We start from the raw sequence: 72,089 nt of genomic DNA, 5'->3' as shown, positions 1-72,089 counted from the left end.
TTATTTCTCTTTGCTAATTTAATTTCCTTCTGTTTGGCTTCCTTACGCCATAGGCGGAAAGAGTCAAACATCGCCGGCCGGGCTTTCTTCTTAAAAAGTTTAACCTCCAGATTATTCAGAATCTCTGTGTCAAAACTACCATATTGGGGCCATTTTAAAACACCATCTTTCCTGGTGTATCGGATCCATACTTCATTATATGTGAGGGGGCCTATGCCATGTTTCACATATAGTTCATAGGTTGGAGTTCCAATCGGAGGAACCGGACACGAGTCCTCCAATCGGGAATCCCTATTATAACCAAGACAAAACAAATTTCCATATCTGCTAAGACCAGGCATCTTCGCTCTCTAGTCTAGCTTCAAACTTCAAAGGATTATCGAATACGATAGTCTCGTGAATACACGAATCCCTCGGCTTTGGTGCTTACAAGTTCCAAATCAAAGATCCCAAGGGGATACCAAACTAAGAACCAAACTAAGGACTGGGAAATGCTCCACTTATACTTAACTGAGGTATAGATGACATCACCAGAAGACTCGTTTATCGTTTCGCTCTACCAAATCATCAAGGGTCCAAAACAGGGCGATAGTCAGGGCAGCAGTCCTTCGTAGCCGTCGGAAAGCGGGGAACCTCACAGCAAAGACTTTCGGACCACGTCGACATACAGGGGTCCAGAATTTTCACACGAATCTCCTCACGAACCTCTGGCTTGGACTGGTACCGCTGAAATCGCCCCACGTTGGGCGCCAACTGAAGTACTGGGTTTTTCAGAACCCAGCGGTGCCAGGGAACACACCCTAAGACTTCGAGTCCTTCCTGTTTCAGACTACAGAAACACAGAGTCTTCTTGGTGAAGTCAAAGATCTTGTTTATTGGCTGCAGCCAGTAACAGGTATCCTAGAAGTACAACACGGTGTATATTCTCAGGAGACTACTCTCCTTGCAAAGCTAACCTTCTCTTTTATACAAAATATTATGCTTTAGGCAAACATTCCTTATTTTACAGTTGACCATTCACATATTTTCACTACAAAGAAATAGCAGGGTTATGATGACAAGCCCATATTCCAGTTTGTCCAGCCCTCAATCAATTACCCGGCAAGGCTTAGTACTTTCATCAGATATCGACGGACCCCCAATATAAACGGGCACCTCCTCCTTGTAAAGCAAGTCATAAAGAAAGAAACAGGGACAGGTGTGTGTAAGATTAGGCATGGTTTGTGTGTGATGAAAGGTTTATGATGTGTTGTGCCTTGATACTAATCTCATTCGGCCACTGGGAAAGAAACTGGCCGAACAGGTTTGGCTTCAGGCAGTGGAGTCAGCTTGCCCAGGTCACAGAGGAGTCAGCAAAGATGTACGTGTCCTTCAGACTCGTTTTCAGCATTAGACATTGGCCTATATGAGGGCAATCATAAAATGGCTGTCGTTTAAATGGAACACGAGGGTTCAGGACGGAAACTCTGATATTCGGGTGATTTTGTTACCCGAATATGAATACAATGCTTGTGCATACTATTCTAATCATTCCCGGTCTGCTGATACCAAAATCGTTGTGATACGACGACGTTTATAACACGGGTCCAGAATTTTCTGTACCACAGAGGGAGTGGGGAATAACCAGGTATTTTTCTCCTTTATATAGGAGGCACACCTATAGTAGGCCCTAAACAGTCCAAAGGGCATGGCACAGTGCATTTAAAAAGTTGGACATATACTTTCAACTTTTACATGACCTGGAAGTAAAAAACTCTTTACAATTGTTTTTCAGTACTGAGGGCCTGCCTCTCCCACTGGATAACATTGGGTTATGTCATTACAGTGCTAACTATCAGTTAGGAGCAGACAGGAATGTGGAGTTTGGTCTCAGAAGAATTGCAATGTAATCATCTTTAATGGTAATGTAATATTTCAAGTCACAATTCTGAAACTGTCACTTTTTTAAAATTGGCAGTTTCTTGTCTCAAAAATGTAGTGCATGCAATCTGTATCCTGGGTCACATGACTAGATGTACCTGGTAGTTGTTCTTTCTATATTGCTCCCAAACAGTGAGGCAAAGGTGGAATAGGTGTGCCCAGGATGGGTGATCTCTGACATGACTGGAGGTGGAGCTGTCACTTATCACATTTGCACAGGATGGCAGAAAGATTCAACGACTCAGCGCATTCTCAAAGGGTTTCAACCAGTCTTTTTTGCCCAAAGACAGGCCGGGGCCAGGACAGGCAAAAAGGAAATTCTCAATGCCTTTGGAGCCGGAAGCCTCTAGAAACGTCTTAAAAGCCGGCAACAAGGATAAATAGTGGACCCTCAGACCCAACTCTTCAGTACACATTTGTGTCTGTGGAAGTCTTAGACGGAGCACTTCTGTGCTGCTCTGCATCAGGAAGGACTGTTACTCTACTGCCCTGGTACTCTGTTGCTCTGCTGCCCTGCTACTCTGATACTTGAGTGAGGAGGACTGGACCTGAATCTTGAACCAAGCACCACCAGAGTGACTCCAAGGGCTAGCTGGCTGACCTACTTATCAGCACCTCAAGGACATAAAAGGTTCCAACCACCTTGAACCCTGCATCTGGATTCTGACTACTGTGAAACCTGGCCCACAAGGGGTGCCACCCTAGACCAGGACACTTGGGAGTGGGCCTGAAGATGCTCTGCCAGCCCAGCTGTGGTCTTTTGGTCACAATTGACTCAGAGCGATGCATTGCCTTGCAGCCTTTCACTGGAACATCCATTGCATGAAGCATCCCTGATGCAAGACCCCATAGCTCCTCGAAACTGCCCCTGTATGACACAACCTCCACGCTGAACTTCCCATCACAGCCTTGCAACTCCTTGGAACCATTGTTGCATGACGGACCATTGTCGCAGAGCCACTCAATGCTCTGCAACCAGGTTTTAAGATACTTTGTTCAACTGGCCTAACTTGGTCCATGTATACAGCCTGTACTTCATTGCGTTCAGCCTGAGTTTGTGACTTTTCCCAGTCCGGTGATACTGGATAACTACAGTTTTCGCTTTGTGCTTTTCAGCACTATTTTTACCTAAACCTTTACAATTGCATATCTTCAGTTCCACTACTTGGCTATACGTCATTTTTTTGTCAAATAATTTATTACAACATCCTCTATTTTTCATTGGTGTGGAATTTTTCTTGTGTTGTGTTTTCACTTTATTACTGTTTGAAGTGCTTGATAAATACTTTACACATTGCCTCTAAGTTAAGCTTGACTGCTTTGAGTAAAGCTACCAGAGGGTTGAGCACACTTAATTTGGCGTTTGCTAGTGCTTCACCCTGAGAGGAATTGTGGCTGCTGCTTGAATAGGGTTTCACACCCTTCAACCAGCAGTCCAATGTCGTACAAATAGCAACATAGGGACCTATTTACAAATATTTTTAGAGGTAAATGTGACTTTGGCCCTCATTATGAACATGGCGGCAATCACCGCCGACCGCCATGGCGAAGGTGAACAGAAGACCGCCAGTGGTGGAGAACAGCACACCGCTGTATTATGATGCCAAAAAGTCAACCTCCAAAAATCCTGCAACCTCCAGCTACCCCCAGGGCCTATGATGACGGAAAGGCTGTATACCTTACCCTGCCACCGTCATGCAGACAAATCCTCCGCCCACCAAATGATGATGCATAAATCACTGTGGCAGATATTGGATGTCGAACTACCATTGGCGGTATTGACAGCCACGGCCAGCAATGGGACCCAACAACATTGGCATGTTTAAAACACACACAACTGACACACATCCACAACACTATAAAACACTCACATACATACCCCAACAATCCTTAGCAACGCCAGTTGCACGAATGAGACTGACAACACTGCACGCATACACTAAACACATTACAAAAGTCACACACAGAAATACACCACCAAAACTCACACACTCCCCAAACACCATCACAAGCCACACACACAAACACACAACAGCACCCTCACCAATACACCCATAACACCACACCCACAACACACACCCCGGCACCCCCTTAGCACCCCGCTTCACAGATAGGGAGCTAAGGACCATGGTGGATGAAAAACTCAAGGTCGAGCCACAATTATTCGGGACACAGGTGCAGCAGACAATCATCGCCAGGAAGATGGAGGTATGGCAGACGATTGTCAACAAGGTCGACATAGTGGGAAAGCATCCACACACAAGGGACGACATCCACAAGAGAAGGAACGACCTGCGCGGGAAGGTGAGGTCATTGGCATCCAGGCACAACATTGTGGTAGAGAAGACTGGTGGAGGACCCCCACCTACACCCTCCGACTACACCGACTGAGAGGAGAAGGTACTGGCCATCCTGCACCCGGAGGACCTCACTGGACTCACTGGAGGACTGGACTTGGGTAAGTCAACTACAATTACTTATTATCCACCATACCTGTAATGCATGTACCATCCCACCCCTCCCACTACCACCAGGACCACATCCCCACCCAGGCTACAACAACCACATCCAGTCACCCTGCATGCCCACAAACCTACTAACAGGCCCCCATCCTTTCCCCTGTGCACAGTCACCTACCCCTGCAAGGATTCACAATGGCACAACAGCACCCACAATGCACATCCACCCCCCACGCAAAATGAAAGCATAATTCCACAAAAGGACCATGCATGGCATGACAGGGGAATAAAAGCACAAAACAGGGCAGAGCTGTGCATCCATTTCTGAATTAGTACATGTAACATACATGCCCATTCCACCCCACAGGCACCACCACCCATGCCACCCAGATGGAAAGGCCAAGGAGTGCCAGCGCCCCACACAGAGACAGAGACCCCACTCAGGATACTGGACAGGGATGTATGGAAAGTGAGGAATACCCTGGCCCGTCTCACACTCCTGGACTGTCTTTCTCTAGCAGCTCCACCCAGGATACCACTGACAGCCCTACCACCCAGCCACCACCATCATCTCTGGCCAAACAACGCCACACCAGTGTCTCCCGGTCACAGACTGATGGACCACATGTACAGAGGCCAGAGTCTCCACCCACCAACAGGCAGGATGATGATGGCCCCAGTGCAAGTGGGACTGCCAGATCTCTGCAGGGGACAAGGGCCAATGGGAGGGCATCAGTGGTCCAGTGGGGAACTCAAAGGATGGATACTGCAGCCCAGGAGGTGATCTCAGAGGTCCTGGGAGCATACCACCATACCCAAGACAGGATGGGCCAGATCCTGGCCACCCTGGAGCAGAATCAAAGGCTGCAGATAGCACACCACAAAGAGGCCATGGAGCAATGGAAACAAATCAATGTCACCATGGCCACCATTGCAGGTGTGCTGCAGCACCACTACCCTTGCCAGCCTGAGACCTCCACCCACCTGCAAGCCCCTATCACTAGCCAGGACACTGCCCTGCCATCTACATCTGCAGCAGCTATTAGACTAGTGGCACTGCCAGAGAACACCCAGGAGACCAGCACCCCTAGCCCTGCAGCCCAGATCCAGTCACTAAAACGTGCCCTCAGACCCAGATATAGGACTGGAACACCTGCCACGACCAAGGCCCCCACTAAGAAGTGACTCTGCCCTAAACTGTCTCCCATGTGTGCTACTGTGCTACCTTGTTGACCTGCCATTACCAACACACCATCTACCAAGGGAAAAATGGATCAATACCCACTGCCAACAACAGCTGAGCCCATTCACCAGAGTATGGATATGCACTAGAGCCCACTCCTTAATATTGTACAGCGATTTAACACATTTGTTACACTTATTAAAAACACATCAGCACTAAATTGTATGTCCTCTGTCACTATGAGTTTACAATTGTGATTATGTATGCATTAGCCACTCAATTTCATAATCATACCTTTATTGCAGGAAGGGATCCCATGCACTGTAGTGTCTGAAGTAAGTCACAATGTACCCAATATTGGATTTCCTGGCACATGCCACTTCAGTCTTCAGTTAACAGTGTCAATGACTACAGACACCACATCAACAGTCACATGAGTCAGACTGACACTATGCAGTGAAGACAACAGCATCAGTGAACAGTACCTCATAGTCACTGGAAGTATAGGTGGATCAGCTGGTTCCTGGAGTTTATATCTTCCCCCTCTTCTTCCTCACCAACACACTCATCCCCTCTCTGAGGTTTTAGGTCTGGTTGGACAGCACCCTCCTCTTCTAAAAGGGGGATAACTATCCTCACAGCCAAGTAGTGCAGCATGCAGCAGGCCACCATTATTCTACACACCTTCTCAGGACCATAGCACAGAGATCCCCCAGAGAGATGGAGGCAACGAAATCTAGCCTTCAGGGGACCTATAGTACGCTCAATCACCCTCCTAGTACATCCATAGGCCTCATTATAATTCATCTCTGCATCTGTCCTCTGATTCCTCACAGGTGTCAGGAGCCATTGCAAGTTGGGGTAGCCAGAATCACCTGCAAAAGTGGGTGAAAGAGCACTTTAACAAACGGCCATTACTTGCATACAGGCTGGTTTACAGCTATGTACTGATCCAGTGGCATACACACTCACCCATGAACCACCCTCTCTCCCCTTGTAGTTGTCCCACCAAGTGTGCCACACTGCTGTTTTTCAGGTCAAACGAATCATGGACTGATCTTGGGAACCTGATATTGACATGTGATATGTACTGGTCAGCAATACAGACCAATTGTATGTTCATGGAGTGGAAGTTCTTTCGATTCCTGCACATCTGTTCATTCACTCTTGGGGGTATAAGAGCAATGTGGGTCCCATCAATGGCACCTATCACATGGGGGATGATAGCAAAGGCATAAAATACTGACTTGATGGCAGGAAGTTCAGCCCTTTGGGGGAAATGAACATGTGTCTGCAGGTGTTGGACGAATGCATCCAGAAATTTGGAAAGGATGAGGCTAAACATTGGCTGTGAGAACCCTGCACCCATGCCCACTGTCACCTGAAATGAGCCAGTAGCCAAAAAATGGAGTACAGATTGCACTTGCACTTCAGTAGGGATAGCATGCTGAATCCGATTAGCCGGTCTCAGTAAAGGATCCAGTAAAGCATGTGGGTCATGGATTGTTGAACGATTGAGTCTGTAGGTGACAATGATGTGGTGTTACTCCATGGTATCCAAATCAACAAGAGGTCTGCACACAGATGGTGCCCTCCCTCGCCACATGGGTCTGTACCTATGGGGGAGGAAAGAACACATATGAAGGGCACACATACACATGCAATATATGTTGTTACTGTATTAATGGATGTGCAAAATGTAGTTTACACACACAGACGCTATGTATTATGTACAATGTCAGGCACATGTGTGCGGAGTCAACTCTGTTGTAATGGCATCCCTGTGTGGACACATTTCCTAAGATGGGTGCATGTGATGATCAGACACTCATATAAGCAAGAGACTAAGGTTGGAGACTTGAAGGCCCTGAATGGGGCCCCTGGCCAGGATATGTTTACGTGGTGGTAGCTAGATGACAGCCTCTTCCATCCAGGTTTGAGGGAGTGGAAGTGACATCATTCCGCTGGCGGTAGTCGTCATGGCGGAAAGTGGTGTTCACCACCGTGCACCCAATCATTGGATTACATGGTTGTCAATGAGAATCCTGGGCCTAACATGATCGCTGCCAGTGGTGACAGTGCACACCGCCACGGAAATTACACCATGTCATCATACCCCTGACACTTGACTCCTGATTCCCGTGCAGGGCAGTACTCCACTGAGAGTGCTGCTGTGTCCTGACTCTGGTCCCTGAAGTGGCGAGAGTCACAGGGGAAAGGGCCCTGACCTTCACCACGGAGGAGCTTGAAAAGCTGGTGGACGGGGTTCTGTATGCCAAGTTGTATGGGCGACCAGAGGAGCAGGTGAGTTGGCAGCTGTCTTCCTTGAATGTGTGTGATGGTGGCAGATGCCTGTATGCATGTGTGTTCAATTTGTAACTGCACAGCCGTATAGTGTGTGGCATGTACTGTTTGTGAGTTGGTTACATGACTTTTTTAAATGTCCGTTCCATAGGGGACAACATGTCATCTGTATTAGGAGCACACATAAATACGTCTGTTTTTCTGCAATGTGTGTCCCATGCAGGTCAGCGCCCATAAGAAGAGAGGACTGTGGCAAGCCATCGCCAAGGAAGTGCACACCCTGGGGGTCTACAACCGGTGGAACACCCACTGCTGGAAGCAGTGGGAGGACCTGAGGCCCTGGGCCAGGAAGACTGGCAAGGTCCAGCTGGGGAAGGCCTCCCAACGAGGAAGGGGTGCCTGTCAGACCCTGACCCCCTAATGGCCCTCATTCTGGCAATGGCCTATCTGGATTTGGATGGGCACTTGACGGCAGCACAGCAGCCACAAGGGGGTGAGTATCAACACTGTTGTAATACTACTTTGATGGATGTGTTTGAGGGATGTGGTATGTATGCTGTCTAGTGCCAGGCACTCTGACAGGTGTGTTCCTGCAGTCCTGCCCCCTCATAGACTCGAGGATGGTGTGGGGCAGGTGTGGGCAGTCTCAATAGGCCCATGGGAGTTCACATTTCTGTTATCTTGGATGCTTTGTGAGCTCATTGACTAGTGGGTGCATTGGCTGGGCACGGTCTCCCATGTGTGCACTCCACACAGTTTCTCAGGTCCACGTTTCCTGTGGGTAATGGTGTGTATTCCGGGGTAGTGGCCACTAGTCAGGGGCACAGGCATGACTATTTTTGTAGGTGCTGCGTACAGGTGTGTGACCTGGATGGGAGTGTGTGTGAGCCAGGGATGTACATTCATTCAGATATTTACAGATTTCTCTCATGTTTTGTCTTTCCACCCCTGTGCTCTTGTGTCCTTTGTGTGCATCAGCATCATCTGGTGAGGGAGCAGTGGCACCGGAGAGTGGGGATGCAGCGGCCCGTGGTTCCAAGGGTGCAGAGTCGGCAGAGGCCAAGGGTGACCAGTGGGTTGGAGGGCGAGGAGAGTACCATGGGGGAGGCAACTACCACTGGCGGTATTGACTCTTATACATCCTCCGATGGGAGCTCCCTAGTGGTGGTGGACCTGACTGGATCCACCCATTCTATGTCATCTTCCGCCACCCCCATGCCATCTCTGCCCTCCCAGTTGCTCCCCACCCATTTGCCAGTGCCTGCTCACCAACGAGGGTGGGTGTCTCCTTCACCCCAGGCAACTGGTCCCCTGCCCCAGTCAGCCCTGCTCCTCACAGAGGAGGCTATTGACTTCCTGAGGACCATCTCTGTAGGGCAGACAACCATTGTGAATGCCATCCAGGGGCTAGCATTCTAGCTGCAGCAATGAAATGCCTACCTGGAAGGCATTCACGGTGCCATGTGTTGGCCTACAGAGATATTTTCAGGCTCTGGCCTCCTCTTTGACAGCAGCCAGTGTCTGTGGTTTTTCCATCTCCCCTCCAACCACCTCTATCCCTTCCAGCACCCCACTCCGTTCACCCATCCCAAGCACACGTTCAGACAGCAATGCACACACCTCAACACACAAGAAGCACACAGAGAAACACAAGCACCACACATCCCACCACAGGCATACACACAGCCAACATACAAAGGCACACGCAACAACATTCACTTCCCCCAGTGTGTCCACCTTTCCTGCCTCCCTCTCTGTTACCTCAACATGCACACCCACAAGCACTGCACCCTCAGTCACTGCTGCCAGCCCCATTCGTGCAGTCACCACAATATCTGAAATCCAGTCATCCACCCCAGACACCACACCTGCATCACCACAACTACATTGACTGACACATGCAGCACACTCACCAGACCTGCAAACATCCAGACAACATCCATTTACACTGGCAGCCTGTCTTGTCCTACTGTGTCCACCCCCCCTCCTCCCAAGACACTCAAACATTCCCAGGCACCCACTCAACACACATCCACCACACATCTGCATACTGTACAGGCACCTGCATCCACGCCCAGCACACCTACAGCTAGTACAACCACTCCCTCTACCTCCACTCCAACACCTTCCTCCATATCCACTCCAACTGCCTCTAAAAAACGTTTCTTCTCCCGTGTTGACCTGTTTGAACCCACTGGCCCACCCTGTCTCGTCCCTAAAAGTGCCCATCTCCTTGCCCAGTCCTCTCCTTCCACGTCCAAGTCTGCCCTAGTCTGCCCTTCCCATTCCAGTGCCCCTTCCACAGGGAGGAAGAAGCCCCATGTTGGCCCAGGTCCCTCTGCCACCCCCGGTCCAAGCCCACTCCCCCATCTTCCAGGACAAGCCCAAACCCCCTCCACCTCCCAAACCTAAGCCCAAGCACCCCCTTCCAGAGGAAAGTCCCCACCACGCCACCCCCTGCCCCTGTTCCCTGAGGTGCCTGGCTGCCCCATTGATGTCCCTTTACAGTGGAGTACCCTGTGCACATGTGGGATTTAAGTACAGCCTATTTAGGTCCTTCAGGGTATTCTGTATGGACTGGCCAATGGTCTTATTTGGACATTACATTTTTCTAGTTTAGTAAACTTTGAGTGCCCAGTGCTGATATTGGCACAATATGGTGACGTGGTTCATTGTTTCATTGTGGGGGTGTGGTGTGCACATGTGTGCACTTTGGTGCGAGTCTTTGTTGCCTTGTATCAGATAAGTACATCTTATGCTGGTGTGTATGGTGTGAGATGGTGTGTGGGGGTTGGGAGTGCGTTGCTGGGCGGGTGGGGTGGATGTGTAACTGTGCCCTTTCTTCCCATGTGTACTAGGTTGCAGTACTTACCATTGTCGTCCTCTTCGGCGGTCACGGTCTTGGAGGTATTTGGCAAGGAGCAGCATTGGCATTATTTTCAACTCTCTCTCCACGTCTATGTCGGCGTGCTGTGTGTTCCTCCTGTGAGTGATTCTTTTTATTTAGTTTGTTTCCTGCCCCGGAACTGACGGCGGTCTTGTGCTTCATTATTTGGTGGGCAGGTGGATCCTTTCCGCTGACCTGTGGGCAGCCTCCTCCGTCACCGTCGACACTCCAATGATGGCGGTGTGTGGATGGGCCGCTACTTGTTTCTCATGTGCTTCATTATTTGCTGGTCCAGACCGCCAGCTTGTTGGCGGTAGTTACTGCCACCCCCGACGGGGCTGCCTTTGCCGTCATGTTCATAATAACCACCTTAATCTTTTAATGCTCCTTGATTACTTCTTAATTCCTAAACTGAGACAGGAAAAACCCTGGCTTACTCCATTAAGTTAGAAGGACAGTAGAAGTATTTCTAGAGTAAGTTAAACAAACGATTGCGTCAATTCGGCTTGGCATTTCTTTTCTCTCTCTTTCTAATTCCATCAATCCCTCTCTTCCTCCTTTGCTAGAATTTCACCAGTGAAGTATTAAGAGAAAGTAAAATGAGTTAGACTTTGGGACTGATGGTGACCTTCCACAAGTCCCATGAGCAGCAGCTGATTTTTTAGGAGCCCTGTGGAGAGGGGTTTTTAGGATTACCTTTAATCAATCAATCAATCAATCAATCAATCACATTTATAAAGCGCGCTACTCACCCATAAGGGTCTCAAGGCGCTGGGGGGGAGGGGGTCAGTGCTCGAAGAGCGAGGTCTTGAGCTGCCTTCTGAAGGGGAGGTGTTCGGGTATGGCGCGAAGGTGACTGGGCAGGGAGTTCCAGGTCTTCGCTGCCAGAAAAGAGAAGGATTTTCCTCCAGCGGTGGTTTTGCGGATGCGGGGAACGGCTGCCAAGGCCTGACCGGTGGAGCGCAGAGTGCGCGGAGGAGTGTAGAAGGAGACGCGGGAGTTGATGAGTTTGGGTCCGAGGTTGTAGAGGGCTTTGTGTGCGTGGGTGAGGAGTCTGAAGGTGATCCTCTTGTTGACCGGGAGCCAATGGAGTTTTCTCAGGTGTCCGGAGATGTGGTGGTGGCGAGGTATGTCCAGGATGAGTCGTGCTGCGGTGTTCTGGATCCGTTGAAGTTTCCTCTGCAGCTTGGTGGTGATGCCGGCGTACAGAGTGTTCCCATAGTCCAGGCGACTGGTGACGAGGGCGTGGGTGACGGTCTTCCTGGTGTCGATGGGGATCCAGCGGAAGATCTTGCGGAGCATGCGGAGGGTGTTGAAGCACGCTGAGGTCACCGAGTTGACCTGTCTGGTCATCGAGAGGGAGGAGTCCAGGATGAAGCCGAGGTTGCGTGCGTGGTTGGTCGGTTGGGGAGTGCTGCCTAGGGCGGGGGGCCACCAGGAGTCGTCCCATGCGGAGGGGGTAGGGCCGAGGATGAGGACCTCTGTTTTATCTGTGTTCAGTTTCAGTCGGCTGTCTGTCATCCAGGTCGCTACTTCCTTCATGCCGTCGTGCAGTCTGGTCCTTGCTGATGTGGGGTTGTTGGTGAGGGATAAGATGAGCTGGGTGTCGTCGGCGTAGGATATGATGTCGAGTCCGTGTTTGCGTGCGATGTTTGCCAGGGGGGTCATGTAGACGTTGAATATGGTGGGGCTGAGGGAGGATCCTTGGGGTACGCCGCAGATGATCTCCGTGGCTGCGGATCTGAAGGGGGGGAGGCGGACTCTCTGGGTTCTTCCGGAGAGGAAGGAGATGACCCATTCCAGGGCCTTGCCTCTGATGCCGGCGCTGCAGAGGCGGTCTATCAGGGTGCGGTGGCAGACCGTGTCGAAGGCTGCAGAGAGATCCAGGAGAATGAGGGCCACGGTTTCACCCTTGTCGGTCAGGGCTCGGATGTCGTCCGTGGCTGCGATGAGGGCGGTTTCGGTGCTGTGGTTGGCCCTGAATCCGAACTGAGTGGAGTCGAGGGAGTCAGAGGTTTCCAGGGCGGCGGTGAGTTGAGCGTTGACGATTTTCTCAATCACTTTGGCGGGGAACGGTAGGAGGGAGATAGGCCGGAAGTTTTTGAGTTCGGTGGGGTCTGCTGTAGGTTTCTTTAAGAGGGCGTTGAGTTCTGCGTGTTTCCAGCTTTCAGGGAAGATAGCGGTGGTGAGGGAGGCGTTGATGACGTCTCGGAGGTGGGGTGCGATGATGTTGTCGGCCTTGTTGTAAATGTGGTGAGGACAGGGGTCGGAGGGTGATCCCGAGTGGATCGAGTTCATGACGCGGGTGGTTTCCTCTGTGGTGGTAGGGTTCCAGGCGAGGATGGTGGAGATGTCGTTTGCGGCTTCCGAGGGCGGGTTCATGTTGGTGGTCGTGAAGCTGTTGTAGATGTCGGCGATCTTACGGTGGAAGAAGGTCGCGAGGGAGTCGCAGAGGTCCTGTGAGGGAGGGATGGGGTTGGTTTCTGCGTCCGGGTTGGAGAGCTCTTTGACGATGCCAAATAGTTCCTTGCTGTTGTGGGCGTTGTTGTCAGGTCTGTTCTGGTAGGCTGTTTTTCGTGCGGTGCGGAGGCGTTGGTGGTGTTGGCGGGTGGTGTCCTTGAGAGCTGTCAGGTTTTCCTCTGTCGGGTTGAGGCGCCATGTCTTCTCGCGGAGGCGGCATTCTTTCTTGGAGTTTTTGAGTTCGGTGGTGAACCAGGAGTTTTTCTTGTGGTTGTTGGTGTTGGTTTGAGTCTTCAGAGGGGCCAGGAGGTTGGCGCAGTCGGAGATCCAGTTGGTGAGGTTGTTGGCGGCCTCGTTGGGGTTGCTGGTGCTGGTGGGTGGGTTCAGGGAGAGCGTTGCTGCGAGTTGTTCTGTGGTGATTCGGTTCCAGTGTCTTTTTGGTGGTTGCCGGGTGTGGTGATGCACGGTGGTTTTCTTGAAGCTGAAGTGGACGCAGGTGTATGCACCTGTTATAGCCTATTAGACGCAGTGGGATTACAGGGTTTTACATTACCAAGCAATCAAGGGCCAATTTTAATGCGCTCTGTTTGCGCCTGTTGTAGGCACCCGCAGTCTGTAAAGTTAATTAATTTAACCTGATGTTTCTTGAAGTTAGAGCCTGATTTTCAGATGGAGTGCAAATGGGAAACAGTGAACAGGTTGTGCTTCGTTCTGTTCTGTTTCTGAGCTATGATGTCTAAAATAATGCTCAGACTCTGAGAATGATAGATTACATGAAATAAACAGTAAACGCTGTAGATGCAGCTTGGCTTCGCAGAGCCATCGCAGTCTATCACGATACTGCCCTTGGTCACCTGTCTGGAAGGTTCGCGACTGCAGTTTGTTCTTGTGGATGGTGATGCTGAGAAGCATGACTCCAAGCGGCTCTGGGGCCAAACGTGACATTATATGAATAGTGAGCATGCGTGTAAAGGACCCTGCAAGACATTCAAGAATGCAATCGTAGGGAAAAGCACAAGGGAGAAAGGGATAGCTTGAGGGTTGCGAGGTGTTAATTTAAACGTTTGGTAAAGTGTGCGCTATATTTGTGCCTCTACAAAATGAAGCAAAACCGTGAGCCACTAAGAGTTTGTTAGAAACCCAGTCTTTCTAGTGAAATGACTATCCGGAATAAAGAATAGAAATGAAAAATAATATTCTGAAAACTTTGTGAACTCCGGTGTAGAGTTCACCTACTTTGTTGAGAATGTAAATACGGTTTACTGTTAAATTTGTGTTTTGTTTCTCCCAGAGAGCTTCAAAAGGGTTTTCTAGAACGAGATCTCGCCTGGCTGGAAACTGCACTTCGGAATGGGGTGTGTAAGCTAGGTAGATAGATGACACACCTAAACTTGGGCTGAAACCAGATCGCTTGGAAATTCCGAGAAAAGAGATTATTATTTTGCGCGCAAAAATGTTCTATAAGGTTAAGTATGTGTTAGCCCCAAGCCGATGTATTAGCAGTTCAGGGAAGTAAAGGTAAAAAATGAATAACCAAGCCCACTGGTAGTCTTCAGTTGAGCACAAAAATTGAAAATATTTCCCGGGTTGCACCTCGTGCAAAGTGTGACTGCATACAAATACGGTTGACCTTTTTTGAAGGTATCAGTCTGACAGGTGTTCTTCGTGAAAAGCAGGTGAGCCGGAATCGCACAGATTAAGATGGCAGCCACAACCACTATGCTCCTGCTGGTGCTGGCTGTAATGGTGGAACCCATTTATCTTCAGCAAGTCTGCAACTTTTCAAGCAATACAACTTCGAGTGGGAATTTTACGCTAACTCTGACACCTGACACATACATCCGGAACACGAATTATGGTGGTAAGTTGAATGTTACGTGCCTCAAGAATGAGTGAGTCATACTATGGTTGTGTGAACATAGAACATTTAAGGACTAAAACTGTGGGTTTTTTTAAAGTTCGAAACTTTTTTTATTAAAATGACGATGGACTATATTGTGCCTTGGAAGAAGCAGGAAGCCAAAAGAGTGGCCTCTTCTGTTCCTTGCAATCCTAGATCCCTCTGAGAGTGATGTATGACCCCCTCAACTTACCCCACTGCCCTCTCTACCATTACCAAAGCACCTGTTGCCCCTATCTCGCACTTCCATGACTTAAATCCTTGCAGACCTCAACTGCCTCATGTCTACTGCCCCTCTCCTTTTCTAGGAACACTTGTAAAATGAAGAGGTTGTAGTGATTTCCCTCTGAACATCCTGGCACAAATTGTTGTTCCTTCTACACACCCTAAGCCAGGATATCCACTGAGAAGACTGCTGTGCTGAGTCTAAGTTAGGTAGGGCTAACTGAACCCCGATTACTACAGCATTTCACAGTTAAAAAAAATAGCTAGGGGGCTCATTTCCTTCCTCGTGCTAGGGCCCATGACTCAATGGCAACGCCATTCGTTTTTGTTTGAGTAAATCTCACTCTGGAGGAGGAAATAGGAGTTACATTATGGTAATGCCGTGGAAGTTGTAAATACTCACAAATTTGAACATTTGTGGGGTTTCTTACCCTGGTCATTTAGGGCATGAGTTTTAATTTTGCGACAATGGTAGTCCATCACAACAGAACAATGTACCCTCCATGACAAACTGAAGTTTTGCCCACCTCCTTCAAAGTAGGGTGGACTTTAATTATGTCAACAGTAGAGACAACTACATCTCCGCCACAGACATAACCTTTTTGATGCCCCCCCAGAGTAAGGGCTGTGGAGGTTTGGCCATGTGTCCACCCACCCAATTTAGAGTGGACAAACACATTCAGACCTGTCATCTCACAAGATGCCACTGTGTGTCACACAATATCTGCTGCCTTAGTACAGTCATCCTGTGAGGAGCTGATATCACATGGTGGCAGAGAAAACAAGCTAGAAAGCACTGTAAACAGTGGATTACCAAATCGTTTTCAGAGGGATTGAACTGCAGACGTTCATTAAGGGGTGCGAAAACACCCTGAGATATTGACACCGGCCTCAGCAAGCTCTTTCTTGCCGGCAAGGTGTTTAGGGGTGGGGCAGCGGAAAAACTGGCACTTATGTTCTTCACAGCAAGAAGTCCCAACCCCTCCAAGGTCCCATCACTCCTCGCACAGTGACTTTTTTGATTTAGCTGGTAGGACTGCAGATGGGCAGTTTCCACTGTCTGTCAGTGCCAGGTAAAACCTGGTGATAAGGGGCCACAAAAACTTCAAAATAGCCCCCTCGCAATGGGGAAGTTGGGAAGGAAAGAAATAGAAAATATTTAGCAAGATAATTTGCACTTGCTCTATTTTTTAGCTCATGCATTGATATACACTTAAAGATTTTGAATGGAGAAAAAGCAAATGACTAAACTTCTCTAAGATTTTGAGTGAAAAACTGCAACTAGCGGATGTTTCCAGGCTCTTAGTGTTTTTTTTTAGGAATTAAGGGGCATATTTATACTCCGTTTGCGCCGAATTAGCGTCGTTTTTTTCGACGCAAATTCAGCGCAAAACTAACGCCATATTTATACTTTGGCGTTAGACGCGTCTAGCACCAAAGTATGAGTAAAGAGCGTCATTTTTTTGCGTGAACGCCTTCCTTGCGTTAATGAGATGCAAGGAAGGCGTTCCCGTCTAAAAAAATGACGGCGACGCAAATGCGTCGTATTTATACTCCCGGGCAAAAATCACACCCGGGAGTGGTCGGGTCAAAAAACCCCGCATTTGCGCCACTTTTTAACGCCTGGGTCAGGGTAGGCGTTAAGGGGCCTGTGGGCTCAAAATGAGCCCACAGGTGCCCTCCCATGCCCCCAGGGACCCCCCCTGCCACCCTTGCCCACCCCAGGAGGACACCCAAGGCTGGAGGGACCCACCCCAGGGACATTCAGGTAAGTTCAGGTAAGTATACATTTTTTTTTTTTTATATTTTTTTTTTGGCATAGGGGGGCCTGATTTGTGCCCCCCTACATGCCACAATGCCCAATGACCATGCCCAGGGGACAGAAGTCCCCTGGGCATGGCCATTGGGCAAGGGGGCATGACTCCTGTCTTTACTAAGACAGGAGTCATGTAAATGGCGTCTGGGTGTCGTTTCAAATGGCGCAAATCGGGTTAAGACGATTTTTTAGCGTCAACCTGACTTGCGCCATTTTAAGACGCCCTAACGCCATTTTTCCCAATGCCGGCGCTGCCTGGTGTACGTGGTTTTTTTCCACGCACACCAGGCAGCGCCGGTCTGCTTGCGCCGGCTAACGCCATTCAATAAATACGGCGCCCGCATGGTGCTTCAGAATGGCGTTAGCCGGCGCAAAAATTTTTGACGCTAAACTGCATTAGCGCAGTTTAGCGTCAAAAAGTATAAATACCGGCCTAAGTCTATCATAAATCTGCACCCCTGAGAGGTGGTAAAACTATAGGTGCAGGCATTCAACTGTTTCGAGAATAAAGCTCCAACACAGCAAAATTAGTGCTGTCCCAGCACCGAGACATTTGCCATACTGCCTAAAAGTGTTAGTCAAAATCACAGGCTTACACAATTATTTTTCCTTGACCTTCTGTCTGAGAATGCCAACAGGATTTGCCTGTTCAGAGACAGTCATGTGTCTGGGAAAAGATGAGAAGAAAGGGTGCATAAAAGACACTAGAGAAAAGAGTAATGTGTCTCTTCAGAAAGAATGCGTATAAACACTCCGTTGAGTAAATGAGTGGTAGAATATTCCTCATGCTGTCTCCTGGCAGTGTGTGGGACATTTCAGTTGTCTTAGCCTGTGGTCACACATATTGACAGGTGTCGAGGGGCACAAGGGACTACAAGACTGAATAGTGCTTTCCAAGGCTTGACTTACCCTGATCTTTGCCCCAAAAGCAACTTATCACCTTATTTATGACTCGCAATGAAAAGGATTCACAGCCAGTGACCTCTCATGGGCCGAGAAGGTTGGGATGAAGGGAAAATATTCACTGATCTAGCTGTGAATCGAAGTTTGAAACTTCATATGGGTCAGAAATGCAACATGTTCAGCAGGAAGCAAGGCACTTCTATCCAGCTGGACCACCTATATAATTTCCATCTGCAGGATGTCTGCTGGGAGAGAGGGAGCTGTAAAGCAGATGTTACTGCTTAGGCCCATGTTGGGCTCCAGGTTTCAAATGGAAACCTCCAAGGTCTCTTCGGGTTCCAGCATGCAGAGAATGGAGAAATAGAACATTCAGGATTGCTTGGGCCTTGGTGGAGGAGGAGAAGGTAGTGTCGCAGCCTAGAACTCTCGGTTCGAGTGACGGAGTTGAGCCTCCAGTTGACCAGAGAGTGGGAAGACAGATCATTTCACCTGTGGGCAGGAGCCTTTGAAGGCAGGTTTTGCAAGCCCAGGGCCGCTCATGGTGCCTTTGTCACTTTCCATAACTCCCCTAGGTTAATTTCTGCAGTCACTGGGGAGAGTTCAAGAGGAAAGGAGGGTAAAGATTAAAAGAAAGCAATGAGAGATGCAGGAGAGAAGAGGCGAGCGAGGTAGATGGTAAAAAAGAGATTTTATGAGGAGAAAATGGAGTGGGACTTGTGAGAGCATTTTTTGTCAGGACTGTTGTTGGTTCCCCAGTCCGGTCTTGGCCATAAAGTACTTTCTCCGGAGCCAAGGACTAGGTTCAAAGAGATAGTTTGCATGCTGGAGCCATCGGTTGTCCTAGAACCAAGAATGGGGCACTATCACAATGAGACAGCGATCCATTCTCTGATTTGTGTTAATTTTTGCTTTAGGGTTAACAGTTTCTTCAGCAAAAGGTAACTCAAGAAACCCTTTAAAAAAAAGTAGAATTTTACATTTTGCAAGGCTTCCGAAGTTTGAAAACAAATTTGCGTGTTTTGAGTCGAACACTTTAGAACAGTGGTTCCCAACCTTTTGACTTCTGTGCCCCCCTGCTTTATGATTACTGGAACCCAGGGACCCCCACTGACTCATTATTGGAGTCCTGGGACTCCCCACTGAGTCATTACTGAAAGCTGGGGACCTAATCTGTTATTGTTTTATCATTTTCTAAGCAGTCGCAGACCCCCAGAGGAGGCTTCGCGGACCCCCAGGGGTCCCCGGACCACAGGTAGGGAACCACTGCTTTAGAACATCATAAACACATATTGTTGGGTGACAAATGAATTAACTGAAAGAGGAAATGAACAATGAAAAGAATAAAAATTAAACGCCTTTAACTCACATTCTTTTGGACAATATGTCAGGTCTAATAACGTTGTGACCAAAATAGGGCGTTCCACACACCCTGCCCGAGAACACTGCAGCGACATGCATGGTAAATAAACATTTCACTAAGAGTATTGCTGATTTAATGTAACTTGGCTGTAAAGGATGCGCATTTTTCAAGGCCACGACTTTTACAAAAATATCATGACCACTCTTTCAAGCCCACGCCACTTTAGCTATTCTTCCATCTCTACCCTTTTCATGTCACAGCAACGCCATCGTTCAGCCACTTCAGAGTGAATGATGCCTTTGTTTGCTAAGCGTTGGAACCAGTTGTCATGGTTTTTTTTTTTGCCTTGCAGTGACTATTAATGGAACTGGTAATGTCACGTATGTGAGTTTTCGAGCATCAGAAGAAGGCAGTAACCTCACCACGGGCTCATGGAACGCTAGCAATGGAATGAATTATTGTACTAACAGCAACGATACATACATGTCTGGCCCTGTCCCACTGGTTGCCTACTGGAAGTCCCCCAATGGAATCTCGGCAACAATACGGTAAGAGCACCTCATTGGGAGTTCAGTACTTCAACGTGTCATGACCTTAGTGTATTGGGAGTGGGTGAAAGGCAAGTGAGGTGTCGCCTGTGGCTGGTACACTCAACTAGATTAGGTTGTATTTTTGCAGTTCTGAGCAGGGCTTTAAATGGGCCGGTACTGTCCGATACTGAGTGCCGGCACTTTTTTATTTTGAGAGTGAAAGTCCATGCGCTCGTCAACAAAAACGTAATACTTTTAATTGGAGAGTACCGGCCCTTCTCAGAAACAAGCAGGTAGTCTGACTCAGAGTACCGGCACGTCTATTTTTCCATTTCAAGCACTGGTTCTGAGTAAGGCCTGAATTGCTTGTGAGTAGTGAAAGCTTCTCACCTTTCTCACCCGAACCGTCTTTTCCCGCAGCTGCTAACTACTCGCATTGCTCACCAGCACTTTTGCAAGACGCCATTGCGAATCTATTAACAATGCACAAAAGGCCTCACCACGCTCTACACTCTGAGAACCGGCCAAGGACTCACACACGTATCAGCAACAAATGCTGCAGAGCAGAACTCGCCAAGCTACTCATATTGCACTCCAGGGCTCGAAAGGGACCCATTATTTCGGCTCATACTTTCAGTACCAGTGCCATGTCACTGCTGTGCCAGGGTACCCAGCTTGGGCACTGCCCATGTTCACGTGCAACTGTTGCTCTACATGTGTTTGTATTTTATACGGTTATTCCTATACAGCACACATAAGAAGAGGATGTGGCCGTTGCGATCTTGCGTGGACCTTATCGGTTAGGTTGATGAAAACTGAATAGGCAAGGATGTCTTTAAAGTGTCTTAGTTTTACACTTCAGAGTTAATTTGATGACTGAGCATCATTTGATTGAAAGCCAGCCTATATAAAATGGCTCAAGTGAGAGCTCAATGAGTAGCTTTGTTTCCTGGGTAGTAATTGACGACATGCGAATGTTTAGAACTTTGGATGTGTCTATAAATTTCATGCGTGAGCTGTTTATAGCATGAAAGTGAACCCCGAAGAGTCATTTACAACTCTGTGTCTCCAAGTCCAGCCGTACTTTCTACAGTTTGTGCATTAACTTAGAAACGTTTGGAGTTAATGAATGCGCTGTACACAGGGACATTTCTGGAAACACACAAGCACAGACTCCTGTGTGCGTCCGTGCTCCGCAGTAAGCTGCATGACGAGACTTGGCCTGGGTTCACAAAATTATGTCCCCTCTCAAGGTACGGTTACATTTTCTGCGTCTGTAAGTCGCAGCCACAGCTGCACTGTGAGAGGCACAGGGCACTGGTGTAGGTGTTGTGTTCTGAGATTCAGCCTCCCTCAGTGCACACCAGTGCAGGTGATAGAGCGTTCCGACCTAATAAATTACCTGTATTTGGACGCTCTTGGGTCGATGAATCTTTTGACCAAGGGGGGCTCTCTTCACCCGAGATTAATCAATTTAATCAAATCAATAATCAATAACGAACATAAGCAATGCCCTGATCAACATAACACTTCACAATTAATCCAGAAAACATTTCGGCGAACCATGACCTTTCGGCCATGAATAACCACACCAGTTCATTCAAAATTAATGAATTTATTTCCCTATATTAACAAAGCTAGCACGATATAAATGTGTCTCAACACCAAATGATATATGTAAATGAACATTAATAGCTGTCCATAACGGCGGAAAAGATGCAATCTATGCAGCATTTGAATAACAATGCATTCGATAATAGCAACGCAAACCACTAAACTATAATCTGTAATGAGCTAATTGCATACATTAGTCAGCATAACAAGGTCTCAAATTGCATCGTGCATCAAATGAATCCTCATCTAACCTCAAATTAGCATCTGCATGTGGGATTTCATGCAAAAACAATTTAGCAACATTAATTTGGAAAACTCCTAACTAGGGCTCTTATAAAAAATCAGCAGTTGGTTACCTAAAAAGAAACACAATGCAATTGTACATTTTCCTTTCATATTTACCCAATTCAATCAGCATTCAAGGAAGTCTTCGTCTCACAGGTACCGGTTTCGATCAGCATGGGACGGGGGCAAAGGGGCAGGGTGGACGGGGCAATTGCCTCACAGCGGCAAGATAAAAGGACAAAACTACTACTTCATGCAAAGGGGCAAATCAGAGTTAAAGTCTCTAGGGCGAGAATTACTTAAAGTCTCTTTCTCTCGATTAGAGAAAGCATCAAAGTCTCATCGAACATTAATTGGCATCGTAGAAGTTGGCAAAATGACGAGGTCGGCAAGATGGGCCATAATGGCTGCAATGGGCAATAATGTCTAATGGCTAAAAATAGCTGTAATGTCCGCAATGGCTGTAATGGCTAAAAATGGCTGTAATGTCCGCAATGGCTGTAATGGCTAAAATGGCTGCTTTCTTCTTGTGCACCAGGTTTAAATAAACAACAGTTCAAATCCAGTAGGGTCTTCCATTGGAGGGTTCATAGGTTGGCTTCAAATTGTCCAATCAAAACAACAATTCACAAGCTTCTACCTAGGCATACATTATCCTTGGAGTCGGGAACGTAAGTTGCAACATATTTTACCAATTAACTCACTTTCAGAGCTTCCATTGTCTGCACCTGCAGATTGACCTTGGAGCAAAGAAGAAGATGCCAGGCTGGCACGAAACCTTAAAGATAAGCATGTGAAGCGATCTCACTGGAAAAGTACAGCTTCAAGCAAGAATACACGTTTTATTAGCACATTAGAAAAACACGAGCATCTAAACCGTGAGACAAGGCAACTAGGCCGAAGCCTCCACTAAAGTTATGCTAAGTTAAAACATTTCAAACAAGCAAATCATAGCACACGTTTACGGTTATGTCAGATTAGTACAATTCTAATACATCACGTTATATAAAGCACGCTTATAAATGTTGGCGAACTACTCTGAGGGCACATTTGTCCCCGTACAATCTTTATTAGTTCGGTTAAAGTCACACTTGATTATTGCAGCACTACGTTTATGCGCTAATAAATGTAAAACCTTCATTTCTGCATCATCAATCCCTCCTCTGATGACTATTTGTCATCACACAAAACTATTCCCACAAATTTTATTCCATTAAAATTCTGTCAGTTCTCTTTGCCTTTTAGTTCCCCTTGTTCTTGCCTTGTATTCTTCTGCTATTCTTTTCATCATTTTATCTTCCTTCCTTCTCTTAATTCTTGCCATGATCATTAGTATTCCCCTCTTTATTCCCCAAATCCCAAAGATGCAAATTAGTACTATTAGTATTCCCTGTATTATTTTTAGTAATATTCCATTCCAAATGCCACCAAGCCAATTTCCCACTGAAGCAATTCCCTTTCCAACCTTCTCCCAAACTCCTGGTTCTTTCAATTCCTTCAAGTCTGCACTCTCTTTTGTTAGATTTGCAAGCATTGTTTTAATCTTCACACTGTTGTCTGGTATATACGTGCAACAGTGACGCGCACCAAGCATTTTGCAAACGCCGCCATCCTTTGCTAAAAGAATGTCTAGGGCAAGCCTGTTTTGAAGAGTCATAGCTCTTTCCGCTGCAAGTTCAGCATCCATCAGGATTATAGCACCTGAAAACTTTGTCAACATGTTATCCACTATAGTAGACAACTTTCTTATTTTGATGGAATTCAACACAACTCCCAATGAAGGAATCATGGCTCCAAATATATCTCCTACCACAGCAGCTGCGGTCTCTCTTTTCTGGATACGATGAGATCCAGACGTCTTTGGAATCACTGATAAGTCATCCAGTTGATAAACCTTTGGGAACACTATACCCAAATAACATCTCCCCCACCATCCCTTTGGAAGACGATAATAGGCATTATGCCCACAAATGTAATATACACCAGGTATGACAGGGTCAAGTCCGTTCAGCATGAATGTCCATTTGGCCTTAAAGATAAACGTATGTTTACATTCACTCGCTCCCACGAAAATGTTATCATAATAAGATTCACCACGATATATACAAAATTTCCCTACATGCCAAGCGTCTAAAGCTATTTTTCCTTGTGTTTTTATTGCAGCAAAAGCATAATTATCTACTGAAGTCCTCTTACTTAGCTCTTTTTCTAATTTCGCATTCATTTGTGCCCTTCTATCATCTGTGCGATCTAAAAAGCTTATTTCTACTGTAGAGAGCGAGCAGGTAAGATTATCCCTATGAGCGTGAGCTGTTTCAAAAGGTTGCATTGGCTCGAAAAATTCCCTCATTATTTTAGCATCCCAATCTTTAGCAATCTGGCTTAGTTGCGTTATTATAGGAACATATGCAAAGGTAACATAATTTGAATAAAAATACTGTATGTTAGTTTGACCATAAAATCTAGAAGTTACTAAACTACATGTAATCCCATATGTAAGAGGCATGTGGTGATAAGTCACCCCTTCCGTTACCGATGTTGGTATCTGTGTACACACATAACAATCTTTCGCATCCATAGTCTCAACATATTCTGTTAGTAGGCGATAGAAAACATTATACGAAAGTTCCTTCTTATCATGCAAGTGTCTCTCATCTAATTCTAGTCTTTTCAATGCGGTTAGTTCAGTGACAGTAACAGGAGCAGAAGTAGAAGCATCAATTTTCTCATTCTCACCCTTACCACGCGTTGCAAGCACTATTGCCATTATTATTAGTACACATGCAGTTATCAAGCCTATACACGCATATTTACAATATTTCACTCTACTGTTTTGTGTAGCGTACCTAGTCATGATCTGTATAGAATCAGAGAGCTAGAAGCACCTATAAAGAAACGATTTAGCAATTTGTTACAAAGCTGAACGAGCGCAATGTTCACACAGTTTTCTTCAGGAGCCCAGTCACTTATCGGTTAGCAGCATTCGTCTCAATTCGGCAATAACTCAGTCTTTTATCAGTTAGCAACGTTGTCTCAAATCGGGTTTAAGAGTCAATCAGGTTATCAAAGTCTTATCAAGTTAGCAAATGTCTCATCCGGTTTAGCAATGTCTCAGCTGGTTGTATCACGTTAGATTATAGCAAGCAATGTCATTTATCAGTTTTTCAGTCAATAGTGTCCATAAAACTTTTCTTTTCTATTGGTATCTCTTCTTCTTCGTTCTCGAGGCTAAGAGATACAAATTCGTCAGTCCAATCGTCATTGACTACATATGCCCATTCTGGACCGGAATATCTCCTGTTTGGTATCCTTTTCCTTTTCAATTTTGCATCTCTCTTCGATTCTGCCTCACTGGTACTTTCCTCTTTGGCCAAGTCTTTTTCTTCACTTGATGTTGGTACCACGACAGACACTTCCTTTCTTTTCTCTTTCACTCTTGGCCCTTCACTGTCGTTCAACTTTTCTCTAGTTCTTAGTTTTACTGGTGATATACTTGGTCTTTTCTTTGCACTGTGTCCACTTGATGGACCTGCGATCTCTTCTGAGGAAGTTTGAACAGTTTCGTTCTGTTCTGCCTTGTCCCCTCCTTCTGGGGAGTCAATCAGGTTTTCCTTTTCTTTTTCTGTACCGTCTGCTTCTGGGAAAGCCCTCCTCTGATCAGGCTCTCCTGCTTCTTCACCTCTTTCGAGCCCTTTGTCACCGTTACTTTCTTCAGGCTCTTTGTGACTTTCAGCTGCTTCAGGCTCTTTGCTACCTTCAGCTGCTTCGTCGCTGTCTGAGGTTTCTCCTTGGTCTTCCCCAAGTGAATCGGTTGCTTCGTCCTCAGAGAATATCTCTCTCTCCTCTATTTCTGCCTGTTCGCTTCTAGTTCTGTTTTGCTCTGTCTCAGCGCTCGGCACTTTGTTATCAGGTACTGGCAGTTTCAGCGCTTCAACTTCCTCATCTGTGGGACACAACACTTTCTTTGTATGACTGGCGTGGATCCAGTTGGGAACTCCCGCACACTTCACAGCGGTAGTGGTCGCCAGGATCACTTGGAAAGGGCCTTTCCAACGGGGTTCCAGACACGACTTCCTCACGTGCTTCTTTATCACGACCCAGTCACCTGCTTTCAGTGTGTGTCCTGGACCTTGGATCGGTGGCAAGGTGGTTGCTTCCACCTGGTGAGAGAAAGAGCGAACCACGTCAGCCAGACCTTTGCAGTAGTCTAACACCATATCATCTGTAATATTCAAAAGCGCGTTTGCGGGAACTGCAGGAAGTCTCATGGCCCTGCCCATGAGAATTTCGTGCGGGGACAATCCAGTTTTTCTGTCAGGGGTGTTTCTCATTGACATTAACACCAAAGGCAATGCGTCAGGCCATTTCAAATTTGTTGATGCACATATTTTCGCCATTCTTGATTTCAGTGTACCATTCATTTGTTCCACCAGTCCTGAGGCTTCAGGGCGATAGCTACAATGCAGTTTTTGCTCAATGTTCAGCGCTGCGCAAAGTAACTTTATCACCTCGTTATTGAAGTGACTTCCTCTGTCTGATTCTAAAGAGATCGGGAATCCGAAACGTGGTATCAACTCCCTCAACAATAGTTTTGCAACTGTAAGGCTGTCATTTCTACGTGTAGGGTATGCCTCAATCCAGTGACTAAAAATGCACACAATCACCAACACATACTTCAGACCTCCATGCACAGGCATCTCAATAAAGTCCATCTGCATTCTGCTGAACGGGCCTCCCGCCCTGCCAATGTGGCTCACGTTCACAACCGTTCCCTTTCCTGGGTTCATCTGCTGACAAATGACACAACGATGGCAAACTGCTTCTGCAACTTGACGGAATCTGGGGTTAAACCAATCAGTTTTGAACAATCTTATCATGGCATCTCTCCCTAGGTGAGCCTGCCCATGATAGAACCACGCTAGCTGCGATAAGAGACTATTTGGTAAAACAAATTTTCCCTCATTTGAAACCCATAACTCATCTGGTCTCCTTGTACATTGTGACTTAATCCAGGAAGCTCTTTCATCCTCCCTGACGCTATTCTGTAATGCTTTTAGTTCATCCATTGTATCCACGACCTTCAAGGCAAATGCTTCAGCTGGTTCGAGTTCTGGCTCACTTATCAAATTCCATTCATCCCTGAGCAATATACAGTTCAAGGCACAAAATCTTGCGACTTGATCCGCATATGCATTTCCCAGGGAAACATAGTCCTGTCCTTTTGTATGAGCACTACACTTTACCACTGCAATTTCAGCTGGCATCTGAATGGCGTGTAACAATTCCCTTATTCTCTCCCCGTTTTTCACTGGGGACCCTGAAGAGGTCAGGAAACCTCTCTGTGACCATAGTTGCCCAAAGTCGTGCACAATTCCAAACCCGTACTGACTATCAGTGTAAATGGTAACCTTCATCAATGTAGACAATTGGCATGCTCTTGTAAGGGCTACAAGCTCTGCTACTTGTGCGGAATAGACTCCTTGAAGCCAGGACGCTTCCAAGACACCTGTTACAGTACATACAGCATATCCTGCTTTCAAAATTCCCAATGCATCTCTTAGACATGAACCATCAACAAAAACAATTTGGTCATTTTCATCAAGCTTAGTATCCTTAATGTCAGGTCGGGGTTTTGTGCAAAATTCAGTCACCTGAAGACAGTTGTGCTCGACGTCTTCAGCGTTCTCAATTTCAGCATTTTCACCGGGAAGCAAGGTTGCTGGATTCAACGTAGTGCACCTTTTCAGCTGCACATTCGATGAGCCCAGAATTATTGTTTCATACCTTGTGAGTCTTGCTCCAGTCATGTGTTGTGTTCGGGAGCGGGTCAAAAGTATCTCAACTGAGTGAGGGACCATGACTGTTAATGGGTGTCCCATCACTATTCCTTCACTCTGAGTGAGGCTGATACCAACTGCTGCTACGGCGCGCAAACACCCTGGCAGTGCTGCTGCGACCGGATCCAAAGTAGCTGAAAAATACGCTACTGGTCTGTTTATGCCACCATGGGCTTGGGTCAAGACAGACAAAGAACATGCATCACGTTCATGACAAAACAATGTGAAAGGCTTTGTATTATCAGGCATACCTAAAGCTGGAGCCCTGCACAGGCATTCTTTCAATTCAATAAAAGCATCCATCTCATCTCCTTTCAGCTCAATTTCATCCAAGGCATCCTTCTGGGTCAGTTTCAGTAAAGGCTTTGCTAGAGTTGAGAAGTTGGGAATCCACTGGCGACAGTAGCTCACCATCCCCAAAAACTTCCTCACCTCCCTCCTTGTCTTTGGTGGACTCATTTGAAGTACACTTGTTATTCTTTCCTTCATTATTCTCCGTGACCCTTTCTCTATTTGATGACCCAAGTATTTTACTTTCTTCTGACAGAACTGCAACTTTGAAGGAGACACCTTGTGTCCATTCCTTCCCAAATGGTTCAGTAGAGCAATGGTGTCGGCTGTGCAGCCACTTTCTGTCTTAGATGCAATCAGTAAGTCATCAATGTACTGTACTAGGGTTGACTCGAATGGCAATTCTAACGCTTCCAAGTCTTTCTTTAGAATCTGATTGAAAATTGACGGCGACTCAGAAAACCCTTGAGGAATTCGACACCAACTGTAAACTCTGTCTAAGAATTTGAAACAAAGAGAAATTGGCTGTCCTCATGAAGAGGCACCGAAAAGAATGCTTGTGACAAGTCGATGACTGAGAACCACTCGGCATCGCAAGGAATTTGAAACATTATCACAGCTGGATTCGGTACTACAGGGCAGCATTTAATTATGATGTCATTTATTTTCCTCAAGTCCTGCACTATTCGGACCTTTCCACTCGACTTTATTAGTCCCATTATTGGTGAATTACATGGACTACTTAACACTTCTTTCAGTACTCCCTGTTTTACAAACTCGTCAATGAGTTGGGAGACTTTCATGAGGGTGTCTTGTGCCATGTGGTATTGTGGGGTCTGGGGAAAGGTTACATTGGGTTTTATGGTCACTTTCACTGGTTCCACTCCTTTCACCAATCCCACCTCTTTTCCTGTCATATCCCACACTTCCTTCCCGACTGTTTCCCGTAATTCAGCTGGAATATCTTCTTCAGTTATCATCGGAAAAAGGTTAATCAGAGGATATTCTTCATCGACAGTTTCCATCTCCTCCCCTTCTACACTGTCCTCTTCTTCCCCATCACTGCTCGTCTGAATTCTTATTCCATCGTTCGAACACATAATCGAACACCCCAATTTGCACAATAGGTCTCTCCCTAACAGTGCTATCGGGCTTGAGTCACATACCACAAACTTATGTGACCCTTGATAGTTACCAATTCTGACTGGTACTGGATCTGTGATTGGGTTCGTCAGGTGCCTGTTTGCTACTCCCACTACTTGAACTGTTCTCCCTGAGAGTGGCAAATTTGGTACTTCAATGCTCCTAACAGTTGAACGTGTGGCTCCTGTGTCAACCAAGAATGAAACACAATGACCCATAACTGTTCCCTCCACATACGGACCCTTTTGATCAACTTCCAAGGATGCTGCAAGCACACAATTTCCCTCCTCATCTGAACTTTCACTCTCCCATACATTGTTTATTCCATTCTCACTGTGTAATGGGAACTGTTGTACTGTGCCATTTGTATTCATCACCTGACCCGAGACCTGTGGAGGAACCATCACTTGCTGCTGACTCACTGGTGCCAAAGGTATTTGCATTTGCTGATTAGGTACCATGGGAAACTGCTGTTGCATTGGCTGCATTTGCGTCATCTGCATACGGGGCATCTGCATCTGCTGCGGCTGCATGGGCTGTAATCCCTGCAGCTGATTTATGGTCTGAAAATTTGGGTTTGGACCTCTCATTTTCGGTCCCCTCATTGTCTGGAATGCATTGACATCATTGTTTTGCTGACCAACACCTGCACCTTCCTGCACCACCATCGGGCACTCGCGTTTCCAATGTCCGACGATCCCGCACACGTGACACGGCATCACCCTTTTCATTGCCTGCACACCATTCGGAATCGCAACAGTGTTCAAATCCGGACCATTACTCCCAAAGCCTCCTCTGCCTCTGCCTCTCGCCTGTGGCTGAAACACCATATTTCCCTGCGGCTGCGGCTGCGGTATCTGCTGTTGGAACCCTTGCAACCCTTGCAAACCTGTCTGAGCTGCTTTAAGTTGCATCATCATCACTTTCTCTTTCAACCTTTTCTGTTTCACTTCAATTTCGTCGCTACAGTATTTTGCATAATTCAACACCTCATCAATCGGTTTCGACTGCCAACAAATCAAATGCGTCTTTATCATCTGACTTATCTCTGGTCTCAGCCCTTCCACAAATCTAAACACAAAATGAAGCATGTCCTTCGCCTCTATTGTTTCCGTGCCACTGTAGTTCTTGAACGCCTTCAACAACCTCTCATAGTAACCATGAATCGACTCTTTAGCCTCTTGGGCAGTTCGATCAATCTTCTGCCAATCCACATTTTTCGCGGCAACCTTCGTCTTCAAGTGCTCAATCACCTTATAGTACAAGCTCATTACCATAGGTGATGGTGCACCCGTATCCCTGTCCCTCTCTGGTTCACTTGTCGGCCAACCTACAGCCCTTTTGCAGTCTTCCCACAAGTCTGCCGGAACCACAATCTCAAAGAGGGTGTTCAGGTCTTCCCAAAGACATTTTGCAAGCTTCACAAACCTATCAGTCTGTTGATACCATTCAATCGGTTTCTCTCTCAGTTTGGGAAAATCATCCGTAAAAGACTGAATGTCGCTTCTGTGCCACGGTACATGTATTAATTTCCCCCCTGCTGTCTCCCTCATTGGCAACATGGTTATTGCATCACTACTGTGTGGTCTTTTCTCCTTATGCTCTGGGACACTGTCTTTCCTCTTTTCCTTTTTCTTTGCCCATCTGCTTTCCCATTTGTCTAAGCACCCCCACACTTGTGCACTCTGCAGCAATTCTCTAAGGTGCGTTTTCATGCCTGCTGACCTCATGTGTTCAAAGTCTGTGGTCCCGAAATCCAATCTATAGCTCCTGCTCAAGTGTTTTGTCTTGTCTATCTCAACCCCATTTTTGTCAGCTATTTCTTGCAACCTTCTATGTACCTTGTTCACTTCTCTCGTAATCCTGGGACATAGATACCTCAGCACTTCTTCCGAGTAGGACTCTAACCTATTCAAACCCATAGTCCCTTCCACCAATTCTTCTGCTTCCATGTTCAACCTGACCCTATTCAGATAGTCCTCTCCCTTCCCACTGGCTGAGCTTTGTGTGGAATTCAGACTGTTGAACCACTGTGTCAGCTGTTGCGCATTCAACCCCATCAGTGTAGCATTCACATCGACTGCCATTGATGGTTGCGGCAACTTTTCAGTGTTCGATGATAGCGGTATCATCAGTGGGGGACTCAACCTCACCACTGTTGACTGAGCACATATGGGACTAAACTCCATCAAGGACCCAGATCCAGTTGGCAGAGCCGCTATCGGAGTTGTCTCTGGAGTGTTTTCTATGCACCTCCTTTCCGTCCCACTCTGCTCCACTGATACTTGACCGCTCATGCCTGAGTTAGGCTGAATGTACAAAGGTACCGGTGGACCTACAGTAATGGGTAGGGATATCGCATCTGGGTTCTGTCCATTCCCCAGGTTCTGAGGCATGTTCATTCCCACACTATGGGTCATCATTGGCGGCATGCCCGTCTGACTCCCCGTCATCTGAGCATGTGCAGTTCCCCCCTGCATCTGCTTTTGAGGCATCAAAAGCTGGGTTGATTCAGCTTGTGCCAATGTTGGGTTGCGACCATTTTGTACTCCCATTACGGTTGGATCTAGAATCATTCCCGTACTGTTGTCACTGCTGTAGTACCTTGGGACCTGCGGCTGATAATTTTCTGCTGTTTTCAATATAGGCACATCTGGATATATTCTCCTAACCTGCGGTATCTGCGGGGTGAACAGTAAACTCGGGTCCTTAGATCCCGATGGCGTTTCTGAATTCGGAGTTCCATTATTCTGTACCGGTGCCGGAGGGGCAGAACTGGTACTTGGACCTTGTTCACTCTCTGCATAAGATGGTGGACGGTCGTTCAGCAATTGCATGATGAACTCCTCATCCTCTGACTCTTCTTCTCTCCTTAACTTTTCCTCGTCCTCTCTATCTTTGGAACACCTCCTGTTTGTCTTACAGGTAGCTTTCTTGCCTGTCGCCTCTCCTTCCTTAGCAATTGCGGGAAACAATTTTATCCCCTGCAATATATCTGACCTCCACACCTTCTGTGCATTATCCCACCTAGCGTCCGCTAGTGTCTTTTCTACTTTTCTTATCCTGTTCTCGAACTTCTTTTGCTGTTGCTGTCTAGCCATTAGTTCCCAAATCGCTAGAGCCTCAAACTGTGCTGGCCTTGGAGGTACCTTCATGTCGTACATCGCGAATCTCAAATTCTCTAGGATCCTTATATTGAATGTCCCATGGATCGGGAACGCTACGCTCCCATGTTTCTCTGTCAGCTTGTGCCATTGCTTTAGCCAAAGGCACGGAGCTACCCCCTTTTCCTCCATTACAATGTAAGCTGGTGTACCTTCGGATGGCGTCTCCTCTCCTACGCTCGCTTTAATGTAAGACTCCCCCTTCATCGCACTCTTTAATGCTTTAAAAAATTTCATTTTCTCGTCTTTTATTTCACAAAATTTGTAATCAATAAGTGACTTTAATTCCCGGAATACTCTTCGCTTGCCTTTCCCCTTCCAATCGAGCCCCACGGACTGCGTCCAATCCGTGCGCAACCCTTCTCCGCAACCAACCTATCCCAGCGCGGCTCCTAGTGACGTCACACTCACACACACTGCGGCTGACAAAGCCTCGCGGCTTGTCCTCCTTCACTCAGCTCCTCTCGTAACAACTTCTGGCATGTATCGCGAGCAACCAAATAATAATAAAACAGATCTGTCGGTTTACTACAGGAAGGGTAACACAATCGCTTCAGGACCTTTGGGATTTTTCACTAGCCTCGGCAGTTATTCCATCTTTCTCGGTCCCCACTTTCGCAAGCAAATTCTGACCCGCAGACTCTGCTCTCAACTTGTCAGTGATCTATTCTAGTGCACTTAGAATTTGTCAAAGCCCGAAGTCGAAGTTTTCTTTCACTCCCTTAACACACGTACCGACTCGTTGACCACGCCCGGTCAACCTATTAAACCGACCAGACCACAACATAAAACAAGTGTCTCATACACTTTTCAACATACTCCGGAGTCTCTTGACCTCGCAGGGCCCGTCTCAACAACAACAACCACGTGGACCTTTTTCTGCACAAAGCGCCACATGCACATGAAGTTCGACGACTTCCCTACTCTCACACTCGGAGTCGCACCTCCGCTATTCTCTAAAATCCTCGCAACCTTTTCAAACAATCTGCGGCAATAAGCTGTGCAAGCGCAAAATCCTAACTTCACTCATACCGTCACTAGTACCGCCAACGCCGATTTCACACCTCCATTCTCTCCATTCGCAAGCTCCGAGATCCCGGGAAAGTCGCGGGGGACTTAGGGCATCATCATTCTCTCAATCTGTTTTACCCAAGAAAAATCTTATTCAACACCATATACTTCTCGAGTGGGGTCTCAAAGAGCTTAACCTTCAATTCAACACCATATACTTCTCGAGTGGGGTCCCAAAGGGCGCAACCGTTACCTCTCGAGTGGGGTCCCAAAGGGCGAAACCGTTACCTCTCGAGTGGGGTCCCAAAGGGCGAAACCGTTACCTCTCGAGTGGGGTCCCAAAGGGCGTAACCGTCCTCTGCTACCATCTACTGAAAGAGCGTTCCGACCTAATAAATTACCTGTATTTGGACGCTCTTGGGTCGATGAATCTTTTGACCAAGTGGGGCTCTCTTCACCCGAGATTAATCAATTTAATCAAATCAATAATCAATAATGAACATAAGCAATGCCCTGATCAACATAACACTTCACAATTAATCCAGAAAACATTTCGGCGAACCATGACCTTTCGGCCATGAATAACCACACCAGTTCATTCAAAATTAATGAATTTATTTCCCTATATTAACAAAGCTAGCACAATATAAATGTGTCTCAACACCAAATGATATATGTAAATGAACATTAATAGCTGTCCATAACGGCGGAAAAGATGCAATCTATGCAGCATTTGAATAACAATGCATTCGATAATAGCAACGCAAACCACTAAACTATAATCTGTAATGAGCTAATTGCATACATTAGTCAGCATAACAAGGTCTCAAATTGCATCGTGCATCAAATGAATCCTCATCTAACCTCAAATTAGCATCTGCATGTGGGATTTCATGCAAAAACAATTTAGCAACATTAATTTGGAAAACTCCTAACTAGGGCTCTTATCAAAAATCAGCAGTTGGTTACCTAAAAAGAAACACAATGCAATTGTACATTTTCCTTTCATATTTACCCAATTCAATCAGCATTCAAGAAAGTCTTCGTCTCACAGGTACCGGTTTCGATCAGCATGGGACGGGGGCAAAGGGGCAGGGTGGACGGGGCAATTGCCTCACAGCGGCAAGATAAAAGGACAAAACTACTACTTCATGCAAAGGGGCAAATCAGAGTTAAAGTCTCTAGGGCGAGAATTATTTAAAGTCTCTTTCTCTCGATTAGAGAAAGCATCAAAGTCTCATCGAACATCAATTGGCATCGTAGAAGATGGCAAAATGACGAGGTCGGCAAGATGGGCCATAATGGCTGCAATGGGCAATAATGTCTAATGGCTAAAAATGGCTGTAATGTCCGCAATGGCTGTAATGGCTAAAAATGGCTGTAATGTCCGCAATGGTTGTAATGGCTAAAATGGCTGCTTTCTTCTTGTGCACCAGGTTTAAATAAACAACAGTTCAAATCCAGTAGGGTCTTCCATTGGAGGGTTCATAGGTTGGCTTCAAATTGTCCAATCAAAACAACAATTCACAAGCTTCTACCTAGGCATACATTATCCTTGGAGTCGGGAACGTAAGTTGCAACATATTTTACCAATTAACTCACTTTCAGAGCTTCCATTGTCTGCACCTGCAGATTGACCTTGGAGCAAAGAAGAAGATGCCAGGCTGGCGAAACCTTAAAGATAAGCATGTGAAGCGATCTCACTGGAAAAGTACAGCTTCAAGCAAGAATACACGTTTTATTAGCACATTAGAAAAACACGAGCATCTAAACCGTGAGACAAGGCAACTAGGCCGAAGCCTCCACTAAAGTTATGCTAAGTTAAAACATTTCAAACAAGCAAATCATAGCACACGTTTACGGTTATGTCAGATTAGTACAATTCTAATACATCACGTTATATAAAGCACGCTTATAAATGTTGGCGAACTACTCTGAGGGCACATTTGTCCCCGTACAATCTTTATTAGTTCGGTTAAAGTCACACTTGATTATTGCAGCACTACGTTTATGCGCTAATAAATGTAAAACCTTCATTTCTGCGTCATCACAGGCAGTTCACTTCCACTGCTCTTGCATGCATTAGTTCAACGGAGGCTGGCTGATATCACCATGCATTAACCGCGCATCCATGTTGCCTCTTGGAGTGACATTGGCGCGGGACGTCGAGAACCAGCCCCACTCACGCGCGCTTTAGCAGTTGCAGCGGCTGTGGTGTTCTTTTTGGCCTCTTCTGCCTTCAACACAGCAGAGGCAAGCACATCATTATTGCTATAAACAAATACCAAGGTCAACAGAAAGCAACACAGAGCAAGGAATAATGAAAGATGGACAAATAAAAAAGTGAAAGGAAGAAGGAATATTGAACGGACGAGAGGGTGGAGGCAAGAAAGTATGAAAAAAGGTAGGAAGGGTGATATTAAGGATAGATGATGAGTGGGTGGATGAATAAGTGGGTAGATGAATAAGTGGAGAAAATGACGATTGAATGGATAGGTGGATGAACAGGTGGAAGGTTGGAAGAATAAAGGGAAATCTGAGACTGTGAATGGATGGATGGATATGCCAAAGGATGTATGTATGGATGAATGCATGCATAGATGATGGATGTGTGAAAGAATGGATGGATGACATGGCCAACTGATGTAATGGGGAAAGAGTGACTCATGGATTAAAGAATGAATGGATGAGAGAACGTAAAGGTGAAATAGTAGATATCAGCAGGTGGACGGAAGAGTGAAATGATGAATGGATAGATGTTTTGATGGAAGAGAGATAGGGGCTTTTTTTAGGAACAGTAGGGCTAACTTGCTTTTTTTTTTGAGTTGGCGCTCCCGGGGATTTGGTTAGGGGATATTTTAATATTTTGGCTACTTCCTCCCATTGCATATACGGGGGTCAAACAGGATATGACACTTCATTGTATCTCTACTCCTAACGTAGCACAGTATTCCAGAGCCCTTGTAAGTCACGAAGAGTAACTTTCCCTTGTGTCAAGCAGAGAACCTAGATGATGTAATCGATGGCCTGTCACGTACATACTTCACTGCATGCTCTACTGAGAAAGGACGTGACAAGGTGTATACCTGCCACAGCAAACATGTTGCCTACATTTGCAGCTAAAAATGCAAATGGTGTAGCCCATTCACATTTTTCCACAGATTTATTCCAAATCAGTGCATGCACTAAACGAAACTTAATGCTCACCTGAAAATCTATTGCGTGTCTCACCCATAGACCCAGCACAATAATTATATATACATTTACGTTTTTTAAGTTGTCGTTTTGAGAAAGATGCATTGTCTTAGTACATGATCTGAATTATTTTTCTAATAGTTCATCTTTCCTCCTCATGTAATGAAGAAATATAAAAGCAAATTGTTTAAAAACATGTAAATATCTATAAACACTATTTCAAATGCATTGTTATGTGTGTGAGTCAAAGTTCTTAGCGCTTAAAAGGTGTACAATGGATTTGGAAATAATATCTCTTTTAATTCGACAGGGCTTTCATCACTGTCAATGACAATACCACCTACATAGTTATACAAGTTTTGAAAACCGGTAAGCATATCTGCAATGTTTTGTACCTAAAAACGTTTAACACAGCACTTGGTTAGCTTTTTACTTTAGGACAGGCTTGTTGAACAGAGCTCTACAAAAGAGTTTCAGAATATCACCTAAGAAACATTTACCTACAATCTATGACTTTGTGACGCAGAGCAGCGTTGCTAGTCACCTTGCTGCACTGTGCTGTATCAAATGGAAAGGGCGGAAATGTGCCCTACTTATGCAATACGTGCATTCCTGTCCCTTCCTCCTGTGCTGGTGCCCTTTTGGCTGCCTAGTGCCAGTGCAGGCACCCTTGCACCATGGTGCAAGGGTGCCTGCATTGCATGCAGGATTGTTTTTGTACAGGAAGGGATACCTTCTTGCACAAAAACAATCCTGGGAGGCTTTTTCCGCTTTCTACGTGTGCTGCACATAGAAAGAGGAAACAACAAGGAGAAATAAACATATTTCTCCTCTGTGCGCCTCCTCTGTGGAGGCGTGAGGTTTGGGCATCCCCACGTTTACAAGGGCTTGTAAATCTGGAGATGCATCAACATCCATGAGAATTATGTGGGAACACACACCACAACATCCATGGAAACCCCTTCCCTAGTGCAGAGTAAGGCGGCACAGCAATTTGTGCTTCTGTGCCAAACTCCATATTTATGAGGCCTCTCAAAGCCCTGCAAAGTGGCTTTGTGTGGCTTCATAAATATAATTTGGTGGTTTGCACCAGGTTGCGTCACAAAAAGTGATACAAAGGAAGAGCAAGGGACCTAGATGCGGACAATTTAATTTGTCAGTGTTTCTCCACTAAGTGTGGCCTTGATTGTTCGTCCATGGACGAATGCTTTACAACCCTGCTCTAGACATAGGCAGGCATGTCAGAAGTGTTTTTGTGGCCCACGTCAAGAAACGGAAAACGGGGGGCTACTCCGATAATAGATTTAATGGACAATAATTTTAAAATGATCTCAGCAATGGCCACTACAGGGGTTCAGGCTCCTAAATATATTCATGCCACTAAATAAACAGTAGACAGAGCAATTTCACAAAAAATAAATACTTTAACTCACACCGAGAGGCAAACCAACTCAGAGGCATGTACACTTATATTGTTACGCCTCAAAAAGCATATGTAGTTGCAAATATAATTAAACGTCAGTTTAAATAAGTGGATCACAAAAAAACTGGATTTTAACATACCTACTATTCATAATATATTACGGATTCCAGCCAAGGCCACATTGGCCTTGCCTATGTCATATTTTCAATTTATCCATGTAAGATAAAGGTCAGAATCTCTTTTAAAAAGTGGTACATTTGTACCTGCAGCATAAGACTTTGCATAGTTGCAAATTTACATCTCTTGGGTTTCGTAAAAGTTACTAGCAGTAGTCACAGATTTCCAGGTGAACTCTTCAACTTATAAAATTCAGTTTCTGTGATGAGCAGATATGTATACATATATTTGCTCATCCGAAAATCTGCCCAACAAACGCAGGCTGAAAAACCTTTTCCGCAAGTCCTCTTAAGTTTGTTCTGATCTTCTTCCCTCTCTGGAAAGATAAATATTCATGCCCTTTTAAGGAGTACATTTCGAACTCTCCCTACAGGCTTAAAGGATCTAGGAATTCTTAGAAGACTCCCTATCATGCCTCCTAACTTCACTCACAAAAGGTCAAAAACAATCCCCTGGTGGAGCCTCCTGCACCCCCAATTTCAAGAACATTAAGAACACTCACGATCTTACCGATACAACTGAAAGCCCATCTATTCAGAAAATACTTATACTAACTACCCCAGTGAAACTATGCGACAAACACTTCTTGCAGCTTCCACATTTGTTTTACCCCAGATAGCAAGTTACATTGTGAATCAATCTTGCCTCTTTTGACCAGATACTGACTCCAGGCCCCAGGAACCACCAGTATTCTGTAATTGAGTAACCTCAAAACGGCTCAGGGTATTTGATTGCTTCCCAGCAGTTGAGAACGACTGCCCTTGATCATTCATTTTCTGTATTTCTTGTAAATTACTTCAGCCGTATCATAACAAGGGAACATCAGTTGGCCATAAATTCAGAGAATAAGCAGGACTGTTACTTCTAAGCTGCAGCTGTTTGGTTTATCTTTATTTCTGCCCCCATATATTCCTTACTGCTAAAATGTGTTAAGTAATAAAACTGCTATTTAATGGTTGGAAGCATTACGACAATGATGAGCATAACTGATTGTTGTTTTCTCTTTTGCATTTCAATCAACAACATCTCTCGGCATCTGATTCAGCGAGCACCGCCGCACCGACGATACCAAGTCTCACTACTGCAACTGCAAGCAGTAATGCGACAGCTGTCAACGCCAGTACGGTCCAAACAAGTGTCGCTAATGCAACTGCAAGCAGTAATGCGACAGCTGTCAACGCCAGTACGGTCCAAACAAGTGTCGCTAATGCAACTGCAAGCAGTAATGCGACAGCTGTCAACGCCAGTACGGTCCAAACAAGTGTCGCTAATGCAACTGCAAGCAGTAATGCGACAGCTGTCAACGCCAGTACGGTCCAAACAAGTGTCGCTAATGCAACTGCAGCCAGTAATGCGACAGCTGTCAACACCAGTACAGTCCAAATAGGTCTCAATAATGCAACTGCAGCCAGTAATGCGACAGGCGTCACCGCCAGTACGGCCAAAACGACAAACAGTGCCAACAGTGCATCATGTTCCAGCTGGATACTCATCTTGCTGCTCCACTCTGCGTACATGGCAGTCAAGAGTAGAGTGGCGTGCTAGGCACTGGAAAAGCATGCAGAAAAACATAAATAATAAAAAAAAGATATGTTGTCAGTGATCTAAACTGATTTGAAGTCGTATCTTGAATATTTGATTGGACATTTATGATTGTGATGTGACATCCAAGATTTCTTGTCTCTGCGACATGGACCTCAGTTAAGAATAGCAAAGGATGCAAGTTAATGCCAAAGGCTTGCCCTTTTGTACCCCTTTTGGGGGTCTTGAAAACTTTCATATCAGCGGTCAAGTGGCAGAAACAGAAAGTAGTAGGGTTCAAACCCCCTCTTTAAGTAGATTCCGTACCTTACTGTTACCATAACCTTTCAACACAAAACAAGACGCTTGTGAGCAAAACGTGGCTAGAAAAGAAGCATTAAAGGGTGTGTGGTGTCTTTCACCGCCTTCCAGCATTTTGGAGAATTGATGTCCACGTTTAGGAAATATATATGTTTCAAATGACACGCCCGAGCTTCTGAAAAAAATGAATGTGTACTGTAGTCATACTGAAAGTTGCACAGATCTACGTGAGCAGAAAGTTACAAGAAACAAAAAAGTACCGAAGTGAAGCAGGCACACACTAGTCTGGTTGCCTGCTTTGTGCGTGTTTGACTTCAGTGCGTTTCGCTTCTTGTAATTTTATGCTCATATCGACGTATGAAACCTCTTGTATGACTTACAGGACATGTTGGTAAGTAGCAGGCACTGTGATTAGGCAGATGTTAGACTTATAAGCTTGAAAAATGCCCATCTAACTTTAACCTTTCATCTGACTGGAAAAAAGGTACCCAGTACAAGCACCCCGCAAATTATAAACATAAATGTTATGTTATATAATTGATTGATGGGTCCAAGGGTTTATAACAACACCCTGGTTACTTTTGACCTGCCTCATTAATATTCATGAGGTAGGTAGCAGTTTGCGCCACATCAGGATTAGCTGCACTCACAGGGAAGGTGGCTTGCTGGGAAAAGAAGACCACAATGTCTGTGACTGCTTTTTCAATAAAGCAGCATTTTTTGATGCATTTCAAACAACAACAAAAAAATGAAAAACTTTCTTTTCATTTCATCAGAGTAGGCAGTGGTCCTTGGGACCACTGCCAGCTCTGAAAAATATTTTCGCATCCATTCACAAAGGGAAAGGAGTCCCATGGGGACCCCTTCACATTTGTGAATGGGTTACCACCAATTTGAAATTGTTGGTAACTGTGATTGTTTTGTGACCGCAATTGCGATCACAAAGCAATCATAGATCCTCCTACGACTCGCAATCAGGGAGGGACGCCCTTGGCACTCCCCTTCCTAATTGCGAGTTGCGATCCCTATTTTGTGAGTCAGTATTTGCATGCCAGCTGAAAAAATAAGGATTGTACATTCGGAAAGGCCCCTAATCTGTCGCAAAAGGGATAATGTGCCTTTTGCGTCCGCATAATCACGCCATATATCAGGCCCAGAGTGGCTTACCATTGAAACACACTTATAGAAAAAACATTCCTGGAAAAGTAATTATTATATGGCATTGCAAATGAGTGACAACCCTTAACTAGGACCTATCAATTTTTTTACTCCATTGCACACTATCTTCTTTAGAGAGACAGAACTCTGGTGAAGTGATTTGGAAAATCACACAAAAATTACATTAATTGTATGCTTCGACTGCACAAAACAAGGCACAATAACCACAGAACTGGGAAATGACTGTTTTTTTCACATTTGGACCTATATTATATAAAACAAAGCCCCCCTACTATTAAAAAATATTAAGGTAAAATCTAGACAATCATCAACAAATCAAGAAATGGCGAATAATTCTGGTTGCTGTACTATAATTTCCGGTTGGCTAGCCTCTTCAGCTCCCTGGTTGCTGCAGAAAGAATTTGTCTGACATTGTTTTGCACTATAATTGTTTTAACAATGGTGACTTCTCTCGCTGGACAATGTCAGATAAAGCAAATGCTTGGAGAGTACAAACATAGAAATTCCTAAAAAGCAGGCCATATTTATCAGAATATTTAAGACAATTCAGAGGTGAGATGTGTTTTTTAATGAGCATATTCACATTTTTCATTTCCAATCACAATGTAATTTATAATCACTTTATGTTTCATGAACAGGTGAGTGACTGTGAGTATCTGAGTGAGTGAGAAAGTGTGTGAATGAGCAAAGAAGTCACACTGGCTTCACAGAAAAGACAATCGACCCAATGAAAATCCTTATGGGGGGAAGAGTTAATATCTGTTTCTTCATTGGAGTGAGGGTTCTTATAGGAACACACAGGATACAGAACTTAGGGGTCATCTAGTGAAAAGGAAAATAACACACGTTCCTTATGCAATCAAGCAACAGCACAATTAACAAACCTAAGAATACCAGAATGTCCCTTCTTTCATGTTGTATGATGCGGGTTTTGATTCCCGAAAGACCTTGTGTTTGATGTTGTCTGGGTATGTTTTGAATTCCATTAAGAGTCTCTGTTGTATGTTCTTGGCTAGGATTTTGATTCCCAAATGCCCATTTTTGTTGATGATATGTTGTTTGCATTGTTTCTGTTTCTGTATCAGATGATGTGTGGTTGACTTTTACATTCCAGGATATCACTTTGTTAATGTGTGCTTGGGTTTTGGATTACAGATTGATATTATCTAGTTTGGAATCATACTGAAGAATATTATTTTGATTGATAATCACCAGTTGTGGAGTATTCCATAATGTCTCTTTTTTTGATGGTATCTGTTTAAGTATGGATTGAATACATCTCTGTGTTTTGATTATACAAAGTTGAGTTTTAGTTCACAGACTGCCCCTCTATATATAGATTGACTTTAAACTCTTCTGTGAAGCCACTTAATAAATGACTCTTCAGGGATATTAAGTTCTTCAACTAAACATTAAGAATAGGTTAATAAAACATCTAAAAAATGTTAATTATTGTGGGACGCTGCCAATGGGCCTTCTTTAGAAGATGAACCGAGTTGTCAACATGCGTGTTTTTTGTTCTGTTGCACCTTTTGAAATGTAAATCTATTTTCTTCTAACACAGATTTCTAAAATGTTTTCATAAGTTGTAAATGAGAAATTCTGTATGTGTATGATTTACAACAGTTGTGAGCCGGCAATATATTTAGACACAAAGTTCCCTTATACATTGGTACTTGGATCCTGTAATGTTGATTAAATAAAGAGTACATTTCTATTTCTGTTGTGTTGCCTTCTTTTTTAATTTAAATGTCTCTCTTTGACCAATGCATTAAAAAGAGGATGGCATGTCAGAAAAATATATCCATAATTTTTCAATGTACAATCTTATGCTCTCATCACAAAACAAGGTGTGTATTTGTGATTTTCAAATCAGACATTTTTTTTTTTTACCTGAGCCTGAGCTTATGCTATGTTTTGATGCAATTATGCCCATACCAACCCCTTGTGTAAAAAATGAAGTTATGCTGTATAGAACTAACTGCAAAAGGGTATGGCAGTGTAGCACATTGTCTATCTCAGTTCTCTTTCATGCCAGTGTTTGGATAAGTATTTGGTTACTAAAGAGTTTGCTTGGAGTTTTGTGTACAGAAGGATTCTGTGAGTATTTGTGAAATTAAAATGAGTTAGATATAGGAAGATCTTTCTGGTGTTATGTGCATGTGATATAAGATTTTCCACTTTGTCTCTTGGCTGTGGGTAGAGACTTCTTTGTTTTGCAAGACCATAGTTCTTTCCATGTAGAAACTTATGCAGCACACTTTTCTATACCTTTGGGCTCCGTTGTTAACATCAAACATATTGTGCCACTGGTTGTATGGAACTTTAGATATCAGCTGAAAATGTATTCTGAGAGCTAGTATGAGTGTAACAAGTCAAATTATCGTGAAATCTTTTGATCTCCACAACAACAACAACAGAGAGGATGGTTTTCAAACCATGAAGGTTTATTAATCAATTAGTAAAAATTGCAAGCTTTATTCATTTAGTAAACAATGTGTCAGTTGATCATAAGATTCAATGTAGTTAATCAATGCAACAACATAAAACAGATAAATTGCAATAAATTGTTACTAGGTACAAGATGCAGAGAAGAGGATGTACCAGTTCTGTAAAGGTACTTCCAAAAAATAAAGGTATTTGCTGATGGCAAGCAGAAATCCTAAGCAGAAGGTGCTAGTCTGGAATGAGACAAATAAATGGTCAGGGCAAGAACTGATATATGTTCATGAGTCTAACTCAAGAACTAGGAATATGAAGTCTCAGTGGAATTAGAGAAAGGTTCTCTTTCAGGAAAGTCTGGATAGGATCTTCTAACAACTATTCTGCCATGAAGGCCTTTTAGACCCAAGTCGGTTGCTCTTTTTGTTAGCTTCATTTAGTATTTTTAAGTTTTAGCTGCATTATGTTTAGAAATAACATTTTACACTCATTTCTCACATGATATTCTCCTAGGAATATATGGTACGAGTTGTTTAGTTAGCCTTTGCATCACATGTAATCAATACTTTCTGTTCAAGGCTAGGAACACTGTGGACACTATCCTAGCTCTTGTGTTGCCTGTTCAGAGGACAGCTTCTAACATCTAGACACAGCATTGCATCACAGATGTTCTTCCAACACAGTATGGCTTTATTATATGCACGGTGCTCTGACCTAGAAAGGGCAGAGGGCATTCCCAACCCAAACATCCTGGAACAAATGCTGTGTTTGATGTGCAGCTCTGCTGGTGCTAATCTATCAGCTTCCAAGAGGATTGCCATCTACACCGCAGGCTCACTCCTGACACTGTCTTCAGTTATGTGGCTGAGGCTAATCCCTTAGATTGGGCCAGGCAGAAGGGTACACCGGCTATGCTTGCAGCATAATTTTAGGATTAGGTACGAACCTCTGAAATTTCTAGAACATCTAGAACACATTTACCATGGTAGGATTATTCCTTCTTTACCATGTTCATCATGCTAGTTACATTGCTATTTCCTCTACCTAAGTATTACAGCTCATTTTTCTTTATGCAAGATTACATTTGTTTCAATAAATATATTGAAAACTCAGTTCATATATCTTTTGTGTTTTCACCTGGACATGCATGAGTAATACAACAAGAGGGTGAGATCTGTTTCCACTGAGGAGTCAGAGAAACATGTTTAGATTGCCGTAATCACCTTCCACCTCAATTGACTTAAGGGTTCAGGTGAGGCACTGTGAACTATCCAGGAATTGGGCTAATAGCTCCTCATAGTGTGGATGGAGTTAGTCCCCCACATTCTGAAGTTCTGTTTTCCTAATACTCAGTCCTATTAACTTAGTAGGGATCACATAACAACACAATTGCAATACATTGCACTTTCACTCCAGAGTTTCTTTCTACAATTCCTCTGAACTCGGACCAATCAGGTTGGGCTCTCTTCTTTGGAACTGGTAAGCTCCCCTCATTCCCATTGTCAAACAAACGTGCAAACAGCTGCACAGCCTTGGATGTATCATCAGTAGGAACTGCATGGTAGAGGCGAAGCTTTTTCATCCCCACGCACGCTGTAAATCACAACAGACTACCAATTAAAATTATGTACTCTACCATTTCTAAAACAAACAACGATCTACTCTTCTAACTAGCCTCAGTTGTCTTGCCTCTGCAGCAAGAAGGAAAACATGAATGCATATTTTGAAATCAACATTATGTTTAACAGTGAAATAAACTTAGGCCTACTCATAGTCAGGCCAACATTAAGAATCCACATTTGGCTAATTTGAATATACGATTAGTTAAATTATTACACATAAATTACACAAAGAGTGGCTCCTTTACAGGTATTTTTTCACACATTAAGAAATGAGTTAACATATGATTAGTGAAGATTACGAAACATTAACTTTTTATATGCCCAGTCTCCCTGCGCATGGCTAGAATAGCCATTACACAATGCATGTGAACACCTTCTCACTGCATTTTAACTTTCCTTTTACCTGTTGCTGTTTATACTTATAGTTATCCTTGTCCTTCAACTCATAATATGTGTTACATTGCTCGTCCTCCAACTCGACCTCATCCTTCTTTGTCTTAATACCATTATTTTGGTGATCGTTTCCTTAGCAAAGTTTTGTTCACAAACACCAATAATCATAATAGGACTCAAAGTAGCACCTATAAGTCTACCACCAGTGCTACTAAGTCAGCTATCTGTAGCAGACAATCCCTTCCCAATCACCTTCCAGGCACCGGTTGCTTCCATTTCTTCCAAGTCTTTTGGCGCTCAAGTAATATTCTTGACATACTTTCTGATCTCTTTGTTCTTGTCTGGCATGTACGTCCTTGAATGCTGCATCTTCAGCATTTTATAGACTCCACTCTGTTTTGCAAGTAATGTGTCCAAAGCAATCCTCTTTTGCAAAACCATATCCCTAATAACTATCAGTTTCATATCAGTAGCTAACAAAGCTCTAGCAGTGCTGGTTGCAAGCGTATCAAATACGGAAAAAAGCTTTCTGATCTTTAAGTCATTCAAGATAATACTTACAGAAGGAATTACAGTGGCAAAGATATCAGCCACTATCTGCGAAGCACTCATTTGCATAGCTCAACCATGAAATAAAACATCCTAACCATTCTTACTATCTACATGATGTACTTTAGGAAATACTAGTGCTAAATACCAACTTACAACCCAATGGCAGGGAGTTTAAAGTGCACATTCTTTCCACACACATGATAAACTCCAGGAGTGACAGGATCCTTCCCTGCAAATATCTGATCTGTGTAACCCAGAACTTTAAACTTGTGCAGACATTGACTCAATCACATTCTTTAAAAAATAGGAACATTCACCTCTCTCCTAGAAAAACATAACTTTCCTTGGTGCTGCCAGTCTAAACTAATTTTGGCCTGTAATCCAAGCTTTTTCCATTCTTCCTCTTCATTTCTCAATACACCTTTCCCAATATCTCTCCCGGTGTTTATCCTCTTTTCAATCTCTGCTCTCTTTTCCGCCAAATCATCAAAGTACTTCTTTTCAATTGGGCTTAAAAAACAAGTTGTATTTTGTGGGCATGGGCAGTATTACGCTTCACTAGGGATCTGAAGAAATGCCACACAGTATCCATGGCCTTGGCACTAGATTAGGAATTCAAATGTTTATACTATACCACTTCTGACAGTACCAAATCATAATTCTAAAAATGGTATTGAAAGTGGCCTTGATGATACAACAAACTAAGGATTATATTGTATTAAATACCATAAGGAATATAGTGGTAGGTCGTACCTCCATTACAAATATGGTAAGTGGTTGTCAACATAGAATTCCTTAGCTTGAATTATACTAGTGTACACATGTAACAGCTTAAAAATACATTCAAGGAAAAATTCCAATCTCACATATACATATAGGCAATTTTCACATCAAGACTATGGGGCTGTACTAGGTGTGAAACAGTAGGAGGAGGGTAGGTAAACCTAAACCTAGTAGCAGACTAATAATAAAAATGATAGTGACAATCAACATTATGGTCACCAATGGGCTACAGTATTTTTTCAAAAGAATCACCATTGCTTCTTCACAGTCAGACCCTAGAAAAAGAAATAACAAAAAATGATTAATATTTGTTATTTCTGCTTGTGAAAAATTGCAAAGCTGTGTCCTTTCATATGAATATTTTATGGACAGTTGTCTTTGTGTGTCATATCTAACCCTACTTTATCTTCTGCTGAATTGTTAAGCCTACTCTTCCATGGGCACCGTGGCCAGGGGAAACTACAGAATTTTGTAAAGTTCAATTCACAGGTACTGTTCGCTTGTCGTGAAAATAATCAGAAAACTTGAAAGTCAAGCAATCTTCATTGTGGTAGCCTTATTCACAGTCATTCTGCAGTCACAATCCATTGACCATCCAATTAATAAAAGATCAGTTTCACTGACTGCAAAGCATGTCCACTCCTGAGCTCAGTATCTTTGACTAGTTACCCTTGTTCTACTGATCTTCTAAATATATCGGCTGTTCATCACCACTGTCACTTTTGTGGTCAACAAAGGTCACATTAACTAGTCCTTATTTTGGCTAAGACCCGTCACTCACCTCTTCATTGGGTTGATTCACTGTGGTTACTCTTGGGTCATTCACCACAGGTACAGCACTAGTATCAGCTTGTCTTTGACACACTTCTTGGTTTTGAGCCACTTCTTGGCTTTAAGACACCAGAGCGCATTCTTCTCCCCCTTTTGTTCTTTTGGGATAGTCAAAGACTTGATCCCAAAAATCAATGGCCCTTGTCATCACTTTTTCACCATTGTCTTACTTGTTGAGCATGGAGTGCATGCACCCAGTTAGACTGACCAACACATTTGGCTGCTATGTTTCTGGTCAAGATAACCTGAAAGGGGCCATGCCAATGGGGCTCTGGGTATGACTTTCTGATGTGGTCTTCACCAAGGCTAAGTCCCCAAGACTGACATCATGGCACTGAACCTGGTTTGGAGAGGGCAGTTGCTGGTTTGGCCTGTGAGAGACAGAATGCACCACTTCAGCCTGTCTTTGGTCATATTTGAGGACAATATAATCTCAAATCTTCACAAGCACATTAACAGGTACAGCAGACAGCCTCATGGCTCTCCCCATGAAGACCTCATGCTGTGATCATCCTGTCCTACAATAAGGGGTACTTTGGAGGCTCATCAACACTAGAGGTAAAGCATCTGGCCATTTAGGTGATATAGACTCACACACTTCGGCAAGGCAGTATTTGAGTGTCCCATTGATCTGTATGACCATCCCTGATGCTTCAGGCCAGTATCTATAATACAGTCTTCACTCCACTTGTAGGGGTACACACACCATTTTCAGGACCTCATCATTTGAATGAGTTCCACAGTCTGGCTCAAGAGACACTGGGAATCCAACAGAGGAATCAGTTCACACAGCAATAGTTTGGCACAGTAGGACTGTCATTCCTCCTTGTCGTGTACAACTCCACCTAGCGGGAGAAGATGCACATGACTTTATGAAATCTAACTGCAAGCAAATGAAAGGACCTCCTGATCTCCTCATATGATTCAGTGTCACTGCTGTCACCCACTACATTTAATTGTTGACAAATCATGTACAGATGAGAAAGATTCTCAGCCATCACACTGAAATGTGGGTTAAAACAGTGCCTTTTTAAACAGGCACATCATCACGCCTCTTCCTAGGTGCACAGGATCATAAAAATGTCTTACCATGGGTGACAACAAGCTGTCTGGAAGAACAGGCCATCCATCCATTTCTGATTTTAAACTCCTTCCACATGTTGGTGACCAACAATGGTCACCAACATTTTCATAGCAATCTCACTTTCACATTCATTTGATTATTCCCCATTGAAGGCACAACATTGAAGAGTACAATATTAGGCAGCTTTGTCAGCAAAACGATTTCTGGAAGGGACATATTTATTTCCCCCCATATGTTCTGTGCATGTTACGACTGTTATTTTTATAGGCATTTGTTAGGCTTTAAGCAGGCTCATACCATACTTCCAATTCCTAACTGGGGGTCCAGAAGATGCTGTAAACCCTATTTGCAAGAAAACTGGGCTGATTGCAGAGGTCCCCTAACTTTTTGTCTCTATTTTTCACTTTTTGCTGGTGTTTTCCTGACTGTGATGGTACCCTGGGTACTGCTAACTAGTCCCAGGGCATGTGCTCTGTGTAAAATGAGTATGCAAATTAGTATATAGTAGGGTATGTAGGCTTGGGGACCCCAGCACAGGTAGTGCACTGCTGATGTGCCCAGTGTCATTTTAAAGACAGGCCTGCTTTGCTGGCTGATTTTAAACTAAAGTTATTTGCAAATTCGACTTTGTAATTAAAAGTACTTCCAAAGTCTTCAACTACCTTGTTTTGCCCTACATGCCCCTAGGGTTGGGCGCCATGTAACTATAAGCAAGGACATATAAAATTGTTTTAGAAGCCCTGGTGAGGTAAAAATAGCCAAATTTGTTTTTCCCTCACTGTAGTGAACGGCCTCCATAGGCTAAAATGCGAGACTTTATTTTAATTAACAAAGTCCCCATACAAGACAGATATATTGAGTTTGGTATCAAACTAATAAACACATAAACCCCACAGCTTGCCATTGTTAATATAACTAGTTCAGGTAACAAGTTTTAAAATTCTATCTGAAAGTTGCCAACATCAGCTCTGAAGTGCCCTTCTCTGATTGGCCAGCTGCCTTGATGAGGTGTGAATTGGCCTGGACTAAACACAAAAGATGGGCCTGTGGGAGGAGATCTGCCTCAGCAGATGGTGAAACAGGATGGAGGGAGAGCAGTCAAACTGGTCTTCAAAGGCAGGGAAAGACATTTGGAACAGCTCACGACCTCCCCTGTTTCCTGCCACCCCAGACAATTAGGTGTCCTCTTGATTAGATTAGGGGAGGACAGAAGAGGGGTGTGTTTAGGATTTTTAGCCACACAATTGGGTGGGCTCAGTCAGATCTAAGCTCCAAAAATCAGCTTCAGCCATGGTGGATTTATGAAGCATGTTGCTCCATGGGATTGATTTTTGCCACACTTCCCAGGAAGTGGTCGTCCAAGGAGAAAGTGACTTGACTGTGATTGGATAGTGGGGCCCTGTTGTGATGTGGCTTAGAATTCATGTGTGTCATGTGGAATCCCCTGACGGAGCTGGATGATGTCTGGACATTCCACATAACACTTACGGATTGAAGCTCGCGTTTCTCCTTCCTATGTGCCCCTTTTACTTAATTTTCTTAAAATTGTATTTTACAATAATAAATCATCCTCCTACCGCAACAACTCTCGTCGGAGTCTTTACTTCATGTTTGGTGATGAGGATGAAGCGGAGTCCGTGACCTGCAGTATCTGATCCTGTTAATTCATATGTTTTTTTTCTTTTCTCCTTTTTTTTTTCTCGTTGCCGATTGCTTAGCGGCCTTCGGCGATTTTCTTTATATAATTTTTTTTCTCTTCAATCTTGAATTTCGGGGCACAGAGTGATTTTTCAATATACCGTTAACTTCAACGGTGTCTCCAGCGTGAGCACAGTGCTCTAGCAGCGTTCTGCTTGGCGCGTGTGTACCTAGCTGCTCCGGCTCGCGTGTGCCTCATTACGCGAACACACGTAAACGCTTAAAGGCTTAACCCCCTGCCTTGAGCGCGCTTGTGTATATGCGTTAGTGCTCCCAGGCTACCTTTTTTTGCCTTCAGCTTGCTTTTGTGTTTTCGAGCGAACGCTACATTCTCCTGGACCCCCCCGGTCTTCTGTGGGTTGGCACTTGCAGGAAGAACCAGAAGGAGAACAGAAAGATAGAAGAAGGACACTATCTTTGACTTTCCGGTCATCAAAATAGAAGTTGGACTTCTGGGAAGAATTGCTGAAAGGAAAATAATCGGCCATCTTTCTTTGGACTTTTGTGGATACACAACCATAGTTTTTTTTTTCTTTCTTGTTTTTTCTTTTCCATTTTTTTTTTGCTTATGTTTTTTTTTTTTTCTTTACTAAGAAATGCAGAACGTGTTGCTACCACCCCTTTTTTTACAGGACCCAGGTGATCCTCCTCTGGAATGGAGATTATGGTTGCACTCATTCAAAGCATATTTAGGAGCTATAGACGGCCACAAATTTAGGCCTGAGAGAAAAAAAAGTTTAAAGTACTATTATTTGGGTGTGGAAGGACAGAATATTTTTGACCATCTACCAGTTTATGAATTACGCGAAGAAGAGGAGTTAGATGAGTTTGAGATGGCTGTTGCGCAACTGGACAAGCATTTCACTAAAACTAAGAATGTTGTTGTACATAGATACAAATTCTTTACTAGGGCACAAAATCCTAATGAAAGTGTGGATTCATTCATTACAGCTTTAAAAGTGTTAGCTGCCAAGTGTGAATTTGAAAATTTTACTTCGCAGCTGATACGAGATCAACTTGTGGCAAGATGCTACTCTAAAAGAATCCAAGAAAAATTGTTAACGTGCAAGGATCCGTCTTTGGACAAAGTCATAGATATAGCGAAGAGCATTGAGTGTTCTTTAGAGGATGCTAAACAGCTAGAATTGTCTTTGTCTAATGTTTCCATTTCAGGCGCAGTGGAGAATACTCAGAACAATGATCACAAGAAACAGTTTCGTCCTGAGAAAAAACTAGATTTTATTCCACCTTCGAAAAACGCCTTATCTTCCAGAGTAAACCAAAAGACTATGGTGGTCATTACGACCCTGGAGGTCAGAGACCGCCAGGAGTAATGTGGCATCCGTACCGCCAGCCTGTTGGCCTGGGCAGTGCAGGGGCCCCCTAACAGGGCCCTGCCAGCTTTTCACTGTCTGCTTAGCAGACAGTGAAAAGCGCGACAGGTGCAAATGCACCCGTCGCACGGCCGCAACACCGCCGGCTCCATTAGGAACCGGCTCCTATGTTGCGGCCTCATTCCCGCTGGGCCGGCGGGCGCAAACTTGGTTTGCGCTCGCCGGCCCAGCGGGAATGTCATAATGGGGGCCGCGTGAGTGCGGCTGCATTGGCGGGTACACGGCGGTTACCGCCTGGCGGGCGGCGGTAGCCGCCCGCCAAGGTCGTAATGACCCCCTATGTGCTACAGATGTGGTTCTTTGAACCATGTTTCTTCTTTTAGGAATTGTCCTGCGGTCAACCAACAGTGCAGGAACTGCAATAAACTGGGACATTTCTCACTCGTTGGTAGAGGTGGGATGAGGGGCAGTGTTCGTTGTGTTATTGATGCGGATAAAGAAAATGTGCAACAGGATGATAATGAACTTGTATTAGTTGTCAAGGACAATATTTCATCCGTTAGCAAAATGGTAATAGATCCTGACATTGAGGTGCTTGTGGGAGGTGTTGTTGTCAAATTATTAGTGGATACTGGAGCACGAATTACAATAGTCTCATTAGAGAAATTCAATGAGTTTTAGAGTGAAAAAACTCTTTTTCCTCCTGACGCTACTACATTGGCTTTTGAGGGAAGCAAATTGACTTGGTTGGGTATTTTTGGACTACATTGTCCATTTCTGGCGAGGCCGTTCATGGCAAAGTGTATGTGCCAAGAAAAGGCATTAACGTTTTGGGCTTAATTCATCAAGCTGATTTTAAACTAATCATTAAGCCAGGAAGGAACAAACCTGTGTCTATTGATAGGAACAATGCCAACTGTATTACAGCATCTTCTGAGGTGGCTTGTCCTTGGCAACGGAGATTTAAGGGATTGTTCCAGGACAAGTTAGGTAAAATAACTAATGTCACACACACAATCAAGTTGAAACAGGGAGTAGTTCCCGTAAAGCATAAACTGAGAAATGTTCCATTTAGTGTAAGGGCAGAATTGTCTAGGTTGTTGAGGGATATGTGTGAACAGGGCATAATTGAAAAGGTGGAGGCTACCCTTTGGTTATCCCCTACTGTTTTAGCGAAGAAAAGCTCTGGAGACCTGAGGATATGTGTGGACTTAAGAAGTGTGAATGAAGCAATTTGGGTTGATAGTTTTCCGTTACCTAGGATTGATGATTTAATTGCAAAAGTGGGTTCTGCTAGTTGGTTTACGAACTTGGATCTTAGATCGGCATACCACCAAGTAGAGCTTGATGTTAATTATCGTTTCCTCACAGCCTTTGTAACACCAGATGGGACTTTCCAGTTTTGCAGATTACCCTTTGGTTTGGCATCTGCGGCTGCTGCTTTTCAGAGATTAATGACTGACATGTTCCCCAACTATCCCAACGTAGTAATGTTTCAGGATGATATCCTGATTTTCGCTGACACTGAGGCGGATCATGATAGAGTTTTGGAGGAGGTCTTGAAAACTGTAGAAGAAAGAGGTGTCAATTTAAGAAGAGACAAATGTCTCTTTAAAACTCTGGAAATCGAGTACTTGGGACACGTTTTATCTGAGCAGGGTGTCAAACCGAGACCCAAATTGGTAAAGAGCATTCTCGATGCTCCTGCAGCTAAGATTAAAGAATAGTTGCTTTCTTTTTTGGGATTATGCAAATTTTATGTGAAGTTTTCAAAGGATTTTGCTAAGACTTCTGAGTGTTTTAGGGCTATGCTTAAAAGGAAGCAATTGTTCCGTTGGTCTAAAGAGTGCAATGAGGCTTTTGGGCGGATTAAACAACAGATTATTAATTCTCCAGTTTTACAACCTTTTTCAGATAGTAAGAAGACCATAGTAACTGTGGATGCATGTGAATATGGGTTGGGTGCAGTGTTGACACAGGTTTCTAATGAAGGCAAGGAATGCACCATTGGGTTTGCTTCAAGGACATTGTGGGTGGTTGAGCCGAAGTATTCCGTAATAGAAAAAGAACTCCTGGCTTGTGTATGGAGTGCGGAAAAATTCAAACAATACCTCTGGGGTAGACATTTCATTTTAAAAACTGATCACCATCCCCTGGTGGAAATTTTATCAGGAAAATAAATTAAACGCTCAACTGCTCGTATAGCCCGGTTATCTGCCAAATTGTTAGAGTTTAATTTTTCGATTGAGTATATTCCAGGGGGAAAGAACAGTAGGGATGATTGTTTATCCCGTTTACCTATATTAGATAAAGAAGAGCAACACGAATGGGAAACTGAGGTAGAAGAGAGTTTTATAGCTTGTATTGCTGAGACATTGGATGAAGATGTTTGGATTAAGTCATTACATAACGACAAATTGTTGTGCGATGTGATTCATTGTGTTAAGACTGGGTGGCCGAGAGAGAAAACTCTCTCACCTGATTTACAACCTTTTTGGAAAATTTCTGAGGAGTTATCTGTTGAAGGTGACAAACTCATTAGAGGTGACAAACTTATTCCACCAGAATGTCTCAGGAGAGAATTGATTCTCAAAGCACATGTTGGACATCTAGGTTCTACTATTACCAAAAGGAAGCTAAGATCAGACTTCTGGTGGCCAAGGATGGATAGGAAATTGAAGAGCTGGTGAAGAGTTGCCCTAGGTGTTGCATAAGTGACAAAGTTCTGGTTACTCAAGGAGGATGTGATTCCTTTGTTCCATCACCAGCCAGAGCATGGCAGAAAATTGGTTTAGATTTTCTTGGTCCTTATCATGTACTACCACCAGACATGAGGTATTTTATGTAATAGTAGATCATCTCTCTAGATGGGTTGAGGTCTTTCCTATAAGACTTCCCAGCAAACAAAGTGTTATTAAATGTCTGAAAGATGTATTCAGCCGGGAAGGATTACCTGAACATATAATGACTGACAACGGAGTACAATTTGTATCTACAGAGATATGCCATTTCTTGAGCAGGTGAGGTATTAAACACATAAGGACTCCTCTTTATCATCCTCAAAGTAATGGTATTGTCAAACGCTTCAATCGTGTACTTGTTGAGTGTATCCAAGCAGCTATTAAAAGTAACATATCTGTGAGGCAAGCTATTAAAGAATTGATTTGGTCTTATCGCTCAACACCACACGTTGCCACTGGCAAGACTCCTTTTGAATTGATGAGGGGAAGGATTGCGACCACAGAATTATGTCCTTTTTGGATGATTGAGCTATTTCATGAAGGGAGTAATCTTCGGGAGGTTTGGCAGTCAGCAAAGGTTAATTCTGATGAAATGGGAAGGAATAGGTTGAAAGTGACACCGAAGAAAAATGATCTCCAGGTTGGTGATTGGGTGAGATTTAAAGATCCTTTATTAGTCAGAAAAGGCTTTTCGAAGTTTAAAGAATCCCAACAAGTTCTGGAGGTATGCAAAAATGCTGCCAGATTGTCTGGTGGATGCTGGTGGGGTGTCACACATTTGGCTTTAGATCCCAGTGTTCGAACAAGGGGTGACCAAGAAGGTAATCAAACCAGTAGCAATGAAGTTGAAATTCACAATTAATCAGATGCACATCAAACTCTATTAAGAGCAACCGATTTAGCCACCTGGGCAGAGGTTACATCATGCAATCAAGATGCTTCTAATACACCCTGAATGTTGCCATGGCATAAGAAGCTCACAGATTCCCCCTCCCATCTCCCAAACAAGAGCCTTCCATGAACAATACATAATCTGCAGGTCGGTCATCTCTAATGTAAGGTCTTGGTTTGGTGTACAACTCAATTACATCAACACCGTCTTTATCAACTCCATCCCCATCCACTTCTGCTTTGGGCCGCGGTAACAATGTAGCAGAGTTAAGAGACAAGCGAAGTTTTAGATAATATTATCTGTTGCCAGCATGACTTGTTCATTACTGGTGCTGTGACTATTGGTCGTATTAATTAGTGATAAATGGATTGCCACAGAGTGGAGTGTCGTTGTACATAGAGTATTTCATAATGATACATTCACTTTGCTGTATGCTTACACAACTGTTGCCACCATCTTTAGCAACCGGGCAACCTTGCGACTATGGTATTTGGTCGACATATTGACTGAAAAATATAGTTACTGAAATATCAAGATTTTCATATTGTGATACAGAAATATTGAGATGCCGAAATATTGTTGACATTAACGTTGACATTAACATTGATTTTTAGATAATTAATATCTGTGTTGTAAATATCATTTTCAATAAAATAGTTGTAAAATAATCTTTTTTTAATTATCTTCATGTGTTTCAGTCATATTTTAGTTGTATCTGTTTTATATTGTTTGTATATCGTTGATAATATTTTCAAATATAGTTTGTAATTTGAAGTTATTTATAATTTTCAAATGTAATTATATTTAAATTAAATTTAATTGTAAATATGAATTTTTTGTTTCTTAGTGGGTTGAGAGGTTTTCAGGGGTACAGTTTGGAAGGTTAATTAAGTATAATTAATTAATACTTATATTTTAATCAAAATTATTTGTTTAAGTGATAATTCATTATGTAAAGTATGTAATTATAGTTTTTATAGTTTTTAACATTACATTTTAGGTGCAGGTTGCTGGGATTGTAGGGATGTTGGGTGGAGAGTTATTCAAGTTATAATTAATTATTGATTAATTTGCATTTTGTGCTAAAATATTTACTTTTATTATAATTATGTAAATTGTTTAATAATTATAGTTTGTATGTTATATATTACTTGTGAATTGTTGAGTTTGTAGTGATAAAGGATGGGAAGTTCATTAAGTAATAATTAATTGTTCATTAAATATTATTACAAAATAATAATTGGGTTATATATGTGAGATTTTTTATATTTATATTTTTCATGTTATATATTCGTTGCAAGCTTTTGGGATTGTAGGGGTATTGGGTGTGAATGTACTTAGGTAATAATTAATTAATTATGAATTAATACTCTATTTCTAGTTATTTAGTTGATTATAAAATATGTACATTTTGTAATTATACTTTTTAATTTATAGTTTGCATTTGGGTTCTTTGGGTTGTAGGGGTAGAGAGTGAGAAGTCAATTAAGTAAGACTTCTATATTATTAAATTGTTAATTTTTATATAAAATATGTAATTGCATTATAATTATGTAAACTGTTTAGCAATACTATTTCATATACTGTAATAATATTTAAATGTTATATATTATTAGTAGTTTGTTCTGTTTGTAGGGTAATAGGAAGTTATTGTTATTCAAATTAGTAAGTTTTACCCCTGCACTGCTTTCCCTACTGTTGCACAGACTGGAGTGGGAATAGTAAATATTGCCCCACCGGAGTCCAAGGCTTTCCCTACTGTTGTGCAGAGTGGAGTGGGAGTAGTGAATTTTACCACTCCAAAGTTCAATGCTTCCCCTAGTGTTGTACAGATTGAAGTGGGAATAGTACATTTTACATCTCAACAATCTAATGGTTTCACTACTGTTAAACAGATTAGAGTAGGAATAGTTAAATGTATCCTATCCAAAGTTCACCACTACCCCTAGTGTTGCACAGACTGGAGTAGAAATAATACATTTTACCCCATCAGAGTTCAACGCTTTCCCTACTGTTGTATAGACTAGAGTGGAAATAGCAAAATTTACCCCTTCACAGTCTAACAGTTTCCCTACTGTTATACAAACTGGAGTAAGAATAGTACATTTTACGCTTTGGAGTCCAGTGGTTTCTCTACTGTTGCACCAGCTGAAGTGGGAATGGTAAATTCTACCTGTACAAAGTATGATGCTATTATTACCAGACTTTAATATATTTATTAATATTGTTTGCAGCAGTGGTTCCCAACCTTTTGATTTCTGTGGACCCCCACTTTAACATTAATGGAACCCAGGGACCCCCACTGAATCATCATGGGAATCCGGGGACCCCCGCCTGATTCATTACTGGAAGCTTGGGACCTAATTTGTCAATATTTGTTAATATTATTTAATTTTCTAGACTCTCGCGGACCCCCTGAGAAGGCTTCGCGGACCCCCAGGGGTCCCCGGACCACAGGTTGGGAACCACTGGTTTACAGTATCATATTATATTTGATTATTATTTGAATATTTTTACACTATATATTTATTACTATTTTATTAAAGGCATTTTTAAATCATGTTAGTGAAATAGTTAATGTTTTATATTTGATTTAATTTAGTTACATATATTATATTTTATTATAATTATACATAAATACACATATTTTTGTATACTAGTACATTAGAAAAAATCTAAAAAGTTATAATTTTTTTTATTAATAGTGGTTTATTACATATATGTATAAAAATACACATATATATATATATATATATGTATTTATGTGTGGATGTTTATATAAGTATATATTTATTGATATTAAATGTTACATACATTCATTTAATATACATTATATTAATGTTATGTTTTAAAATATTTAACATTTACTATTTTAAACTGTCTATTTAATGAAATGACATTTTTTTTTGTGATATTTTTGAATTTACCATCACATGTATGGGGAAATGATATTTGTGTCAACAATATTTTTGACACAATGTTTGTGCATCAGGATATTTTTATATTTGAGGTAATGACACCGATCCTTGGCTACTGGTTCAAGAGTGGCTGAGAAGTATGCTGCAGTTTTCTTTGATTCAACATGGGTTTGCATAAGCACTGATAGAGTGCACCCTTCTCTTTCATCTCAATAAAGAATGAACTGTTTACTGTAAATTGGCTTTCCTGGAGCTGGGGCATGACAGAAGCATTCATGTAGCTTGAGGAAGGCGTTCATGTATTCACAGTCTGAAGGTAGAAGGTCAAATACATCTTTGTGTGTAAGTCTCTGTGAAGGCTGGGCCACTAGGGAAAAGTTGTGTATCTACTGGTGACAAAAGCACATCATTCCCATAAACATTCTGATGTCTTGGAGGGTTATTTTCCTTGCTCCTTTTTTCATATGAGGTCCTAGATAAAGGACTGACACTATTGTAACTTGCTTGGGAACACTTAGGTGGTCATTATGACCTTGATGGTCAGGTGACCGCCATGCCGGCGATGGTGGTAGTACTGTCACCAGGTCGGCAGTAATGACCACCAAATAATGACCATGGCGATGATCCCCCCCATAGACATCCAATGTACCACACCAACCGCCAGTGCAGTATGACCACTGAACACGGCGGTAGCCACCTACAGGCAGGCAGAAGACAAGGATCCTCTCACCATATTATGACATAGCACACCACCAGGAATTCTGGGGTGGTAGCAACACGTCATATAAAAGGAGATACTCACCTCCAGGGATACAGAGGAGTCAGCAGCTACCATGGAACCTGAACTGCAAGGCTTTCCGATGCTGTACCATGCCATAGTCGTCCTGACAGTGAGTACAGCTGCCTAGCACACAAAGGAGGGAGGGAGGGGAGAGTGACACACACAAGCACAACACACACCACACACCCAGAACCAGCTTCATAGTAAATAGACGGTAACAGTACCCAGGAGCAAAGAAAGCCAGGACATATACCTCTGTTCCAACCACTGTAATCGTGTTGGATGAAAATTTAAAATCCAAAAACATACACAACTGCATAGTCACATACAGACCCAACGGCCATTTCAAAGTCTCTAATGCCCACAGGGCAAAATCCAAGCCCCAACTTTACTCCTGACAACATCAGGACTCCACTGTTCAGAGGCATCATGTTGGAAATGGGCAGGCACCTCAGGGGTGGGGAGTGGGGTAGATGGGGGGCTTTTCATTGGGCAGGAGCTCCATGCCCACTGGTTCTGAAGGGGGCACCTTGCACCCTGCTTCTGAAGGGGGCTCCTTGCCCACTGGTTCTGGATGGGGCTCCTTGCCCTCTGGTGTTAGAGGGGCCTTCTTGCCCTCTGGTTATTGAGGGGGCACCTTGCCCTCTGGCTCTGGATGGGACTCCTTGAGCTCTGGTGATGGAGGGGGCTCCTTACCCACTGATTCTGGATGGTGATCCTTGCCCACCGCTTCTGGAGGGGGCTCCTTGCCCTCTGGTTCTGGAGGGTTCTCCATGGCCTCTGGTACAGGATGCGGCTCCTTTGCCTTAGTTCTGGAAGGGGCCTCCTTGGGCTTAGTTTTGGGAGATGCCTCCTTGGCTTTAGTTGTGGGAGGGGCCTCCTTGACCTTTATTTTGGGAGGGGTCTCCTTGGCCTTTGTTTTGGGAGGGGTCCCCTGGGCCTTTGTTTTGGGAGGGGTCTCCTTGGCCCTAGGTTTTGTAGGTGTCTCCATGATCTTAATTGTCTATTTTGTCCATTTTGAAGGCAGAGGAGTGTCTTTGGGGCGGGGTGTCGGCATCGCACTCATGTGCCCTTTAGTGGCAGCTGGAGACTTTGGGGTGGAACAGTATCAGACTTGGTGCTTGACAAACTGGGCTGGGGGGAGTGGGACCTTCCTCTTCTGGGCAGGATCCGGGGAAGGAGGAGGGAAGAGGTCAAGGCAAGAAAGGAAAACCTTCTTAGGGCCAATGGGGTGGGATGTGGGAGGAGGAATGGAAGTGGAGGTAGAGGGAGTGGTTTTAGGAGGAGGAGGTGTGCCGGACTTGGGTGCAGGTGCACAGACAGTGTGCGTATGTGAGGTGGATGGCTGTTGGGGGTCTGAGTGTGAGTGTTTGTGTGTCTTTGGAGGAGACACACAGGGTAGGGGAGGTCAAACAGGACATGTGGATGGATGTTGTGGTGGCGTCTGCAAGTGAGGTGGGTGTGCTGCATGAGGTGGTGGTGGTGATGGTGACTGCTCATGTGGTGTGTGGGGTGCATGTCTGCGGGTCTGCTGTTGTGACTGTGGGCAAGGCTGTGCATGGACAGGGACTGTTGATGCAGTGCATGAAGGTGTGAGTGTGGATGTGACTGTGAGGGAGGAGGGGGGGAGACTGTGGAGACAGTGGATGATGTTGTGTTTGCATCTGTGTGTTGGCTGTGTGAGTACTTGTGGACTGAAGTGTGCTGCCTGTGTTTGTCTGTGAGAGTCTTGTGTGATGTTTTGTGTGCATGCTTGTCTGAATGTGTGCATGGGATGGGTTAGGGGTGAGGAGTCTGGGACTGGGAATTTGTAGTTGTAGGGGACGGAAGATATAGGGACACTGGCTGCCATCAGTGAAGAGACCAGAGCCTGAAACAATCTTTGTAGGGCCACCAAGCCACCATGAATGCCCTCCAGGAAGGCATTGCATTGTTGCATCTGGAATGCCAGCCCTGGATGGCATTCTCTATGGTTGACTGCCCTACAGAGATGGACATCTCCAGAGGTCACCAGCCTCCTTACTGAGGTGAGCAGGGCTGACTGGCTCAGGTATGAGGTGCCTGGGTGAAGGAAATGCCCACCCTCCTGGGTGAGCGGGCATGGGCATATCAGTAAGGGGGCTACTGAGAGGGCGGTGCTGGTATCGGGGTGGCAGTAGAACATGTAGCTCGGGTGGTCCCAGAGGGGTCCACTACCACCAGTGAGCTCCCATCGGAGGAGGAATCAGAGTTAGTGGTTTCAGCGCCTCTCCCCACTGTGATGCTCCCCTTACCCTCCATCCCACTGGTCCCCTCGGCGTTGGTGGACTCTGCCTCCTGGGGCCCTTGGGATGCAGATCCCTCACTCACCCGTGCCCCTGCTCCTTCGCCAGATGATGCTAATGTACACATGGACAGGATGACAAAAGGAGGGGGGGAGAAAGAAAGGGAGCACAGGATCAATCACAGCATAGATGGCATACACATCACTTTCACATACTGAGACTGAGAATGGGTAGTATGGACCACACTGGCATACCATTGGATAAGTACCACAGAAGGTTGGAGCCAAAGTCTGCCATCTGCACACCAACTGGGACCAACTAAGCCCTGTCTGCCATGGAAAGCAGCTACCTAGCTATCAAAAACATGCATTTCACGCTATTAACCTAAGCTGTACCACGCAGCAATGTCTAAACTGGCATATTGGGGCATCCACTGACTAGTACCCTGCACCTAAATCCCATGCCAGGCAATGGAGATGGTTGTCAAACATACTTTACTCACCCCCATGTGGCTTCTGTGATGCCCTCATGCGCCCATTCAACTCTGGGTAAGCCATCGCTAGTATGCGGACCATCAGGGGGGGTCAGGTTCCGATAGGCAACCCTCCCTCATTGGGAGGCCGTCCCCAACTGGGCCCCTGCTGTCTTCCGGGCCCAGCATCGCAGGTCCTCCCACCGTTTTCTGCAGTGGGTGCTCTTCCGGCTATAGACCCCCATGGTCACCACAACCCCTTCTTCTGATGGGCACTGACCTGAATAGAAAACACAAACAGTGGGACACACAGGAACCAGACAATCCAGCCTGTCACACATATGGCCTACACATTGCATTTGCTCCTCATCAGGCACACACATGACCCGTACCTCTGCATTAACACTGCCACCAGCTATACCCCCCAAATGACACACTGCCAGCAAACACACATCTCCATGCAGCAATGTCACTTGCAACATACCCATAGAGTACTCACCTGTTGGTCTGGAGGCGCATACAACTGACCATGCATGGGCAGGACCCCATTCATGAGCCTCTCCAAGTCCTCCGATGTGAAGGCTGTCGCCCTTTCCCCTGTTCCACGTGCCATGGCAGGTTCCAGACACAGGTCACAGCAGCACACACAGTGGAGATGTCGTCCTGTGGAAAGTCAGGAATCAAGTGAAGTGGCAGAAATAAAATGGCTGTAACATCATCGGCAGTGAACACCATCACCACTGGCGTTGATCATAAATGGTTACCACACTCCATGGAGGGCCTTGTTAGCCAATGAGTGGTGTCACTTCCACCTGTCCCTGTATACAGGACAGCCGGTTGCCATTTTCTAATGCTAGTACACATGTACAGATTAATAAGTGCTTCATTGTAGTCAAATGTACACACCTAGAGTGTTCCAGTGTCCAACATACAAGCATGCTCTGTGTACACTGCTGTAGTGTGTTCATGGTTCCTGTTGTCACTCCCTTCTTACTCTTGAGTCCCTTAGGTACCAACCACTGCAGAGGAATAGGAGGAGGAGGCAAGCACGGATGTACAGACCCCTTGTGGACTTGGTTGCACTGGAGGACAGGCGCATCATACTCACCTTGTCACAAGCCGACACCCATGTCGGACCACAACACCTATGAAGGAATCCCCGTAAAGTGCCCCGGGGGCACTTTAGAAAGAAGCCTTGCCTCGCAGGATGCGAAGCACTTCCGGGGTCACGACCTTATGATGCGAACCTCACCGGAAGAGAAGGGGTGTGGGTGAGACCCGACACTGCCCGCGACCATCCAGGGAGAAGAACCAGGTGTCCCAAAATGAACTATGCAGGACCAGAGAAGCCGCTCGAGGACTCACAGAGAGAGGAGGAGATCAGGGAGGAGTCGCCAAAGGTGCCGAAGCGGAACCCGGCTTCCCTCCAAGGAAAAGACACAGCCAAGCAGCCCAGCCACGTTCCCGGAGGAGCGTGGCTCCACAAGGTATGGGCATTTTTAGAGGAGGGTCAGGCAACAGCAAAAAGGCACATAACAGGAACAGAGAAAGGGGGAAGACTGCAATAATCAATGGGAGACTTTACCTCCCTTGCATGCACTCAAAATACGTTATCACTGGTGTCAGGGTGTGAAATCACAGCATGCACACTTAAAAAGAATATTGTTCCACCCTCACTTATCTCCCACACCTCCCTGGTACCCTGGACTAATCCCACCCCAATAATATCCAAAGGGGACACTTACCTGATAATATCCTTTTCTGTTATTTTGTTAGAGAAATATCCTGAGGGAGGCTGTCGACAGGAGTAAGCCAGGACAGTTTATAAGGGTCCACGTCTGGACATCTGGAAAAGAGAAAGAAAAGACGTGTTAAAAAACACTCTCGCATCCAAATTCATATGTTCAAGTTATTAATTCTTTATTGTGGTTTGAGAAAACAGTAAAAGAGACGGGCAATAAAATCGATATCATTAAAAAATACTCTTTCAGACCCTTTCCTACTTATTCTATGACCTTACAGTGGTGTCAGAAGCGGAGTGTAAATACCTTTCCTCCTTTTGGCTGCACTACGCCACCTGATAGAAATAGCAATGGAAGAGATGATAAGACAGCCAGCAGAAGGGCAAAGACATTTGCAATTAATCATTGAGGAGCAAACGAGGAATGCCCAAAGAGACAGAGAACAGGTACAAGAAGCCCTGAAAACCCAAGCCTCACTGAGTACATATAATCTCGCGATTCACGAAACAGCCATTCAGAAAATAACAAACACTGTTGCTGAAACCAAGGTACACCCTAACGTGCCCAGTTCAGTGCTGCAAAAGTAAAATGGCTGGTGAGGACCCAAAATCCTTTTTCACTAATTATGAGAGAGTGTCCCTGTCTACCTCCTGGCCCAAAGAAAGGTGGGGATAGTATAATTCCCCTTTATTGAAGGGGAAAACTACAAACTGCTTACCAAGCTGCCAACCTGGGGGGTATGACCCCGTATGAAGAAATAAAAAAAGCTATATTGGAGAGATTAGGATTTGACTGTGAACATTATCAAGTACGATTTCGTAGGGAAAAATCGAGTCACAATGACACGCCTACGGCGTTATACTATAGAATACAGGATGTAGGGTTAAAGTGACTCAAACCTGAGGAGTGCACCAAAGAAGAGATAGTACAAAAAATATTGCTCAAACAACATTTAGAATCACTACCCATACACACCCGGCAATGGATTAGACAACACCCAAAAGTATCAGTGCCGGAGGCTATTGATCTCGCTAGCGCCTATCACCGCACTATGGAATTCAAAAGCTACCCATCTAAAAGCTACCGGGCCATAACCACTCCAGAGAGACATCAGGAGAAACCGATCACGAGAGCCAGCCCAGATACTCCCAAATCACCTCGTCTGTTAGGTAGGGAAGGGATGTCACAACCACAATGTTATCACTTCGCTGAGTGGGGTCACATAGCTAGAAATTGTCCTAGGCGGGTCCCCAATCCTGAACCTATGGAGATAGGAATATCTAAAGGGAGAGTCCTGTGAACAGGGAAAACAAACCTCGATACATGGAAGAAATGATGGTAAATGGTATCACCACCCCGGTGTTAATTGACTCTGGGTGTCGTCAATCAGTAACCCGAGCAGACTAGTACGACCATGTCAGTGGTATGAAGAAAACAAGACAGTCATAACTTGGGTGCATGGGAAAACTAAGGTCTATAGTCCTCTGGCCCACATAAAAATATCCTGGAGGAATAAGTGCGAGCAACTGACGGTGGGGGCTACACCCGGCTTGATTGAAGACCTTATTGTGGGTACCGACTATTCCGAATTTCCATCCCTAATGGAAAAAGCTATCTTGGAAGACACAGCTCTGGAGTGGGTTTATGCTCCTTTTCGTGACAAACCAATCCAGGGAGGTAAGGAAAGGAATAAAATGAGTAGGAGAGAGAAGAGGGAAAACAAAAAGCCCTATACCCAAACAGACCTATCTCACATGAGTTCCTTCTCTTTCACAGAATCCTCAGATGATTCTTCGATGGGGAGTTTCCGAGTGAATCAGAAGGAAGACCCCACTCTTAAGAACGTGTGGGAGCAGGTGGTTCCAAAGATCCAAGAGAAAGTAGGAATCACTTTCATTCTAAAAAGGGGTCTTTTGCATAGAATCGTAAAATCTGCAGACTCAATTACTAGTACCCCAGGCCTTTCGACTCCAGGTAGTACACTTGGCTCATAATAAGGTGGGAGGAGGACATTACGGCCGCGAGAAGACGGAGTCCTACTTACTCCAAAGGTTCTATTGGCCAGGAATATTTTCTGAATTCAGGAGGTTTTGTGCCTCATGTCAAAAATGTCAGCTATTCAACCCCCCCCAACAACCAAAAGCTCCTCTACTCCCCTTACCCATTATCGATATCCCATTTTCCGAAGTAGGAGTGGATCTAGTAGGACCCATTGTTACCTCAAGCCGAGGCTACAAGTATATCTTAGTCCTTGACGACTATGCTACCCGCTACCCAGAAGCTATCCACTTGAGGAATACGAACACTGAAGCGGTGGCTCAGGCTGTGATCAAATTCTTTACTCAGGTAGAGTTTCCTAACAAATTATTAACTGATCAGGGCTCCCCGTTTTTATCCAGGTTGATGAAACAAATCTGTACTTTGTTAGGTATTACCTAGATAAAAATGTCAGTATATCATCCACAAACAAATGAACTCGTAGAGAAATACAACTGGACTATAAAATCCCTACTGAGGAAAACCATCTCTGATAATGGGAGAGATTGGGTTAGGAAATTACCCCTAGTACTCTACGTTATCAGAACACATGTACAATCCTCCACGGTACATAGCCCATTTAAACTGGTATTCAGAAGAAACCCCAGAAGTTTACTAGACATGGCCGTTGAAAGATGTGAGGAGGAAGAAGATGGGGGCCGGGATTTGCTATAATGTGCTAAGGAACTGAAGGACAAATTACATTCATTGTGGGCAGATGCCCATAAGAGAATGGAAGATACCCAAAAAAGACAAAAGAAATATTATAATAGAGGGAGTAAGCTCAGGGAATTGAAAGTCGGAACAAAGGTCCTCATATTTCTACCTTCCTCAGAAAACAAGATGCTAGCAAAATGGCAGGGACCCTATCAAGTAATCGGAAAAGTCTCTCCTTTCACTTATAAAGTCACAGTCCCTCATATTAACAAAAGGTAACAGATATATCAAATTAACTTACTGAAGGAGTGGATCGAGGATGAGCCCGTAGGCCCTCCTTCAGAACCAGTGGCATTGATTACACATACATAAGGATTAAGTATTCAATTCCTGCCCTCAGCGGTAGAGGAGGATAGTGCCCTCCCAACTATTATTGAAGGGTTAAACTCTAAGCAAAAAGAACAAGCCCTCACCCTAATAAAAAACTATCAAGAAGTTTTTTCAGTAAAACCAGGCCGAACCTCCATGGTTCAACACCACATATATATGGAAAAGGGTAAGAACATACGCCTCAGGCCCTACCGAATTCCAAGGGCTAGTAGAAAAGCGGTAGAAGACGAGATTAAATCCATGTTAGAGTGTGATATAATAGAACCCTCCTCCAGTCCATTGTGTTCCCTGATTGTACTAGTGCTGAAACCAGATAAATCCATTTAATTTTGTATAGACTTCCTCCATTTAAATTCAATATTGACTTTTGATACCTACCCCATGCCCGAGTTGATTAAATGATAGAACAGTTGGGGACAGTACGGTATCTGACCACTCTAGATTTAAAAAAAGGGTACTGGCAGATCCCATTAGCACCTCCAGACAGATGCAAGACAGTTTTTTCCACTTATTCAGGACTTTATCAATTCAAAGTAATGCCTTTTGGCCTGTGATGAGCACCTGTCACTTTTCAGAAACTTATGGGTCAGATTCTTTGTAAACATAACAAGTATGCAGCAGCATATCTAGACGACATTGTGGTTTTCAGTCCAACTTGGGAGAGTCATTAAAACCATTTGGAATCAGCTATCCTAACACTTAAAGAAGCCAATTTAACAGCCAACCCAAAGAAATGCCACCTGGCACAAGAAGCCATTCAGTATTTAGGGTATCGCATAGAACAAAGTATCATCCGACCACAAATGGATAAAATTCAGGCAATTTAGGATAGTCCACTTCCCACAACTAAGAAACAACTATGTTCCCTTTTAGGGATGGTGGGATACTATTGCAGGTTCATTCCTAATTTTTCATATAAAGCTGCCATTTTAACGGACCTTCAACAGGCTAAACGTCCAGCTCAAAACATAGCGTTTGTGCATTAAGCGGGCCATGGAAGCATTACAATACTATTTACCGGGGTGTTCCATTCACCTTATGACTGATCACGCTCCTTTAACATGGTTGGCCCGTCATAAGGATACCAACCCTAGGATTCTTCATTGGTTTCTATCACTTCAACTTTTCTCCTTCCAGATTCAGCATATGCCAGGGAAAGATATGGTTCCAGCCGACTACCTATCAAAAACTCTGAGTCCCTCCTGGCCCTATCGGCCATGCCGGGATGGGGGCTATGTCACGGGCTGACACCAATATCAGACCGCGACACCAATGAAGCAATCCCCGTAAAGTGCCCAGGGGCACTTTAGAAAGAAGCCTTGCCTCGCAGGATGCAAAGCACTTCTGGGGTCGCAACCTTATGATGTGAACCTCACCGGAGGAGAAGGGGTATAGAGGAGACGCGATGCTGCCCACGACCATTGAGGGAGAAGAACAGGCAGCCCCAAAAGAAAAGGACCACGCGGGACAAGAGAAGCCGCTCCAGGACTCACAGAGAGAGGAGAACGGGGATGAGTCGCCAAAGGTGCCGAAGAGGAACCGGCTTCCCGCCAAGGAAAATACCCCATGAAGCAGCCCAGCCTCTTTCCAGGCGGAGCGTGGCTCCACTAGGTATGGGCATTTTTAGAGGTGGGTCGGGAAACAGCAAAAAGGCGTATAACAGGACCAGAGAAGGGGGGAGACAGGAAATAAACCCCAATAATGAACGGGAGACTTTACCTCCCTTGCATGCACTCCAAACACATTATCACTGATGTCAGGGTGTGAAATCACAGCATGCATACTTAAAAGAATAGTGTTCCACCCTCACTTATTTCCCACACCTCCCTGGTACCCTGGACTAATCCCACCCCAATAATATCCCAAAGGGGACACTTACCTGATACTGTCCTTTTCTGTTATTTTGTTAGAGGGATATCCTAAGGAAGGCTGATGACAGCATCAAGCCAGGACAGGTTAAAAGGGTCCCCGTCTGGACAGCTGGAAAAGAGAAAAGACATGTTAGAAGAGATGCTCCGTATCCAAATTCATATGTTCAAGTTATTATTTCTTTGTTGTGGTTTGAGAAAGACAGAAAAAGAAAGGGGCAATAAAAGCCGAATCATTAAAAATACCCTTTCCGACCCCTTCCTACTTATTCTATAACCTTACACACCTATTGTCTGGACAGGGCCAGAATCAAAGAGCTGTGTGCACAATTGGAGTCTGATCTGCTTTCCTGCTATCTCTTTGCACAAGAGTAATACCCCCTCCTGTGCAGGTACTCTCAGTGCTCCTTTTCCTGTCAACTGGTTCGTTCCAGGTGACAGTGGGCTTGGCTGCAGGAACATCACAGCCAATGTTCTCTATTGTGCTACCAAGGGTTTTGGCAGCCTTGGTCAAACACATGTGCAGCTCCATCGTATTCCCCCAGGTAGATGATTTACCCACTTTGAAAGCTGGATTCTATGCATTGGCACATATACCACATATTATTGGGGCAATCAATGGGACCCATATTGCCTTAGTCTCCCCCAGGGCCAATGAATAAGTGTACAGAAATAGGAAGAGTTTCCACTCACTCAATCTCCATATGGTGTGCCTGGCTGACAAGTAAATCTCCCACGTCACTGCCAAGTATCCTGGATCGGTCCATGATGCATTTGCCCTGAGAAATAACAGTGTCCCACAGCTGATGGCACACCTAGAGAGGCACAGAGTGTGGCTTATAGGTGAGCCTGAGTCCCCACCCAATGTATGTCAGTTATTTGCCTTCAGGAGTCATACCCCCTGCCATTGTGCAGGGTTAATGTGTGTCCCTCACTTCTTGCAGGTGATTTTAGCTACCAAAACCTGCCCTGGCTCCTGACCCCTGTTGTGAATTCTAGAACAGGGGCTGAGAATAGGTACAATGTTGCTCATGGGTATACCAGGAGAATCTCGTAAAGGCCAGGTTCAGGTGCCTCTATCTGACAGGTGGATCCCTATGCTACACCCATGAGGAAGTTTGCAGGATTGTTGTTGTGTGCTCCATGTTGCACAATTTGGCCCTCAGACGCCATGTGCCCTGTCTGCAGGAGGAGGGGTGACAATGCAGCTATGGTAGCAGTGGAAATTGAGGACAGTGAGGAGGAGGAAGAGGAGGAGGATTTGGACAATGGGACACATATAATCAAGCAGTACTTCCAATGACACTCAGGTAAGACTGTTGAACTCATTTCTCCATTTCAGTGCTGTGTGCCTGTAGCCTAATGCCAGTCATTACCTTTGCATCCCACCTGACTGTCACAAACGACTTCCCTTATTGCAGATGTTGCTGTGGTTGCAACAGTGTAATGCTGTGATGTGTACAGACTGCAGAGACACATTTGTAGGATGGATCAACATATTACTGGACATTTTCACAGGATCATGCAGTTCATTACAATGTACATTACTATCAGATAAAGCACTATTACTCAAGTTGTGTCCAAGGTGTTTATTAAAAATGTGTATACAATGCAAAGTGCAATAGAGTTGGGTTGATGGTTGGGAACAGTCCAGTGTAGTGGGCCACTCTGTTTGTTGCACAGGTGCAGTGTTCCAGGGGCCATAGGAACGGGAGCACTGGCAGTTCAAAGTAGACAAGGTGACACAGTGGAACACAAGGGAGACATTCAGGAGGGGCTCATCTCCTGTCAGTGGTCTTGGCCTTAGCAACTGTCTCTGATGTCTGTCTGGGTTGCACGGAGCGTTGGCGGGGGGGTTTACCTTTTGCAGGGGATGGGGAGCTGGTGGCCTGTGGGTCTTGTGGCAGGGCCTCCTGTCTACTAGCTGCAGCAGATGTGGGGGGCTGGTCAGTACACTGGCTAGTGGAAGGGGCCCCCTGGTGTGCTGTGTAGTCCCTCCTGATGTTGGCCATATAACCCAGCACCCCTGCAATGGAGACCATGGTGGTGTTCAGGGTCTACAATTCTTGCTTGATCTCCTGATGGTGTTCCCCCTGCAGCCGCTGGTTCTCCTGCATGATGTTTATCACCTGACCCATCTGGACCTGGGATTGTTGGTAAGTCCCCAGGACATTAGTGATTGCCTCCTGGGCAGTCGGTTCCCTGGGCCTGTATTCAGCTGTCCGCTGACCATCCCTGGCCCCCTGTGCCTTTGTCTCCTGAACAGTGTGCCCAATCCCACTGACCCCAGGACCCTCATTGTCTTGCATGTGAGTTGTTGACTGGGGTCCCTGTACAGGTGGGCACACTACGGATTGATGTGTCCTAGGGACAGAGGTCTGGGGACATTGGGTGGCTGCTGTGGCGTTGGATTCTCAGGGGGGAGGCTCAGTAGTGGACTGGGTGTGGGCTGGGGTAACCAACTGAACAGTCGTCCCTGATGGGCCAGGGAGTTCATCCAGATCCAGAGCTCCAGAGTTGCTGTCATCACTGGGGGCATCTTCTGGCGGGGGACTGGGTAGCCATGGCACCTCCTCGCCGCTGAGATTGGCTGGGGCACCTGTGGGGATGTAAGTGGTGTATTCTGCTACATGTCTGTGACATATTCTGCATTACTAGCTTCCCCTATATTATTGCTGTTGCCCTGCTACCTTTGTTTGTGTATGGTGATGGATTGTGGGATTGTTACTTCCCCATGCTGTGTAGGGAGGCTGGCCTGGCTTATAGTGGGTACCTTGTGGTACTTACACCTTGTGCCAGGTCCAGTTATCCCTTATTAGTAGATGAGGTGCTCTAGCAGCTTAGGCTGATAGAGGTAGCTATAGCAGAGCAGCTTAGGCTGAACTAGGAGACATGCAAAGCTCCTACTGTACCACTCATATCACTTAGCACTATACTATAAGAAAGCACAATACTCAAAGTTACTAGAAATAAAGGTAGTTTATTTTAGTGACAATATGCCAAAAGTATCTCAGAGGACATACTCCCTTAGGAGGTAAGTATTATACACAAATTATACACACACAAACCAAATCAGGTAAGTAAACAGTTAGAAAAGTAGTGTAAACACTGTAGAACACAATAGAATGCAATAGGGAGAAAGTGGCCTCGGGGCAACACAAACCATATACTCCAAAAGTGGAATGCGAACCACGAATGGACCCCAGGCCTATTGCAGTGTGTAGAGGGTCACTGGGAGTGTAAGAAAACACTAAGGGTGTCCAAGATACCCCACCTCAAGAACCTGAAAAGTAGGAGTAAAGTTACCCTACTACCCCAGAAAGACAGCAAAGACGAGATAGGGGATTCTGCAAGGACAACAACTGACTGCAAAACACTGAAGACGGATTCCTGGACCTGAGGACCTGTAAAGGAAGGGGACCAAGTCCAAGAGTCATGCAAGTGTCCAGGGGGGCAGGACCCCACTAAACCCCGGATGAA

At 44.6% G+C, this 72,089-nt stretch overlaps 1 protein-coding gene across 1 annotated transcript; it reads left to right on the top strand.

The window, feature by feature from the left end:
* Positions 1-14,840: 14,840 nt before the first annotated feature.
* Positions 14,841-42,825, top strand: LOC138284975 (uncharacterized). The gene is made up of 4 exons (XM_069224348.1): positions 14,841-15,074; positions 19,770-19,965; positions 36,798-36,856; positions 39,133-42,825. The coding sequence occupies exons 1-4, from the start codon at positions 14,915-14,917 to the stop codon at positions 39,630-39,632; spliced, it is 915 nt and encodes a 304-aa protein (XP_069080449.1). The 5' UTR covers positions 14,841-14,914; the 3' UTR covers positions 39,633-42,825.
* The last annotated feature ends 29,264 nt before the right edge of the window (positions 42,826-72,089 follow it).

This window comes from Pleurodeles waltl, chromosome 3_1 (genome assembly GCF_031143425.1).
Source record: "Pleurodeles waltl isolate 20211129_DDA chromosome 3_1, aPleWal1.hap1.20221129, whole genome shotgun sequence".
NCBI classification, from domain to species: domain Eukaryota; kingdom Metazoa; phylum Chordata; class Amphibia; order Caudata; family Salamandridae; genus Pleurodeles; species Pleurodeles waltl.
This window is presented reverse-complemented; position numbering and strand designations above follow the sequence as displayed.

Coding starts and splice junctions, on each gene's coding strand:
- LOC138284975 (XM_069224348.1), top strand. CDS start 14,915: ATGGCAGCCACAACCACTATGCTCCTGCTGGTGCTGGCTGTAATGGTG. Junction 19,966..36,797: donor GGAATCTCGGCAACAATACG/GTAAGAGCACCT, acceptor TTAATTCGACAG/GGCTTTCATCACTGTCAATG. Junction 36,857..39,132: donor TATACAAGTTTTGAAAACCG/GTAAGCATATCT, acceptor CATCTGATTCAG/CGAGCACCGCCGCACCGACG.